The sequence below is a fragment of the Microtus oregoni genome, unplaced genomic scaffold (assembly GCF_018167655.1).
Source record: "Microtus oregoni isolate MIOR12 unplaced genomic scaffold, Mior012 000032F_ref0000030, whole genome shotgun sequence".
NCBI lineage: Eukaryota > Metazoa > Chordata > Mammalia > Rodentia > Cricetidae > Microtus > Microtus oregoni.
Genome location: NW_024543091.1, coordinates 3981906 through 4053994, shown reverse-complemented (window position 1 = coordinate 4053994; position 72089 = coordinate 3981906). Strand labels below are relative to the sequence as shown.

General features: G+C 41.7%; 1 protein-coding gene across 1 annotated transcript; it reads right to left on the bottom strand.

The window, feature by feature from the left end:
* Nucleotides 1-43681: 43681 nt before the first annotated feature.
* On the bottom strand, nt 43682-71861 carry Elovl4 (ELOVL fatty acid elongase 4). The gene is made up of 6 exons (XM_041679873.1): nt 71483-71861; nt 53622-53809; nt 51859-51939; nt 48689-48860; nt 47249-47376; nt 43682-44936 (listed from the first exon to the last, which is right to left on the bottom strand). Exons 1-6 carry the CDS (start codon nt 71580-71582, stop codon nt 44661-44663), a joined length of 945 nt encoding a protein of 314 aa, XP_041535807.1. The 5' UTR covers nt 71583-71861; the 3' UTR covers nt 43682-44660.
* Nucleotides 71862-72089: the final 228 nt, after the last annotated feature.

The window sequence follows — 72089 nt, the reverse complement described above, 5'->3', positions numbered from 1 at the left end:
GTTAAAGTCGCCTAAACATATGTCTCTTCTCTGCAGAAGAAAGTGGCGCTGTCCACAAAGCAGAGATGCAGTTTCTGTTGCATCCGTTAAAAATGCAGTGGAGAGGAACGGAGGGGATGGCTCAGCCATTAAGAGCATGCTCCGGGAGGACCCCAGTTCAGTTCCCAGCACCCATATCCCGGGTCTTACGACTAGGGTAACTCCAGTTCCAGGTGATCTAACTGCCCCCACCAGGCAGTGGCCTGCAGTCACGTGCCTGTGCCCACACCCACACATGCATAAATACAAATAAATGCTTCTCTAGTAGACTGACCCAGCTCACCAGTGAAAACTGGTAAGCATTGGTTTTCATGCTGAGGGGAAATCAGAGCGCTTCCTCCAGCTGACTCCTGATGATTTACCAAGAATTAATTCAGGGGCAGGCCTAAGGTAGGAGGCCAAAGTTTAAGGCTAATCGGCTCAACTTTAAGATGGGCAGGAGATAATGCCTAGTGTTAGAGCAATCGCCTGGCTTGCATAAGGCACTGGGTTTGATCTCCAGTACTGGGAAAAGAAAAGAGGAATGAACGCAGCTATCAAGTTCAGGACGGGTGGAGATGCTTATCCGTCATCGAAAAGGTGTCTGACTGTCAATAAGCAAACGTTGAAGTGAATTAGCATTGGAATGCACTAGCGGTTGGAATTCCACAGTCACCAAGATGAAGTCTGTATCTACCCACCTTGCAGGGCGAGGAAATGGTGACTGAGGGGTGTGGCGTTGGCCTGAACTGCGGAACTGGACCTTGTAATTGCGCTTCTGTTCTTAGTCATCCGATGACTAGAACCAAGGGAGCAGAGCCAGCACTAAAGAAGCGATACTTTCATAATATGCTGCTTTCCGTGTTTAATAACAAGGGTACTGTCTAGACTCATGGAATAAACCAGAATGTAGTGCTTAGAGCCCAGAGGGGACCAGATTATATCTGAGTTCCTTGAAAGATGGTGTCTGCAATAAGTGTTTCAAGCCTGCTTATTGGACGGATGGGCGGATGGATGAATAGATCTACATCTGCCACAGCCATCTCCACATCAAAGGGCATGCATCAAATGGAGCACATCCATTAGCTCAGAGAGATCAAAGAAAGCAGAGAATTCGATAGAACTCCTTAGTGAAAACACCTCCACCATCAGTGATGGCTGGGAACAGGGATAGCCTCTGCTCTCCCCCAGCTCTTCAGGGTCACTTCCAAAATACAAAATCTGAGAACAATTGTCTCACTTTGTGCTCTTAACTTACTTCAAGTCGTGTTCCCTAGAAGTTATCTCTTTTAAACGTACCTTCTCTCTCTAAGCCTTTACACACATACATGCACACACAAAGAGAGTGAGATTGATAGATAATAGAGATATATGTGGCAGGATTGCACAGGAAATTGGGACACTGGATACTTAATACCTGTAACATACTTTTAGAATAAGTCATAAGGAAAGATAATAATTACTGGACATCTAATATGCACTAGACACTATCTTTTGTTATGTAATGTGAGGTTCTTACTATGGTCCACATTTTTACAGATGTGGCAAATGGCATATTATAGGCATGAAGTAACCTGGCCAAGGTCACACAGAGAACAAGATGCCTGTTCACATCTGCTTTCTTCTTTTCTGTCTGGCATCCAACCTTGGTACTTTGAGTACCTGAGGATGTCATTTGTAGATTATGAAGAATCACTTAATTATAACTATGCTAAAAATAAATGGTAAAATAAAGGGGACACCCAGAAAATACGCTCCACCCTCCCCCTACTGGAGCTCTGAGTATTGTGGCTTGCTTTCATCAGCTTGTCCCCGTCACCCCACACTTCAGATAGCAAAGGAGAGGGCTGTGAGTGAGAACCCTTCCCCAGCTGTCAAACTGCCTGCTTTCCGGCCTCACACTCTGAAGTGCAGTAGTTCAGGGAGGGGCCCTAGAATCTACATCTTCAGCCAGCACAGCAGGTTTGAAACTCAAAGGATTTAATGTCATGTATTGTTCTAAATTCTGTAAATCAAACCAATTCAAAGAAGTTTCTAGAAAGGGTATTTGTCATTACCTGTTCTCGTTGTATTAGGAAAGGAAAAGCATGTCTGTATTGATGAATCAAAATTCCGAGGGTGTTTCTTTCCTAAGCTGACTATTGTTGGTCATAAGGCTGCCTCCCACAGAGCTAAACTCCCCAAACACTGCAGTTCTTTGAATTCAGTTATGAAAAGTTTATGCAGAGTAAGAATCTGCAAGGTTTCCAAGGAACATTCATTTAATCTTGTATTTTGGAACTAAATTATATTAATGGTTGTCTAAGACAGATTTTCTTTCCATTATTTAGATCTTTTACCTGTTCTCTCAAAAACCCACTTAATTTTTTTTAAGGGCTGGTTGTGCGCCACACAGACTGGAATCTGTGGATACGAACAGCTTGGCTTCATTCGCCTTAGTGTGCCGTTCACTCTTCCAAATCTTGAGGGAAAGGAGTCAAGGTAACTGAAAACCAGTGAGGAAAAATAAAAGAGAGGGCAGATGTTCCCATCATAGAAAGGCTCCTGGTGCAAGCGGCTGTTTCAAGGACTGTGGGTAAGGACGATGTCAGGAGCGCTGCTCTTTGAGCCTCAGCTGCTATGGAAAGTCCAAAGCTTTGAAAGGAGACAGGAAGACTGTGTGACACCTTCATCTGGAAGCGAAGGTTGTACCCCATCTTGTTGACTCAAATAGTCACCTAAATGGGCTTAACCGTAGGACCAGGAAATGAGTGTAATCCTTTGTTGCCATGGACCGGCTCAGGGGAGCCACTCAGACCATGGGAGAAGCAGGGTCTTAGTAACAGGAAGGCACAAGTTCGGCAAATGACAGACACAACACACAAGAGAGAGGTTGGAATCTGCTGCGATTTTACTGAATTCATGTTTTCATTATATAGTATTCAAACAAAGAACAAATCAGAAGGTCATGTGTCATTGGTTGGCAGAGCATGAAAGCCTTTTTTAGTCACATCAGTGATTTTTAAGAAAAGCATATTATCAGGAACAGGTGTTAGACACAAAGCATCCTTAGAAGAGGAAATCTTGTCCTTGGGAATGTAAACCTCAGGCAAGTGGTTTCATCTTATGAATAGAAAGTTTCTGTCTCATTATCGCTATCATGGCCTTTCCTCTTCCTAACCCTTTCTTTATCTCATCTAGTGATCAAATATGCCTACTCAGCTCTCTGAACCTGTTGAAATACACTTTTTTGTACCTTCTTATGCAGCAGATACCATGGGGGTTGGGATCTAGCAAGCCTATCCATAAAATTCAAAGTATAATATAACAGTCTTTGTCCATCAACATTAACCCATCTATTCCCTTGCTCATCATACACCCTGTGTACGACAAAGGTTCTGCTGTAGTCTTATACATTCCCATACTGTGCTTCCTATCCCAGAGCTGTTCCTGAAGAGATAATCCTTGTCTTGTAGATATATAGAATATCATTATTATAAAAGAGATTGTGCAAAGTTCATATCCCGCATAGCCAGCTAATCGAGAAACCCGTCTATGCCTCAGCAGTGGCCAATACCAGGCTGTCTGCCATTGACCTCCAGGAAGCCTAGTCCCATAGGACACGTAGCTCCTGTCCGGCATAATGACGTATGTCATGTCACACAGACGGCACTGGAGTTGGTGTGGCACTTTGTGTACATGTCTTTTCTTAAAGCTCATTTTCTTTTTCCTATTTATTTAACTTCTGGGACTCTTCGTTCTTTCTTTTCTCGGCTATTTACGACGTCCACGTTCCCTTAGATAATTACTATTTCCTTCTTCACTCCCACCCACAGCACATATGTCATGTGATCCTTATCTTATCTCCATGTGAGAGACTCATCAAATATGCCTCCGGACTTCCTTTTGAAGATGGTATCCTCCGGTTTGTGATTTGTGCCCCCTGGTAATTGAACAAGTTTCTTATACCATGTTACGAGTTCTTTTAGTTTCTTTCCTTAAGAATCTATATCAGTATCGCAATGCTCAAATACCTGCAGGTGAATTTTTGCTGCTTGGGCCAGGGAGACTCTGACTCACAGGCAATTCTCCTTCAGGAAGCTGGGCATTGTGTAATGTGCCTGATTCATAGCTGCTGCAACTAAACTGTGAAATAATAGAGCAGCAACAAAGGGGAAGATGACGAAAGTCTAGACGCAACAACTGTTTCTCTAGCTGTACACACCAGTAGAGAAATTACGACTCCGGCTAATCAAGTGGCTCTCGTAACCATTCCACTCATACCAAGAGAGAGAGGAGTTTCCCTGACATGCCCATGGTGGAGAGACCATTACGTAACCAATGCCTTTGTTCATGTTGTGTGCCCTTTGAATGTATCCTTCCCTTGTAAGGTGCTCTGTGTTGGGCATCATAGCTAATGCCCAACAAAGACTTGTGAGCATCTCCCACACGATAGGCACTGTGCTAAAAGTCAGTGAGCATCCCCTACACACTAGGTGCTGTGCTAAGAGTCAGAAATACAGAGTCACCAGGTCCATACAGACATACCTGTCTCCTGGCATAGTCTTCTATTTATTTCATTGGATTAAAATAATTAAATATTTTTGATGAGTCAAAATACAGGAGTATGAACTGATGGGGTGGCTAGACGGCACAGCGGGTACAGGCACTTGTCACCAATCATGATGACCTCAGTTCAGTTTCTAAGATTCTCCTGGTGGAAGGCGAGAACCAACTCCTGTAAGCAAGCTGTCCTCTGATCTCACACACGTGTGCTGTCAGACATATGCATAATACAAACAAACATTAACCAGATAAATACATAAATAATGAAATACAAGATGTTTAAGAAACAATAAGATATAGGCACATAAGGCTAAGATAATGGGCTGTAAGAATGAACCGTAAGCCTGTGCCTGTCACCTCTGTGACCATGACCTTGCAGGTATGATCGAGACTTTATTTTGCACTTCTAAAACAGAGTTCACATCACATCCATACTAGTTTCCAGGACAGCTTTGAGGATTAAATAACACCCATTTGAGTTCTTGTCCCAGAAGCTTGAATTAACATGGGCCTAAGAGGTAGAAACTCTTATTAATTAAACGATACCTCTCCTTCATGCACACCCACAGGTTTGGCTGGTTCTCTGCCAAGTGCGGGAGAGCCCTCTTTGGGCCATATGCTGGACTGAGCTTAAGAAAAGTCTTGAAAATGATGTATGGCCCAAGTTGCAATAAGCTGTTGAGTGACTAGTGAGTCAGGGAATGCCGAAGTTAAGGTTCCTCTTGGCAAATGGAGTGAAGAGAATAATACGGCACTGGGACCTGAATCTTACCATCTTAGAATAAGTAAGGACTGTAAAATGATGGTCAAAATGCCATTCAAAAGTACCAAGATACACTGTGCATTAGATATTTACAATGGACAGTGACTTGCTCAAATCAGAAAACACTAGCAGAAAAGAAACCAATTTTAACTTTCTGTCATTTCCCAAATTCATTTCTCTACAGAATTCTTTTTTAATGGTATTGGGTGGCCAATTGCCAGTTGTTCACATCTACTAGATAAAGAAACAAACTAAGGAGAAAAATCATGGCCTTCTTCATTTCCCCTTCATTTCTAGGCCTCAGAATTGTGCTGTAAGAATCTGAGAATTGCTTAAGGAAAACGCCAAACCCAAATAGTATGAGAGTTTATTCCAGCATGTGGGGCCACCACTTGTACAAAATGGTGTCCTGGAACAAGGTCCCCCCAATGGGAGTGGTACTATTAGGAGGTGTGGCCTTATTAGAGGAAGTTTGTCACTGTGGGGGTGGGTTTTGAGGTCTCTTTCACTCAAGCTTCCATCAATGTGATAATCAGTCAACTACCTGCTGCCTTCTGATCAAGATCAAGATGTAGCCAGCACCACATCTCACATCTGCTCGCATCTCTCCATGCTCCCTGTCATGATGATAATGGACTGAACCTCTGAACTATAAGCCACCACCGCAATTAAATGTTTTCTTTATAAGAGTCACCATGGTCATGGTGTCTCCTCACAACTATTAAAAAAACACTAAGACAGATACCACGAAAGGCACTTCAGTATTGTCCCAAGTGCTTTCTGTGAATTAAAATCAATAAAATTGATGATGAGGATAAACTGTCACAATGGGCAAGTTACCCAGTTCCTGCACATAAAAAATGAAATAATAGTACATCCTTTGTAGATAATTACACAGAGAAGATTTCTCACAAAATGTAGGAAGGGCCAGAAACTGGTGATGGAAGTTAATATTTCTTCAACGTGTACCTTGTGGCACAGTAAATTTAATGAGGTAGCCCTTAAGAGTCAAGTGTTTGGATTATCAACTATCGGAAGAGGTTGAGTCTGTTCAAGTCACAGCCGTTGACTGACATGTAAAGTATGTACAAGGACAGAGTGGACATGAAGGCAAGGAAGATGAAGAAATTAAGGAAAGTATTTCTCTGCACAGGTGCTGAGGCTACCAACAAAAAGACAATATTGATGTGGAGAAGGGTGGCTGACTAGTGAAATGGAACTTCTTGCTTAACACGCTAGTCCAAAGTGCTAACCAACCACCCAGATGGCAACCTTGTTCTCTTGATCTTAGGAAAGAAATCACAGCTTAAGAAATAAGTGAAGAAATGTTATTGGATTATTGTGAAACTTTTGATAAGTGTCTTGTCTTGACGTAGGAAGTGAAAAAAAATTGAGTGAGTGAATGTGTATTATTGATATGAGCACATCCATGGCAAGCATCAAGGCCTCTGACCCATGGGAAACTGGCTTTCCCTATATAATCAGACTTGAAGTTAGCAAAGCCTTTTTTCTCTGGTCCAAGTAAAAGTGCTTATGATTGACCAATATGTACACAAAAATAGCAACTTATCTTCCTCCTTCAGGATAGTTACAGCCTGAAACTGCTCATCTACAGAGACCTCATATGGAGACCAGCTGCCCCTCCCTCTTGCTGTCCCATCTTTTCTGTACATGTGTCTGTGTGTCTGTCCTTTCTTCATCGCCTCACTGATCCAGTTAGGTTTCCAGATTCAAACAGCATAGACCAGGGTATCTTACTCATTTTCTACCATCTATGTTCAACTGGGCATAATAAAAGGTTTATAGTGTTTGGAGTGCTAATTAATAAATGAACAATAATATCCTGAAAGCTTAAAAAGTCAAAGTAGAGTCATATAGTCAAAGCGGAGTAAAAATAACTGGATGAATGAATCATAATTGAAACCATGGAATCACACACACACACACACAACAGCAATGGAAGATAATATACACAGACAAAAAAAAAGGACTGAGGACAAAATCAGCAGCCACCACTGACAGAGAGCTGTAGTACTAGAGCAAGCAGGGAGTCAGGGAGATAGAACGAGAGATGTTTTTCCTTGAGGCAGGGAAGCTAGGGAAAGTGAAAGTCAGTGATAGTAAATGACTGTGGTAATTCAAGAAGGATGAGATGCAAACAACCCTCCTGTCTGCATGTGCTGAAGCATATGGTGTCCAATGTGGGGTTTGAACCCATGACCCTGAGACTGAGTCTCATACTCTACTGATGAGTTAACTGATAGAAGTAGGAAAGAAAACAAGTAGGAAAAAGAACTGGGAAACAAAACAGATGTAGCACAAATTCTAATTGGTCTTAATAAAAACCTGGAGTCAAAGCCGGGCGGTGGTGGCACACGCCTTTAATCCCAGCACTTGGGAGGCAGAGGCAGGCAGATCTCTGTGAGTTCGAGACCAGCCTGGTCTACAAGAGCTAGTTCCAGGACAGGCTCCAAAACCACAGAGAAACCCTGTCTTGAAAAAACAAAAAACAAAACAAAAAAAAACAAAACAAAACAAAAAAAAAAACAACAACAAAAAAAAACCAACCCTGGAGTCAGATATAGGGGCTAATGCTGAAAGATCAGTGAAGCAGAGCAGCCAGCCACTAGTTCTTACCTCTACTGAATCCTCAGATCCTGTCACTAAAAATCCTCAGACTAAATGCCCTGTGCCCCTGTCTCCTCCCACCTTATATTCCTCTCCCCACGCAGCCATACCCCTTCCTGTCTCCACCTCCCTAGTTGGGATTCATGGTGTTTGACTCCCAAGTACTGGGATTAAAGGTTTAAACCACCACCACTTGACTCTGTTTCTCTTTGAGACTGGATCAATCTAGTGTAGCTGAGGGTGGCCTTGAACTCACAGAGATCTGCCTGCCTTTTCCTTTTGAGTGCTGGGATTAAAGGTGTGTGCCACTACTGCCTGGCCTCTATTACTAATTAGTGTCTAGTTCTGCAAACTGATCTTCAGGCAAGCGTTATTTGTTAAAACATAAACAAAGTATTACCTCATTTCCCCTTTTTGTCTAAAATAAAAAAGGTTATAATTAATATAAGGAAAACTATATACAGTAAGTACAATAAGTATATGCAATATATACAGTCAATAAATACATCAACAATGTCTAATCCATTCGCATTTGACAAATTCAGAGTAAATACTCCTATCTTGGTGAGTGCAAAGTCTTGTATCTAATTCACTTTTTATCCTTACTTGAATTACCATCCCAAACTATCTTTTGATGTCTCTCAACCTTATATAATTTACACTTTTTTAGTGAGTTTCTTTTCTGAGTCTGGTAAACAAGGAAAACTATAGCTTTAACTCTCTTGTCTTCAACTCCCTCAAAGACCCAAGAAAAAAATATTATTAACTGAGTAAACAGGAACTGCAAGCAAGCTACTCCCTCCCCCCCCCCAAAAAAAATGTGAGAAATGACAGAAACAGCTGGCTGCCTGGACAGTCACCCAAGTTTCCTCTGTAATGTTGGGGTATCCATCGTCAGCCTACAGCCTAGAATATTTGACAGACTTTTCTATGAAGCAGAATTTTTGAAGGGCTGCCCTACATGGTCTTGGAAAGATTTGGTAGTCACTCTCTTTTTTGTCCTGCTTTTCCAATTTGGACAGCACACCATCAGCAATTGACTCAAGAGCATTTTCTTGCCCAGTGGCTTACTTTTGCTACAAACAAAGTAAACTCCATGTGGAGTTTCTTCAATGCCCATCATCTTTTCTGAATAAATTGGTGCTACTAGGAGCAAACATGTCTTATTATCATAAAAAATTATGTTATTAAATGCCATATTCTGTATATCTCTGAAGTGTTTGAAGATGACATGTCTATCTAAAATATATCTTTGTTTGACCTTGAAAACATACCTAATATGACTACAAGTTTAATTGTAGTAGATAACTAATTACTAACCTGCATTTCCTTATTATCCTAAATAGTTGGTAATAAAACTTTCAAAGACTATAAATTTGCATTACAATGTTAAATGAACTGTATAGGTACAAAACCTTGAACAAGAATAGAAATGTATGTATTGTATGTTCTAATCAAAATAACCATAAATTTGCATCAATATATAAAAATGCATATCAATGTAAAAAATATTTAAAACTGCTAGTTGCTTTTTTGGTTTAAAAGTAGATTCAATAATTACCCTTCTCCTATCATATCTATATCCTTTTTCCTTTTCAAACCATAAACTCTGAATCTAATCTCCCTTGTTCAACTTTTTTCTTGACCATTATCAATAATAACTTGTAACCAACCACCCTAAACAATGACAAACACCTTTAACACATTGAACAACCAAAAACCACCAATCTCACCTCTTGGGAATGTGAGCATTGTGTTCTTAAATTTACTTCCTGCTGTCTGGGGTTGATAGCAACTTTAGGGGATACTAAAAAGAAAAAATTGGGTTAATTTTCAAGTCCTTGGAGAGGTAGCTGTATTATTTGTTGTCTAGTCTCTGTGTAATGAGAAAGCAGGGCTTGTATCAAATCCTTACTAGGGTATCTATGAGGCTGAATTATCTCAGCTAGCCATCTCAAAATTGTCCTGAGCAGTTTGTAGTCCAAAGCTGATCTTTAGGTGATGTTTGTCAGTTTAGTGGTTTGGAGGAATTGTAGTGGGATCCCATCATCTTTTTGGAGACTTCAAAGATTGCATTAGGTAAAATTATTCCTTTTCTTGGTAGTTTTTTTCTGGGTAGTTCATCCTTCTTCTTTGGATGCTTATTTGTCCAAAAGTCTTAAATTCCTCAAGGTGGTTGTTTTAATTTTCCTGAAAAGACAAAAACAAAACCCTGCCCCAGCTCTAACTTTGAGAAGATTCTTAATTTAACCTTTATCAATTTTGTTTCCTCCTGAAAATTTTGTGTTTTTTTTTTAAGCTCTTCTATCATCCAGAGCCGTTTGGGGGTTTTTGTTTGTTTGTTTGTTTTCTTTTCTTTTCGTTTTTTACAATAGGCATTAGGTTCTTTAATTGCTCTGAGAAGGAGTTTCCTCCAAGATGACAGGAAAAAACTGAACCAAATTTGACATAGGGACCTGTGAGAGGCCCCTTCAAGGTGTTTCCAGACTACAAAGAATTACCTTGACTATGTCTTGTTGATCTATATTCATTAGTACAATGCCTACCTTTGCCACACCCTCTGAGTAATCCATAAGGGAGTGGTACTATGAATGGATTATGCTTGGAAAAACATTGTTTCTAGGAATTCCCTGTTTATCATCCCATTTTAGGTGACCTTGTTTACCTCAGTTGAAACATTTGACATTTTGATTTTTCTTCAAACTTCTGGAAATCACCTCTCCTATTCAAGTATCATCATGGTCATGAGATTCAATATTGATTGTATCTCAGACCCATTCCTCCAAGGGTGCTGATCTTACCTTTAACAGCCTAATTACCCCTTTGCCTTGTTCATTAGCATTTTTAGAAGTCAGAGATTCGATTATTATTTGCCTAGCTTCTGAATTTGGTATCAATCTATTTACTGTTGAAGACAATCTTTGTAAGAAATCTGTGAAGGTTTCCTTTGGGTCCTGTATAACTTCCATAAATGACTCAATTTTCTTTCCTAATTCTCCAATTCTGTGCCAAGCCTTCAAAGCTGCTGTATGGCATAAAGTCAATGTGTATTCATCATATAGAGATTGTTTTTGTACATTAGCATAATCTCCCATTCCAAGAAACTGATCTTGGGAGATTTCATACATCTAGCCCTATTTCATTGTTCAATGGTCTTAACCTCATCTTTCTATAAGCTCCTCTATTGTAATTATGGACCAGGCTCCAAAACTACTGTAGCTAAGTCTATCCAGTCTTTATGGATAATTTAATTACAAGTTGACCACTAGTTTAACATCTGCTTCACAAAGGGTGAATGCATGTCATGTGAGAATATCGCCTCCTTGGGTCTCCTTAAATATAATATTTTCACGGGATTCCAGTGAGTAATTGAATAGCCTTGGGAGTTTAAGTAAGTCATTCGGCAGTTCCTGTAATGTGGCTGGATAAATTATGGTTAGTTCGTTGAAAATCTCAGGCTGTTCCTCTCTAACTTAATAATGCAATGCTGAAATTAGTTCTCCTTCAAATTCCTCTGTCTGTATTTGAATATCTCTATGATCTATTTTAATAAGTTTTTCTAAGGCCTATGTCTTGGCACTCATATCAACTAACTTTTTTTTAGCAATAAGACAAGACTTATCAAGGTGATAATTAGCATTATGTCTATCCCAGTTAAGTTGATTATCCCTTCATTTAGTTGTTCCATTTTTAAATCATGTATTGTGTAATCATAAAGAGACCTAATTCTCTCCATTGTAATAGTGTTTCCCCTTTTTTTTTTAACTTGGGAAAACTCTCTCTTAACTAATTCCTCCCTTTAAGAATTCCCAATTTCTCATCAAATCTGCTGATGACGATGATGCTGATGAAGATGTGAAGCTGACTATGTAGAACAGTAGAAGCCTGGGTGGGTTTCAAGGCAGCTTCCTAGTTTGTCAACCACCTGAGAAGGTGATCCAAGAGAAAGCCAACAACCCAATGGGAGAAAAGGAGGGAAAACCTAGCTGGCTGGTCAGTGACCCCTGTTGCGTGTAGCTCCAGCCTATGCCGGGGGCTGCAAAGCCACAAGCACTGAACCATTATTAAATTTGTTAGTTTTGTTTTGTTTGTGCCTCCTCTCACTACCTCCTACCCCCACACACTGGATTGCTATGAAGTGGCTACCAGACACCATTTCATTTCACTCAGAAATAGTTCTGTATCTGTCTCTGGAAGATGAGAAATCCATCTAAAAAATCCAGCTACAGTATCACTTCAAAATGAGAGCTGCCATTCTTTATTAATATCACAAACAAACAATTTTTAAATATTCCCTATCATCTCATACAAGTTCATATTGCTATTTCTATAGTCTGTGTACTTATATGGGAGTCCACAAAAGTCTATAGAATGCAATAAGTTGATCCATCTTTATGATATACTGGTATCATATATATGATTACCTAAGGTAGACTCATGCAGAAGTCTGTGGCTGCCTTTGGAGTAAATCAGCAATACTTTCTTTAAATATATATATCGATATAGATATAGATATATATAACTTTTATAACAATTATCATTAGTAGAAGCATTATATTGCTTAAAACCATTCTTAATTACTTTTCTCTAAAACATTTCTATGTATAATAGTCACACAAATAAGTGACTCATTGGCATTTTAATGACTTGATGTTTAAATATTTTTAAAGATAATACTTAATAAAGACATTATCACACTACACAGGCGAGTTCTCTAGGAGGGGAGGAGGAGAGTCTTCTAGGTGGATAGGACTCTGTTTACAGTCAGCACAAGCTGTAGTCAGGCCTAGAGAAGACAGAGAAGAGAACAAGAAAGCAACAAGGCATTTTAAAAACCCACAGTAGAGGAGCTGGAGACATGCCTCAGCAGTTAACAATTCTCAGCATCTACACTGAGCAGCTCACAACTGCCTGTTATAGTTCTAGGGACTCGGGTGTTTTATTCTGGCCTCTGTGGGCACCTGTACACAGATACGGAATGTACCAATAAGCACACACACACACACACATACACACCACACGACACAGCAAAAACACAAACATAAAACACCTCACGGTGGGGCAAAAAAAAAAAAAAAAAGAAAAAAAATGGGGTGAGGGGAATGAAACAAAACTTTGAACTCAAGCTTCCCTGAAAGGAAAAGGGACTAAAATAAGTGACGATACAGGCCAGAATAGGTGGACGTGGTACCTGAGTCAATTCACTCCTCCCAGGAACTGTCCAAGGTCATTAACATTATTTTAGAGATTTTGGAACAGAGGAATGCAGAAATTACATATTTCTATCCCAAAGGTATAGAGAAGTATTCTTGTAACCTAGGGAGAACGACGATGCCACTAGAATCTTTTCCTTTGAGCAGTAAAGGGCTCCTGTGCCAGGCAGCTGGGGAGTCTCCCTTTGAGGGGAGTATGCAGATCTGGGACCTGAAGCACCGCATTTGAGCATTTGGAGACATCTGGTGCTCTATGAGGAAAGTGAAACAACGATGCCACACCCATTCCCAAAGCTTTTCATGCCGTGTTTGCTATATACTCACTTGTATGCATTACTGGATTTCGTACGGACAGCACTTTTCAAATATGGAACTGACTTTGACGGTATTTATTCTCCATACTATCTTCCTCCTCCTCCTCTCTCTGTTAGTCTCCTTCCTTTCCCATGTCTCTCTCCTACTTTCATATATGTATATGTGCTGTTTTATATAGCTCCACAGATTCTAAGATTCACAAGTGGGACAAAACATATGATATTTGCCTTTCTAAGTCTGGTTTGATTGATTGGATAGGATAATCCCACATTGCTTTCAATTCCCAGCAAAAAAACAATTTTCTTGTTCTTTATGGCTAAATAAATTCCATTTTCTGCATCCATTTATCTGTTGATGGATTCCTTGACTGATTTTGTAACTTGCTTATCATAAACAGTGCTGTAATAAACATAAATGTGTAAGTATCTCTGGGGCATCTTCACCTGCAGTCCTTTAAGAATATGGGCTCAAGTTGCATCTGGTGGGTCATACAGCACCTTTTTTGAGGAACTTCTATACTGATTTCCGTAAGGGTTAGACTAACAAATTTTCACAAGCAGCTAATGCAATATGTAAAGCTGCTTTAAGGCCTTTTAGAAAGAAAGAGGACCTCTCAGATCATATTTGGATTTGTTCAGACATGGACCCCTTGTAGGCACAAGGACTAGTTTTAGTTGTTGCTTTACAGGGAAAGACAGGCAAAGATATTCTCTCCCAACAGAGAAATCAAGGTTATGGCTCACTCACCTAATGGAGTCTCTGTGGTAGAGACAGGCCAAAAGCTTGCACAATTAATCTTACTTCCTAACGTGCAAGCTAGAAATCAAGTTAAGGGAGTAAGAGAGGAGAGGCTGGGTTTGGTTCATCTGATGCCTATTGACTACAGGCCATAGTCCACAGCAAGCAGAACCCTCTTTGTTTATAAATGGAAAAAGGTTTTCTGGTCTTCTGGAGACTGGTGTGGATATTTCTGTTATGACTGCCAGTCGATGGTCTTCCAGGTGGCCTAAAACGGAGACTATTCCACAGTTACAAGGTGTTGGTCAAACTCAAAGTCCTGAACAAAGAAGCAGTGTTACAGGAGAGATAGACAGGGTCATGAAGGAACTGAACTTTTCAGCCATATATTGTTCCTCATTTACCTGTAAATTTGTGGGGCAACAACAAATGTCACCCCAACATGTGACTAAGACAGATTTTCCCTCGTACATCCTCACAAGTATTTATTTATTCTTATTTGTTTTCTCTATGATCACTATCCTGTCTGAGGCAAGAAGAAATCCCAGTGTGGCTGTCGTTTGCATTTCCTTGATGACTAAAGATGCTAAACATTTTTTTCACATAATTATAGACCATTTATTCTTTGTCTTTTGATAACTCTATGTTCATTTCTTTCACTTTATTGACTTGGAGTATCGAGGTTTTTCAGCTTTTTACATGTTATTCATAGTGTTATGACAATCCTTTTGCAGATGTATAAACAGTATAGAGTTTCTCTGTCGTTTACTTTTTCATTCAGTTCCCTTTGTACATGGATATATGTGAGGGGTGTGCACTCTTGTGTGGAGACCTGAGGTTGACATCAAGTGTCTTCTTGAACCACTGTCCACTGAGCCCAGAGCTTGCCACTTCAGCGAGTGTGGCTAGCAGACGTGCTCTGAAGACAAGTATTTTGACTTTACTTCTTTTGGTGTTAAAGTAATTCTGACTTCATTGAATGGGTTTTGAAGAGCTTTCTGTCTTTCAAGTATTTTGGAAAATTTCAGTAAAAGTTGGTACTGATTTCTTCTTAATGTTTCATAAAATCTGTCAGTAGCCGGGCAGTGGTGGCGCACGCCTTTAATCCCAGCACTTGGGAGGCAGAGACAGGCGGATCTCTGTGAGTTCGAGACCAGCCTGGTCTACAAGAGCTAGTTCCAGGACAGGCTCCAAAACCACAGAGAAACCCTGTCTCGAAAAACCAAAAAAAAATAAATAAATAAAAAATAAAAAATAAAATCTGTCAGTCAAGTCATTCAGTTCTGGACTTTTATTTTAGGAAGATGATGATGATGATGATCTCATTACCCATTATTGTCTGTGAAGGCTTTCATTTCCTTCAAGTTCAATTTTAATTGGTTCTGTGCTTAGAAGTGTATTCATTTCTTCTAGATTTTCTACTTTGTTACTATATAGTTGTGCATAATAGTTCCTTATATTTTATGATAGAAATTATAATGTCTTCTTCACATACTGATTACATTTATGTCATTTTTTTGCTTTATTAAGCACAAAATGTTGATTCGGCTTATCTTTTTTCACAAGAAAACACTTTATTTCTCAATTTTTTGATCATTGTTTAGAAACATTTCTTACATCTTTAATTTTTGCTATTTTTCCTTCTATTAATTTAGGATTTGAGGGTTTTTTCCTTTTCCTTTTCTGTTTCCTTGAGTTAGGTTGCTTATTTGAAACCACTTCTCCATAAAGGTGGGCACTTAGTTCCATCCTTGGTACCCTCTTGTTATTGCTTTTGATAGACCCCATAGGTATTGGTCAGCTGTGTTTCAATGTTGGTTTGTTTCTGTAAAATTTAATGTTCCCCCAGGTTTCTTCACCCATCCATTGGACATTCAAGAGCATATTGTTTAATTTTCCTTTATTTATAAAATTTCTAAAGTAATTCTCCTTACTACAATCAAGTCTACAAATTCAGCCTAAGAAAGCTTTGTGACAGCTAGGAAAATGATCGACAGATCCCCTAGGGCCTAAGATACTAAAAATCCACAGGCATTGCTGATACAGGAATAGGCCTGGAAAAGTTGTATAGGTTCCATTTTATCAAGCAAATAGTATTGTAACTAAGTAGTCTAATAACTAAGAAGGAAGATGGAGTCCAAAACCTTTCAGTTTGAATCAGAACACTAACTTAAGAAACTTCAATGACAACAACAAAAATGATGTCTCAAGATTATCTAGGCTGTCACTCCTTTAATCCCAGGAGGCAGACGTAGGTGGATCTCTGAGTTTGAACCTTGTCTACAGAGCAAGTTCCAGGACAGCCAGGGATATACAGAGAAACCCTGCCTTGAAAAATTCATTTTCCATAGAAACATACACAAAAATGTGTAATACTTAAACAGGAAAACTCAAGGGAAAAAAGATGTAATAAAGCTTTCAGAGGCAAAATAGAATTTAGCAGGAACCACAAGTATTATTTAGGAAAGTATGAGATATGTAAGAATTTTGAAAAATTGAATAATGTAGCTAAAAGGCTAATTGTAGAATTGTTAAGTTCATGTTTTGTAAAGAAATTATTGATTTTGAAACATAACCATTTTACAAAAAATTCTATTCATATCGAAATTCCTCAGGCCAGTTTCAAATCACTCCAATTTAAAAGTCATAAATTAAACAACAGTAGAGAAATACCCAAATGTAGAAATCTAAATATACTCCAGGGAATTTTGGGTCAGCAAAAAAAAAAAAATGTCACTGCAGCTTTTCCTACTTATGAAGTGCATGCCTTTAAAAGCCCTGAACACTAAAGTCACAAGATGATGAACAAGGGGAAAATGCACTTTTAGTGGCATTAGCGAAATGGGGGCTGAGGTGGTGACTGCAGTTAAAACACTAGCCACAAAAGCACAAGCAGTAGGGAGCACAGATGATCCTGCCATTCCTGTGCAGAAGACATGGCAGGCATCCCTGGAGCAATTGACTGGCTAGCCTATCGATATAGGTGAGCTTTCGGTTCAATGGAGAGATCCTTCCTCAATGAATAAGGTAGACACGCATTCAAGGAGACTCCTGATGCTGTCTTCAGGCACACACACACACACACACACACACACACACACACATCATACACAGATACATATGAAAAAGGAAAAAAAGTTATCGGGAAGAACTTGCATGGCACTAGATATTACAAATCCATAATTAAGTCAGCATCCCTCCAACTCTCCTACACACAGTGCCTGGGAAGGTTGCACCTCACCTAGCTGTCATTTCGTCTCTTCTTCAGAGCCTCTGTGACAGGCCAACACTTGCCACTAAGATCTGGATCAATCTGGATGACTTGAAAGGTTATCACAGGGTGATGATGAGGGAAATCACACGGAAGTCTCCAGGTCACAAGTCACTCTCTAACCCACTCCTACTTAGTGTCTTTTGCTGACTGACAGTACCCATATCACCTTGTCCAAAATAGATGGTTGCAATCCCCGCTTAGCCCAGCTGACTTCAATCTCAGGGAATGGAACCCACCACACACGTTAAACTCTTCCACCTGGTGATTTCACAATATGCTAGGGTTTGAGAACCATTCTCTCATCTGGTTCCCCCTTGTTAGCTCAGCTTCTCAGGTAACCAGGCAGGTTTGCTGTCATTAACTGAGTAATGTTTTTTTTAGATAAACCATAAGGGTGGGGAGCTTGAAATTGGGAAACCAGGCACCTGTAATGGGAGATGCACAGGGAAGGAAGGATGTGGCCACAGAAGTGAGTTCATACTCTTTCGGAGGCGGTGGTTCTCAACCTTCCTAAGGCTGCGAACCTTTAATACAGTTCTTCATGTTCTGGTGACCCCCCCCCCAACCATAAAATTATTTCCACTGCTGCTTCATAACTGTAATTTTGCTAGTTATGAATCATATGTAAATATCTGGTATGCAGGATAGCTGATATGTGACTCCTCTGTGAAAGGGTCACCATATTTCCTAAACCATGTGAGCCAATGGGGTAAGCAATTCTCTTAGACAGAATTTAAATCTGTTGTTGGGGTTGATGACTGGGCTCAGAAGAGTCCCTAATCACAGTATTTTGGTCTCATTCCCTTCCTCATCTGGCACCCCAAGATTTCTCATGTCCATCTCCTATGAATTGTAGCTCAAACTGCTGTGATGATATCTTACTTTAGATCCCCACAAACTGAGGAGACTAGTGTCTCCTCATTATACTGAGTATCCTTCTTCCACATTTTTTTTTGTCTGTCTGTCTGCCTGCCTGTCTATATGTCCCAGTGATAATGATGCTGTTTCTTTTTAACTTGTTTATAGTTAATATAAAAATTAATAAATTTCATTGTGTTTTTTACCAATGCACTTTGCTCATATTCATGTTCCCCCATGACCAGCTCTTGTCCTTTCTCCTGCCTCCTGCTTGTTCTCTTCCTCACCTCAAATGGTACATGGTCTGTTTTCATCTTCTCTACATTTTATGTAACATCATAGCAACCACATGTTCTTGAAAGCGTATATTGCTCTACGTTGGTGGGGGGCCGATTTAAGGACACCCCCATGCCTACCACTGATATCAACATTTTCAAGGGCTCCAGTGTTTATGTTAAACAACGTATTTACATATAGCCTACACATATCCTTCTGTGTACTTTGCCTCATCTCTAGATTATGAGAGATACCTAATACAGTATAATTGCTATGTAAACAGCTATTATATGTATTATTCTGGAGGGTGATAACAAGACAGAGGCTCATACACATTCAGCACAGAGTACTTCTCCTTCTTCAAAATGCAGAATTTTATTTTAAATTTTCAGTTTTGTTGAATCCACAAATGCAGATCCTGCTGGGACAGAAGGCCAACTGTACTGCTAAAATCCTGTGTACATGTGCATGTGTGCATATGCACATGCATGCATTGCGTGTGTGTTCTCTGTGGTAATACCACCCATTCAGACTCCTCTATTATTCTGGACATGATGCACAAGTTCTTCTTTCAGAACTCTGTGCACATAGGAGCCATTGAGCACGGGCAGTAGGTCACGGCACTTCCCTTCCTAGGAATGAAGAGGAGTGGCTGGCAGTTTGAGATACAATTCAAGGAAGATTCCTAGTGTTTCCACAAGGCGTCACCAGACTTTAGAAAACTGACTGTATCGAGGTATTCTAAAATACTTTTGCTGGAGGCTTCATGAAATTCTACCAGTCACTAGGATTTCTTTCACCTTCCTGCTGAAGTTCAGTGAAAATACGTTAGGTCCTTATACCAGCTACAAAGTATTGTGATTTCAGCAATGTTTTAAATACCTGTAAGGAACATTGAGATTTCTTGGACTGACAGGGAGACGGCACAGAGAGCTCCAATCTTCCAGACCTTGCTTACCATGCAGACGTGGGTGTCACATATCTTTATTGTCTGTTCCTCTCTTTGTGGGCTGCGAGGAATGACGACATTACTAGCTTGTTGGTCTCTGACTCTTAGTACTTGTTTTTTCCCCTCATTTGTGAATAAGGCCTTATATTTTTGGCTGGGAGCCTAACCTTTAATGACTGAGCCATCTCTCTGAACTGGTCTTCCCCTGTTATCAGATTGGTGACTACCCTAATTGTCATCATAGAGCCTTCATCCAGTAACTGATGGAAGCAGGTGCAGAGATCCACAGCCAAGCACCAGGCTGAACTCTTGGAGTACAGCTGAAGAGAGGGAAAGGGTTTATATGAGTAATGGAGGGGTGTGGTCAAGATCATGATTGGGAAAACCACAAGGACAGCTGGCTTGAGCTTATGGGAGTTCACTGACTCTGGACAGAGCTGGCATGGGACTGACCTAGTCCCTTTGAATCTGGGTGACAGTTGTGTACCTTGGTCTTATGTGGGGCCCCTAGCAGTGGGACCAGAACCTGTTCCTGATGTGGAGCTGGCTCTTTGGAACCTACTCCCTATGGTGGGATGCCTTGCCATGCCCTGATGTAAGGGGGAGGAGCTTGGTCCTGTCTCAACTTGATATGCCATGCTTTGTTGAGTCCAATGGGAGGCCTTATCCCTTCTGAATGGAGACAGAGGAGGGATGGATGGTGGGGGAGGTAGAAAGAAGGTGAGGGGGAAGGAATGGAAGGAGAGGAGGGAGAGGAACTGTGGCTGGTATGTAAAATTAATTAATTGACAGAATAATGTCAAGAAAGCTCCCTTATTGGCCAGGACAGGGTAAGTTGTTCTACATAAAATGAAATAAATAGGGATGAGTGAAACACTACAAGGAGAAACTGGGTGGATCTTAACATAATCTTAGTTCCATGAGAATGGGACATTTAAAAGAAGGCACTTTTTATTTTTTTTAAAGGGCTGGCAGGGTTTTCATTTCTAAAATGAAGGCTTTAGTTTCTAAACTAAGTAGCAATACTATAACTTCAGTGTGAAAATTTTTCCCCTAAATATGTATTTCAGAGTTTATTTGTAAATATTAGTGACTAAGTCTTACATCATCGTTTTCCTACTCGCCCCTTCGTTAAACCAGTCTATATACCGCAGGCAAAACCAACTGGAATGAATAACTCTGGCCTCTCTGTCTCGTAAGAGCCGTCTATATGGCCACACCTAACCACGGGAGCCTGGAAACCCAGTTTTACTAGTCTCAGTACAAATTACCCACACCTGAGACTTAGCGTCTCAATTTGTTATTGCTTGCCTCTCTCCCTGTGCACCTATTATTGTTCCTCTCTCACAAACAAATTCCCCCCTCCCTCTGACCCCTGCACCCTAGGCACATTCTTCTAGAACCTGTCCCGACTGTACCCCAAACGTGGAGTTTTGGAGATCCCAGCTGCAGTGAGCAAGCTAGCCCCGCTTTGACCCAGGCACAAAAGACCTACGGTCACCTATCCCACTCTCTCTGCTGCTCCCCTGTCTGAGTGAAATGCATAGCCTTCCTGTCTCACTTGAGAGGCGGCAGGGTGGCAAGGCTGGTCTGGACTGTGGCTAACGTTCAGAGGCTGGTCCTCTGCTCGTTTCCTTTCCATTCTGTCCCCAGATGAACTTCTCAAGGAAAGCTCTACAGTTTACAAAGCTCCTCGCAGCGTCATGGATCAGAAAGTTTTCCACACTCATCAGATCTTTTTAGCATCTCAAGGGGTACCAGGGAAGACTTATTAACTTCATTTCAGAAGTGAAGATGTTTATGATTAACTGCTTGGCTCAAGGACTCTAGCGAGTGAAGCCAGCACCAAGAACCGAGATGTAGTGTGGGATCCCTTCTTCCAAGCCGTCAAGTCACACAGGTCTGCGGCTAAGAAAGACTAGGCCCTTCTTCCATTTCCAATGGCTGAAAACACAAAACATATGGCTTTTTTTTCAGATATCTCTTTCCTCCTTGTGAAGCTTCAGAGCACCGAAAAGCCATTCTAGGAATTGATTCAGAAACTGGTCAATGCGCATGCGTTTACACACACACACACACACACACACACACACACACACACACACACACACACACACTGCTCCAGTCACTGGGGGATAAGGGGAAGGGAAAGAATGGGGGAGATGCCTCGCGCATGACATTTAGAGACACCAAAAACAGCAGTCAGTGACCAAGTTGGGTATTTTAATGGAATAATGTAAGAACAAAAGCTGATACAAAACTTCCACGGCAAACAAACATAAGGAAGAAACACTGGGGAAATGATAAGAATTGTTTGAAAACTTATATGAATGACATTTTCAACCTGCCAAAAATAAGCACTATACCAAGCTGGCACTCTCTGGTTCCATACTTCTGATTATGCACGGAAGAAAACAAAAGCATTCATTTATTAATGTTACTACGAGCTATGTTTTCTGTTACTTGCAGCCAAACACTTCAGTAAAAATCAATAATTTTGAGTCTTGGTTGCTGAATATACTTAATTCCTAGGATTAAATCACATACCCAAAGAGATATGCAATAAACATTTAATATTCTGAAGAAAGTCTTTGTTAATTGGAGATACTCAGATACTCAGAAAACGAAATGTTTGTAAATTACAGAGATTATTCAAAATTTCTGAAGATAAGGAGGTAAGGAATCAATCAATAGAAGGAAGAATGGTAACTCATGTTTGCCAGCTTTTATTGTAGTTCAGAGGATGTCCATTTTATTTCTGATAGTAGAAACACTTTGAAGTATTTCTCCAACATACTGCCCGTTTTTCTTTTAGCTCCTGGATGCTGTCCACACCACCAATTTATTCACTGGATGAAATGCGCATTAATGACTTTACTGGGCAATTCACAGTAGCCACTTAAAAACTACCATTTTTTGCAAAACTTTGAATACTTATACATAATACATTGTCTTGCCTCCAAAGAGCTCACAGCCCCAGGAGGTGGTTCCAAGGGGTTTTTTCTCCCACCACCTTTCCCATGACATCAACCCTAAGATCTGGTGGCCCTGCTCCAAGCTGCTGGAGTTACAAGTCATGGCCTGGAGCTGAGCAGGTTCCTGTTACCAGTTCGATATCAGCTAAGGAACTAGCAGCTAGCACTTCAACTTAGGGCTCTGATAGGCTTTTCCTAGAAAAACACAATAGACTCTATTTGGTGACTAAGTTTCAAGTCTAACTTTTTATTTCTCTTTCCTCGGTCCATTGAACCCAAATTCACCATGGTGTGGGGTAACTCAGAGTTTGAACCCACACATGACATGACGTCAGCCAAAAGGCCAAACAAATAGAAGAGCAACAAAATTCTGGGACACAGTCTAACAACAACGGAAGCCTCCCCGTATTGCTCTTAGATGGCTTGTATAATATCACAAGATGCCTTAGGAGCATTTCCGCAGTATCAGTCTAACCCAGGAAAGACAAACCCAAACTTGCTTAGCAGGGCTGCTCTGTCATCATTCTCTGTGAGTAACAAACACCTAATCAGTTACTATTCCAGAAGTTAATTATAGCCTGCATATTTTGGTTTTATTTGGTCAAAATTAGCTCCGACTTTTCATAGACTGAAACTTTTCTTAGTCTCATGCTCTCATCTCATGATATGTTTGCCATTTGACTATTTTCACCACAACAGCACATTTAAAAGGCGGTTTAAAACTGAGTGCACTCTCAAGCATCAGTTCAGATGGCTCAGATAGACAGACTCACTATTAAATATTTACTACTGGCTAGAAAGTTATTAGCTACTTAATATGAACTTTGTAACGAACCGCAAACATTCCCTGTTTGTGTTTTAAATAGTCTTTAAAATCACACCCTGTTCTTACAATAATTACAGCTACATTTCTTACTTCCTATTTTGTCTACTTCATTGATATAGGCCATTAGATTCTAATTATTAAAGGAAACAGTACAGATTAAAAGAGGAAGTGTGGAGTCTAGTCTAGACTCTCACTGTTTTTTCCTGATCATTTTTTGGGGGTATATATACCCCAAATAAGGCATATAAATTTATAAAAATTGAATGTTCTCATGAACACACTTAGTATGTCTACCTGGAAGAAACACATTCCACTAACAGTTAATGTGCATCTCAAACAGATTGGCTTATATAAATATCATGTACAAATATATGTTTTCCAATAGAAAATTCTACTATGACCATATAATTTATTAATATTAATATAAATTAATAAACAATATACTGTGAATGTGTGTATATTTGTAAAAGCTGTTTATAAGGAGATGAAAATTTTTATGAAGTGGTTCTAACTCTCATATTTGTCTAGGTTTCAATTACATTCTTTTGTAATATAATTATTAGTGCCTTTGCCCAACTCTATAGTCAACGGCTTCTTCAATGGTTTGGGATGTATATCATTATCTTCTTGAGACTAGTACAATAATTGGCACATATGAGAAATTCATTAAATATTTGTTGACTGAATGTATTCAACAGTAACCTGAGAGTATAAAGTATAATTGCCACCATAATTATAGGACAGGGTTTTTATTGTCTAGGGTCTGGAATAGGTATACTACTTCTTGACAAAACTGTCTTATTTCCCAGACTATACTTTTGGCCCCTAAATGTATCTATGAATTTGAGCTACAAGTAAAAGGGTTTCATTAAATTATACTAAATATTTAATAAGACTATAAGACAAATTCTAAATGATCCCTATCTGCATTATTTTTTTAAAAAAAAAAGAAAACAAACTATCATTTTTCATTTTACATTCTAATCCCAGTTCCCACTCCCTCCCTTCCTCCCATCCCCTCCACATCCCCTCCCATCCTACACCCATCCACTTCTCAGACAGGGTAAGGCACATTGCTTTGGGGGAAGGTTTAATACCCTTCCTGCAATAACTAGACTGAACAAGGTATCCATCCAAAGAGAATAGGTTCCAAAATAGACAGTACAGGCAGTAGGGATAAATCCTGGTGCCACTGCTTATGGCCCCACAATCTTCCCCAGTCATACAACTGTCACCCACATAGTTGGGACCTAAGCTGTTTCCTTCCCTGTCCAGCTTGAGTTGATGAGCTCCCATTAGCTCTGGTAAACTGTTTTAGTGGGTGAACCCATCATGGTCTTGACTTCTTTGCTCATATTATCACTCCTCCCACTCTTCAACTGGACTTTGGGAGCTCAGTCCACTGCTCCAATGCAGGTTTCTGCTTTTGTTTCCATCAGTTGCTGGATCAGGAAAATGCAAATCAAAACAACTCAGAGATACCATCTTATACCAGTCATATTGGCTAAGATCAAAAACACCAATCATAGCTTATGCTGGAAAGGATGTGAAGTAAGGGGAACACTCCTCCATTGCTGGCTGGGATGCAAACTTACACAACCACTTTGGAAATCGGTATGGCAGTTTCTCAGAAAACTGGGAATCAACCTACTTCAGTACCCAACCCAAGGACCACTTGGACATATACCCAAAAGATGCTCAATCATACTACAAGGACACTTGTTCAACTATGTTCATAGCTGGGGTAGGAGGTCCTTCTGTCTATGTGTTGCTTTCATTGGTTAATAAAGAAACTGCCTTGGCCCAGTTGATAGGGCAGAACTTAGGTAGGCAGGGAAGACAGGACTAAATGCTGGGAGGAAGAGAGGCAGAGGAGGAAAGAGAGACACCATGGAGCCACCAAAGACAGACATGCTGAATCTTTCCCAGTAAGTCACTACCACATGGTGATATACAGATTAATAGAAATGGGTTAAATCAAGATGTGAGAGTTAGCCAATAAGAGGCTAGAGATTATGGGCCAAGCAGTGATTTAATTAACAGAGCTAGGTGGGGAAACTAAACTGAATGCTAGGAGAAAGAAGGTGGAGTCAGAGAGATGCCATGTAGCTGCCACCCGGAATAGACAAGCCAGAACCTTGCCAGAAAACCACAGCCATGTGGTGATACACAGATTAATAGAAATGGGTTAAATTAAGATGTAAGACTTAGCCAATGAGAAGCTAGAGCTAATAGGCCAAGCAGTGATTTAATTAATACAGTTTCTGTGTGGTTATTTCAGGTCTGAGCATCCAGGAACAAACAAGTAGCCTCTAACAACAATCACAACTCTTAGCAAGTTTTACAATAAATTTTTTTTTGTCATGGCCTAATCACAGTTCAGTTAAAAAACACAGGCATCTTTGTCCCAAAGACGAGGACACAGAAACCAGATCCACCCTTATACACATACCAACATTCTTAATCATGGAATAATGACTTGCATGAAGAAGCTAGCCTCTTCCTCTTACACTTCCAGGCCAGCCTCAGTCAATACAGGATGCTGGGGAATGCACAGCCAGACAGAAGAGGGACAGTGGATGCCAATGAGCATCAAGATTTGTCATATACACATGGAGGAAGGAAAGATTTTTCTTGGTTCAAGGTCCCAGCAATTAGTCATTCAGTAATTCACTTACAACAATTACTAATGAAGATGATGGCTAAAATACTAACATTTATGATTAACTTTTTCATGGGCTTTAGTAAAAACGAGTTAGATACATACTCATAAAACAATAGTCACCTTGCCTTTGACCGTTCAATTTAAAAATAGAAGTAAACAAATTGACATGATTATAAATGCAAAAATGAAATACCTGAGTTATCTCAAGTGAGAAATCTCCTTATCTTCCCCTCCCAACTTACAACACACTAATTGCATAAATAAATAAATATTTGCTCAACAATGTTTAGAATAAAAGTGACTGTCTAAATGAAAATCATAAAAAGTGTAGTGGTTCTTTTGGGCATATACCCAAAAGATGCTAAATCATACTATAAGGACACTTCTTCAACTATGTTCATAGCAGCATTATTTGTAATAGTACAATCTGGAAACAACCTAGGTGTCCCTCAACTGAAGAATAGATAAAGAAAATGTGGCACATTTACACATTAGAATACTACTAGGTGGGAAAAAATGATATCTTGAAATTTGCATGCAAATGGATGGGACTAGAAAAAAAAACATCTTGAGTGAGGTAACTCAGTCCCAGAAAGATGAACATGCTATATACTCACTAACAACTGGACACTAGCTGTAAAGCAAAGGATATTGAGCCTATAGTTCATGATCCTAGGGAGGCTGAGGGGCAGGGTGAACCTTAATGAAAGCATGGATCCACCTGGAAAGGGGAAACAGATGAGATCATCTGGCAAAATTGGGAGCATGGGGTGGGGGGAGTAGGGCTGACATAAGGGGAGGATGGGAGGGTGAAGTAGGAGGGGAGTGGCGAGGAGAACTTGAGGGAGCAGGACAATTGAGATGGAGGAGGGACAGAGATGAGAACAAGGAAAGAGATATGTTGATTGAGGGAGCCATTATGGGGCTAGCAAGAAACCTGGCACTAGAGAAATTCCCAGGAATTCACAAGAATGACCCCAGATGAGACTCTAAGCAGTAGAGGAGAGGGTGCTTGAATTGGCCTTGCCCTGTAGTTAGACTGATGAATATCTTGAATATCACCATGGAACCTTCATCCAACAATTGATGGAAACAGAGGCAGAGATCCACATTGGAGCACTGGACTGAGCTCCCAAAATCCAGTGGAAGAGTGGGAGGAGTGAGAATATGAGAAAAGAGGTCAAGACCATGATGGGGACACCCACTGAAACAGTTTACCTGAGCTAATGGGAGCTCACCAACTCCAGCCCGACAGGGAAGAAAACAGCTGTCTGAATGTGGGTGACAGTTGTATGGCTGGGGCACTGGCAGTGGCATCAGAATGTATCCCTACTGCTTGTACTGGCTTTTTTGGAACCTATTCTCTTTGGATGGATACCTTGCTTGGCCTAAATATGGCTGAGAGGGCCTTGGACCTTCCCCAGAGCAATGTGCCTTATCCTCACTGGAGAGTGGATAGGGGGTGGGGTGGGGGAGCTAGGTGAAGAGAGGGGGCGGAGGAGAGGGAGTGGGAACTGGGATTAGTATATAAAATGAAAAAAGATTGTTTTCTTTTTAAAATAAATAAGTAAATTAATTTTAAAAATGTAACAGTTAATTCTAAATGTCTATTATGTCTATGATTGATCTTTCTAAAAAGCAGAGGCCATGTATTAGATAAAAAATGTATTATTATTATTGTAACTTAATATATTTACAAGGTCATAACTTACCTCCAACATTTAAAAATACAATAATTTAAAAATACAATCTGTCCCGTTTGTAGATCCTAAAGAATAATATATAACTTAACTAAAAATATGACATATCAAATGGCAACCTACAGAGTAGGCCAAAACACTTTTTTAAAAATTTAATTTTTGCCAGGTGGTGGTGGCGCATGCCTTTAATTCCAGCACTCAGGAGGCAGGGGCAGGCAGATCTCTGTGAGTTCAAGGCCAGCCTGGTCTACAAGAGCTAGTTCCAGGACAGGCTCCAAAGCTACAGAGAAACCCTGTCTTGAAAAACAAAAACAAAAAAAAAAAAAAAAGTGAAAAAAATTTTTAATTAATTAGTTTTCCCCATTCTGATCATAGTTTCCCCTCCTTCCTCTCCCTTCTCTCCCTTTAGTCCCTCTCCCCAATCGTCTGCCTCCCCACATCCACTCTCTTTCTCTTCCCTTCAGGAAAGGCCTTCCATGTGTATCAACCATCCACAGGATATCAAGTTGCAGCAAGACTAGATATCCCCATTCCTATTAAGGCTGAATGAGGCAACCCAGCAGGAGGAAAGTGTTTTAAGAACAGACAGCAAAGTTAGAGACGGCCCCCACTTCCCCTGCCAGGAGTCCTATAGGAAGACTAAGCCACCCAACTCTAACATGTACAGAGGGCCCTTGCAAGTTCTCTGGTTGGCAGTTCTGTCTCTGTGAGCCTCCATGAGCCCAGGTCAGTTGACTCTGTGTGTTTTCCCATGCGGCCCTTGTTCTCTTGGGCTCCCATAATCCTTCTTGTTCCTCTTCCACAGGCTTCTCCAAGGTCCACCTAATCTTCAGCTATGGGTCTCTGCATCTGTTTCTATCAGTTGCTGGGTACGCCTCTCTGATGACAAATGACTAGGCAATGATCTATGAGTATAGCAGAATATCATCAAGATTTATTTCATTGACTTTTTTAACCAGTCATGTGTGGTTCTACCCTAGGTGTCTGGGCTGTGTAGCCTCTGGGTCCTGGCCCTCAATGCGTTGTCAGGGTGGGCTTCCTCTCATGGTATGGGTCTCAATTGGCTGGCCACTCTCACAATTTCTGCACTACCTTTGTCCCAGCATATCTTGTAGTCAGAGGAAATTATAGATAAGAGGTTATGTGACTGGGCTGGAGTCCTAATCCCTCCACTGTAAGCCTTGCCTGGTTACATGAGATGCCTGGTTCAGCTTCCATATACCCGATTGCTAGGAATCTTAGCTAGGGTCACCCTGATAGATTCCTGGCAGTTTCCATTGCACTGGGTTTCTAGCTCATCCCAGAGATGTCCCTGGTTCCAGTTGCCTTTCCCAGTTCTCTCTCCCTCCCTTCCCTCCCCCCCTCCTCCTACCACCTGATCTCTCTTGTTCCCATGCCTACCCCATCCAGACCTCTCCATCTGTCCACCTGTGATTTCTATTCTATTTCCCCTTTGCAGTGAGATTCACGTGTCCTCTCTTGAGCCCTTCCTTTTTACTTAGGGTCTTTGGGTCTATGGATTGTAGTGTGGTTATCCTTTACTTTCTGGCTGATATCCACCTATAAATGAGTACATACATACCTTGTTTGTCTTCTGTGTTAGATTGCCTCACTCGGGCTGTTCTTTCCTAGGTCCATCCATTTGCTGGCAAATTTCATGATGTCATTGTTTTAAACACAACTCCATTGTGTAAATGGACCACATTTTCTTCATCCATCCTTTGGTTGAGAGACGTCTAGGTTGTTTCCAGTTTCTGGCTACTATGAATAAAGCTGCTATGAACATAGGGAACAAGTGTTCTTGTGATATGGCAGAGCATCCTTTGGGTATATGCCCATGAGTGGTAACACTGGGTCTTGAAGTAGATTGATTAAACACTTTTAAGAGATACATATGGTAAAGCCTGTTATCCCAAACTCAGAGAGAACCCTTAAAATTCAACAATAAGACAATTAACAATCCAGGACAGTTTGAATCAGTGGTAGCTTTGACTAATATGTTCAAAGCCCAAGTCTATCCTGAAAAAGGAGGCATGGAATTAACAAACCAATTGAAAATAGGCAAAAAGAAAATCTAGTAGGTTTTTGACCTAGAGAAAAAAGATACCTGTTTTTTTTTTAAAAAAAAAATACATAAGTATACATAAGATGCTTCATATCACATGTCCTCGGGAAAAAAGCAAATTAAAGCAGAAATGAGATAGAGCCATAAGACCTACAAGAATGGTAAAAATCTAGAACAGGGACCATACTGGAAGCACCAAGGCCGAGGGGCAACAGGAACTCACCATTGATGGCAGGAATGCAAAATGGGCCTACCAGTATGGAATAAATTTGGCAGTTCTCACAAAACTAAGCAGTACTGTTACCAACAATCACATTTCTTAATATTTGCTCCAAATACATGAAAATTACATACATATAAATACCTGAATGCAGATATGGGCAAGCAGTTTTAATTGCCCGAATGTAGAGACAAGCAGGAAGTACTTTGGTAAGGGAACACTGTTCCATCCAAATAATGGGAAGGAAGTCAGTGATAAGGGAGAACGAGCCATCAAACCATGGGAAAACATGGACGAGGTGTTAAACCCATACAAACTGAAATAACCCTATCTGAAAGACCAGCATGTCCTTCCCACTATGGGACATTCTGCTAAAGGTATAAACATGAAGGCAGCAAAAAGAGTCATCATTGCCAGCCAGGTTTGGAGGAAGAGAGGGGAGAACAGGCAGATCACAAAGGGCTCTCAGGGCACTGAATCTATTCTGTATGATAAGATAAGGGTGAATGCATGACCATGTGGTTTATATAACACCAAAAGTGAACCCTAATGTGAACTATCAATTTGTTAAGAATCAGTGGAAGTCATGAAGCAGGGCAGGTGTATATTTCTGCTCAATTTTCCTCCATGAACCTGAACTCACTCTTAAAAAAATGAAGTCTGTTTTTAAGGGTATTTTTATTTATTTATTTATTTATTTATTTATTAAGGATTTCTGCCTCCTCCCCGCAACCGCTTCTTATTTCCCTCCCCCTCCCCCGATCAAGTCCCCCTCCCTCATCTGCTCGAAGAGCAATCAGGGTTCCCTGACCTGTGGGAAGCCCAAGGACCGCCCACCTCTATCCAGGTCTCGTAAGGTGAGCATCCAAACTGCCTAGGCTCCCACAAAGCCAGTACGTGCAGTAGGATCAAAAACCCACTGCGATTGTTCTTGAGTTCTCAGTGTTCCTCATTGTCTGCTATGTTCAGCGAGTCCGGATTTATCCCAGGCTTTTTCAGACCTAGGCCAGCTGGCCTTGGTGAATTCCTGATAGAACATCCCCATTGTCTCAGTGTGTGGGTGCACCCCTCATGGTCCTGAGTTCCTTGCTCGTGCTCTGTCTCCTTCTGCTCCTGATTTGGAACTTGAGATTTCTGTCCGGTGCTCCCATGTGGGTCTCTGTCTCTGTCTCCTTTCATCACCTGATGAAGGTTAATATTCATGAGGATGCCTATGTGTTTGTCTTTGGATTCATCTTCTTATTTAGCTTCTCTAGGAACATGAATTATAAGCTCAATGTCCTTTATTTATGGCTAGAAACCAAATAATGAAATTTTTACATATCTCTTCAAAGAAACTGAGTGTATGGAAAACAACACCAATGGTATAATTTTGTTTAGATGGTTATCAGCCCTTTTAATGGTTTGTTTTCTTTTTAATGTGTTATGTGTGCATACTCTTGGGGTTACAGGCAGTCGTGAGCTGGGAACCCAACCTGGGTCTTAAACGCTGAGGTGTCTGTGCTCCCCAAGTCATAATTTTTAAAAATGAGGCAGGGTCTGAAGGGTGGTCTTGGAGTTCTGTGCTTAAGTGAGTCTCCTGCCTTAGTTTACCAAGCAGCTGAGGCATACAGCACAATTCCCAGAGAATAAACATTTTTGGTGTCCTAATGCTGAAACCGTAAGAGGTTTGGAGATGCACAGAGCGAAGGGTATGGTATTAGCAATGTTCCTTGAGCCGGGGATCTATGGCAGGCTCCTTAGGATTTACAGTCATTAATTTCTATTATTGTCACAGTGTCTGACCATGAACCCTTAATCTGATTATCTTTCCTGCTATTCCACCCGCATGCCACAACAGGTGCACATTAGTTCCTTCTATAAAGTGGAAAGAGCTAATACGGAAAGTTATTTAGGTTTGTTTTGCTATTAAATAAAGTTAAGTGCATAAGTCATGATTTCTTCCCACTGTGATTTTCTTTGTCAAAATTCAAACTTTAAGCCATCGATATGCAGTCAATAGTATCATAAATTCGGGGGTACAATTAATGTTTCAAATACTCTTTAACTGGAAAGTTTCTCTCTCTCTCTCTCTCTCTCTCTCTCTCTCTCTCTCTCTCTCTCTCTGTGTGTGTGTGTGTGTGTGTGTGTGTGTGTGTGTATGTTTTCCAAGAGGCATCAAATCATATCATTCCAACTATTGGTGATGTCATAATGTGCTATGTTATATAAAAAAACAGTGCAGGCAATCTTCTAAAGAGCAGTCAATAAACACGGTGCAAATGTTTGCTTTTAAATTGTTATTAACAATTTTGCTAGATACAGCAAAGCTATTTCAGAAGTACGCTTTAAGCTGTAAGTAGAAAAAAAGAAAAATATCCTAATATCAGCTTAATCATGTGATAAGTGGTTAGTTTCTTGTTGTAACTAGCTAATATAACCTTTTTTGGAAATGAAGTTAAAAGTCAGATTGGGATACTTTACTAAAAAATAGGCTATAATTCACTTCCTTTTTACTACTGTGGAAATAGTAATAACTGTGCAAAACACCCAACTTTCTCCAGAACTGTGATAAAACAAACTAGTAAATAATAATAAAACTATTTTAGGAAATGGAGGATGAGCAGAACCTCTGTACAATTCTGAGTTTCATACAAACTAAAGACTAGATACACATTTTTACTTATGTTGAGTTAGATATCATTAGCTACATTTGGAACAGACCCAGAAAGACTCAGTTTCTTGTTCCAGGTTACACCTAAGCGACAAAGCTCAGATTTTAATCTCTCTCAATTCAAAAACTGCTTTTGGTTTCATTTTGAGAAATATCAATGAGGTGTTTTTTTTTATTATTTTGGATAACAGGAGAAGCTCACCCTTGATTTTCTATCCTCTGATAGCTCTGCTAAATATATAGCAGAGATGAGCAAAATGTCAAACCCATGTTAGCGGTAAAGGAATCACAGCAGGTAAATTTCAATAACTTTTGATAAGATAGAAGGCAGATCCTTAGCTGTTAAAGACAAAATTCACTCAAAGAGAGGTCTTGTGAAAGAAGCAGAAAGCTTTTCTCCCATGGTTCCCAAACACTGGGAAGCAGGTCTGAAAAAGTAGATGGATTTAGGAAAACTTATACAGAGACCCTCAGCCATCACTTCCTGGTTATCACCCTCAGCCATGAAGTTCATTCCATCAATTAACTTCCATTTTTCAGAACTCTTTTAAAAGGATTATAGTGAGAAGTGGGTTGGTATATGTGGTGGTTTAAATGAGGTGTCTCCTGATAACTTGGTCATTTGAATACTCAGTCCCCAGTTTGGGGCACTGTTAGAGAAGGTTTAGGAGGTGTGGATTTGTTGGAGGTATGTCACTGGAGGTATGCTTCAAGGGTTTAAAGGCTTGCACAATTGGAGTTCACTCTCTCAGCTTTGTGTTTGCAGTTCACGATGTGAGCTCTCAGCTTCACTCTAACTCTCTGAACTATACAACCAGTTAGACTTTCTTCTACAGGTTGCCTTGGTTATGGTGCTTTGTCACCATGATAGAAAACAAACTAAATTCAAACAGATGTGGAGTCTTGTAGGCGACATTATGTGAATCTACGGGAGCCGGAATAAAAGGATAGCAAAGATTTATTAAGGAATACTTATGAATAACAGCAAGGTAGAGAAGTGGCCCTGGGGTCAATGACGGATGCAGTGATCGGATCTTTTCCACCACACAAGAGAGCAAGAGAGCCTCCTCCTCTTCCTTATAAGAGATCACATCCATACATAGAAGCCATGCCCTAAGGCTGGTACCCCAAAACTATGGGCAGAATGAATTTCCACAACAGAGTCTCTTCCTTCTGGCACTGGGAAGCCCTCAGGGTGGCAGCCTTGCCCACTCACACGAAGTATGTCTTCACAGCCAGCACACCCTGCATGACTACAGTCTTTGTCTTGTGTCATACTCGAACAGGAACATCAGCCTGAGAGTTACACAGCCCTAAGATAGACAGAACAGAATACGTACACCAACTATCTGACCACAGACAAAACAAATGCAACCAAGGGAACAAGACAGTTTTTGAAAATTTCTCCAATTAAAATGTTAGGAAAAACAACAACAAAAAAAACTCTGGGCCAGGGAGAAGGCTCGGTGGGTAAGGCACTTGCTGTGAAGGGTGAGGACTGAAATTCAGATTCTCAGAAACCAAACAGAAGTCAAGCAGGTGTAGAGGCCATTTGTAATCCTTGCTCCAGGAGGCAGAGACAAGCATCTCCTGTAGGGTTAAGCCAGCCCCTTAGGGGGCGGGCTTGCCTCGGGCAAATGTTTACTTCTGTTTCCTGTACTCCACGGGAACCTTGGTCCTGTAAGTTTATTTCTTCATTAAAGCTGTATATATTCTTTACAATCTGCCTGCATTTATTTATGCCGCTACAATCTCCTATGCAAACTGGGCTGCAAACTCATTGAATGGTGAGGTCTGAGTTCAGGGCAGGACCATGCCTCATACTGGAGAGGATTCAAGGAAGACTTGTGACAACTATGTTCACAGCAGCGTTATTTGTCATAGCCAGAACCTGGAAACAACCTAAATGCCCCTCGACTGAGGAATGGATAAAGAAAATATGGTACATTTACACAATGGAGTACTACTCGGTGGAAAAAAATAATGACATCTTGAAATTTGAGGGCAAAAGGATGGATCTAGAAAACATCATATTGAATGAGGTAACCCAGACCTAGAAAGAAAGACAAATATAATATGTACTCACTCATAAGTGACTTTTAGATGTAAAGCAAAGAAAAAACAGCTTACAATTCACAATCCCAGAGAACATAGACAACAAAGAAGATCCTAAGAGAGACATTTATGGTGTTGTAGGAGGCCGCTTGTTTTGTTACCAGCTGCTCAGCCCCAAAATAATCACATAGAAACCATATTATTTGCAACACTGTTTGGCCAATAGTTTAAGCATATTTCTGGCTAGCTCATATCTTAAATTAACCCTATCTCCATTAATCTGTGTATCGCCATGTGGCTGTGGCTTACCAGGTAAAATTCTGGCATCTGTCTCTTTGACTCTGCCTTCTTTCTACCAGCATTCAGTTTAGTTTTCCCTCCCTAGCTGTGTTCTACCTTGCTCTGCTATAGGCTCAAAGCAGTTTCTTTATTAACTAATGGTATTCACAGCATACAGAGAGGAATGCCACATTATATATGGCTCTAATCTACACAGGAAGTAGAAAAAAGTCAAGATCTCCTGAGTAAATTGGGAGCTTGAAGATCTTGGGAGACGGTAGAACAGGAGGAGAAGGAAGAGAGGGAAATGGAGAAAAATACATAGCTGAATAAAAACAATTTAAAAAGTTGGAAAAAAGACTCTTCATCACATCTACAATACATTTTTTTCCCAAGATTGGTGACATGTCTAAGCTCTGGAGGCTACAATTCAGTCCACTATACAATCAATCTCTTGCCCATAAGCTACAGAGTAAACATAAGCTGACTAGAGAAAGCAATGGATAGATAACCTGGCATTTGTTAAAGGCCTCTGGACAGTGAACATCCACACAGAAAACAAAATTTGTCACATTCAGAATGTCACAGGACCCCTTGTCACCAGTCCTCAATGTTAGTCTTTCCTGGTTCTTCATAATTTGGCCAAACAATTACCAAATGGGCAATTCTGGCCATTTTTACTTTTAGAAAAAATCACCGAGCAGATGTACAGCCTAATGTCTTCTCCCAGAAAGTTTTCCACACATCTCTTGGGGCCATCTTGTGTGTGTGTGTGTGTGTGTGTGTGTGTGTGTGTGTGTGTGTGTCTTGCATGCCTGGCTTCTTATGTGGGTGTTGGGTATTTGAATTCATGTCTTCACACACTTAACCACCAAGGCATCTCTTTGGGGACAACTCACAAGCTCAGTTATAATGCTGTCACAGCCGATTTCCAACTGGTGTTTGCTTGTTACACAAAATAATTTGTAAGCCAAGTTTATTTTCTTTTCCAGTTTCTCAAGAAGGGGCCCAGCATAAATCAGAATTCCGCCCCCAACTGGCTTGTGTGAAGAAGCTCTAGTGAAAGCTGGTGTGTAGAAGTGGAGGCAGAAAGTAAGGAATAAACTGGGAGAATTGAGGTTCAGGGACATGAGCAAGAGTTGAGTGCTGTTCTCCGAGAAGTGCAGGAGCAGAAAGGGACACTCTGTGAGAAGGAGGGAAGAGGCTTTACCAGCAGATGCTCTGTTTTTGAGGGAGAGGCCTGAGCTGGAGAGAGTAGGGAGAAGGCATGGAAGAATCCTTCTCACTCTGGAATCTTTGGGTCACCTGGTCATGACCTGTTGACTGAAATCAACCGGAGGCCAGCTGGCCAGAGAGCTCACTGTCGTTTTCCATTTTCAGGGGCTGTTGCAAAATTCCACACTGTGGATATTTCACAAAGAAACAGGTTAATGAGATTAAGGTCTTGGAAGATTGCTTGGCATATGGAGAGGGTCTTCCTACAGAGTTAAGACATGATACAAGATATCATGTAACAGAGCAAGCTAGCCAAAGAGTTCACTTACATAACAAAGCCACACTTGATCCATTCTACATTCATTCATGAGGGGCAAATCTCTCTGGCCCAAAGATCCCACCTCCAAATACCATTAACACATGACTTCATGACTTAAATTTCAACCTCCATATGAATTTGAGGGCCACATTGAAGCCAAAGAAGGAGCTGAAATAATGTAGTCAGTGTGGCTTAGCATTTCAGGACATGTATCAGAAGTGTGCAGTCTGTCAGCCAGTATTTAAATAAAGCTCTGAATGGAAATATTGTGAGGTGGAACTGTGGTGTGAGGAAGATGAGGTGTGCAGCCAGGGCAAGGCACGTTGGTAATCTCAGGGCAGCTCAGGCCATGTCCCTGCGCCCTCACAGCCTCCCACTCGAGGAGGGAACACTGCTGTGCCTGCTCTGGCTTATGAGATGGTGGGTCAGATAACACCTAGGCCAGGGTGAGCAGCTCAGTTTGCAGGATCATTTCATGTTCTGTAGTCAGATACACAAATGCAAAGCAAAGCCCAAGCCTAATCTTGGGTCTGTTTCTTAATAATTTGGGGACTAGATCGTGGCTTTTTACCCCAAACCTAAAGGATTGTACCTTGATTCTAAATCAAGAGCTTTCACCTGTCACCCCCAGAACAACTTTCTGTCAAACACTTTCAACACCATTTAATATGTTGGCTCCTCGGTCTTAAACAGAAGAGTAGCTTGCACTGCAATTCGTGGTGCTGCAAATCCTTTTCTTGCCTTTGACCCCATTCAGACCTGGTAAGCTAATGTCCTACTTAAGGAGAAAGAGCAACACCCTCAAATGTGTGTGTTATTACAAAAGGCACGTGGTGGTTCTTTACTACTGATGGCCGGTAGACAGCAGCAATTCGCTTACTCCGGAGGGAGTGTCAGCCTTCTACAGGTCAACAGATGTGGCATAAACTTTACTAATGTCATGACTGCTGTGGGAGGTCCTTCTGTCTATGTGTTGCTTTTTATTGGTTAATGAATAAAGAACTAGCTTGGCCTATAGCATAGGAGGAGGAAGGTGGAGTTAAAAATCGCCATGGAGCCGCCAGAGATTGACACTGGGATCTTTATCTGGTAAGCCACAGCCACATGGCGATATACAGATGAATAGAAATGGGTTAAATTAATATAAGAGTTAGACAATAAGAAGCTAAAGCTAATGGGCTAAGCAGTGATTCAGTTAATACAGTTTCTGTGTGATTATTGCTGGTCTAAGCTGGCCGGGCGGCTGGGAAGAACAAGCGACCTCCCTGCAACACATGATCCTTGAATTTACCTTGTATTTTTCCTCCTATATGAAGTGTCATTCTCCAAGAATCTTATTTTTCTCTTCAGGAAAAGCAGGAAGAGTTAAATGAGAACGTGACAGAACCCATTACCTTGACTCTCTCAGACCTTCAGGAGGGCAAAGTCGACAGCTGACATTACCAGGTAAGGTGGCGCTCGTTACTTTGGCCTACTGTTCCAACTAGCAGAAAGTGTTCTTTGACTTGGCCTCCCATACCACTCCTGTCCTCATTTCATGAGCTGGGGAAGCAGTGCGGGACCCAAGAAAGATGGTGTGTTTAATTTAGCTGTACATGTGGTCACTGGGAAGGTGTATGTCAATGTGCCCCAGTGGGATGGACTCAGGCCAGAATTCCATTTGCCACCTGGCCTCTAATACCCCCATTTTGACTGGTGGCCTTATTATTAACTTGGGTGCTTGATGGTGGAGCTGTTGCATGCTTCAGTGTACCCCGCAAACTGCTTCTCTTCTCTCTTGATGAAAGGTCGAAGATTTATAAGGTATCCTCATGGACCGTCCTGGGAAATCCCTTCACTGAGGTCACTCTGCAGTCAGACATCACGGGGCATGCCTACAGCCTTAGCCCTCAGAAAGCCGAGGTAGGAGAAAAGCTGAAGCCCAAAACCACAAGACCAGCCTAGGCAACCATCCTAGGCACATGCAAGAAGAAAAGGGAGGAGGGGAAGGAGGGAGGGAGAGGGAGGAAGGGAGGGAGGGAGGAAGGGAAATGGAAGAAGGGAGCTCCAAGTCTCTGCTCTGGATCAGATAGGAAATTGGTAAGGGTATGTTCCTCACCACTGTGGCAACTCAGGCCTGAGGCCACCAAATTGCCTGTCAGTTACATCAATCAAGGGGACTTTATTAAGCTGCCCATTTATTTCTGTCCCAGGCACATCATAATCAATAATAGTCATATCCTCGAGCTAAGCCATTGGAATGTTCTTTCTGACTCTACTATTGTGATGATAGCTATGGCCACACTATCACTGGCATGTAGGTACCTTTCCAGCCTGTGACACTATCCTTCTCACTGAAGGGGCCAGGGCCACTTCAGAGACAGCTTCCTCTCCCCATCATCCCCATCCTACAGGAAGTAGCCACTAAGCACTTTTCTAAGCATGTTGGTAGTCTTATCAAACAGGGAGAGAATGGCCAAATGGGTCACATATGGTAAAACCCCCAACCTTACTAGCTATATAAGTCTTTTGATTCTCGCCGGCATGTTACTCGAATGCCTTTCTGATTTCATCATATTTTAATCAAGGCTGTAAGTCCAGGTTCGGTTAGACAATTGACAAACCATTAAGCCACTCCTTCCTGGAGAATGCTATCCTCAACTCAAGAATTTCTGGTACGTTATACATCTATTGATAACCTCAGTTCATTCTACAAATGTTTTCAATGTTAGCTCCTGAGAATCTATGATTATGTGTTACTCCAGACCAAAATCTGCCAAATCCTGCCACTGTCCACCATCTCCCACCAGGACAGTTTCCCTGAAGCATGCCATGCAATTTTCCTGGATGCAACGGCACAGAGAGGAGCAGCATGGGAAGGGCCAGCCTCCCTTTGTGGGGTAGCTACCTCAGCTAAACTTGTAAGAGTCTATGTAACCAAGGCCTATGGCACCCGATAAAAGAGGGGGACTGCTTTACCTGACCAGGCAAGGCCAACAGGATTGAGAGATTCAGGTTATCAAATGCAGCCATATCTACTCAATACTCACAATGCAATTCTTGTATCCTTGTTTCACAACCAATACGACAACATTTGCTAGACTCTTTAAGTTGTGAACTTAAGTTTTTATCTCCTATAGGAATAAACTTTGGATCTCGTTTGGAGGCATTTCTGGTCTGCAACTACAAAGTACTTGAGAGCCCCTTGAGGCAGTTGTAGAGGCTCCTTGTCCTACCCTGAACCAAGAACTGAAGGTGGGAGCTACCTCTCCGTGCTCTGCAGTGCAAGCAGGAGCAGCCTTGTCACTGTCCTTGAGATCCTCATTGCATCACGATGCTACAGTGTGGCAGCCTGCCACCTGCCAAGTGGTCACCTTTAATTCCAGTTCCATTCTAGATGACTTAGCGATGAGCCTGGTGAAAATATTACCGCATTTCCCATAAATTACTGCTCCCTGTAAACTCAACTAAGGCAGGCAACTAATTCCATATAATCTTTAGAACCATTTCTTGATCATGTTTAGTGCTGCACACATGCTGAGTTACATGTATGAAATTCAATGTATGAAACAGATACCATTCAAGGTACCCCAGACATACACATAGGCATTCTTTCTCTCTCTCTCTCTCTCTCTCTCTCTCTCTTTCTCTCTCTCTCTCTCAGAATTAAATGCTCTTACAATTATTAGTAACTTGGAAACATGGTCAGAAAACCTCCTTTAGCTTTGACTCTGACTTCAAATGCGCATGACTAAGTCTGCCGTGTCTGCCGTTACCGTAACTGTCTGCAACCACAACACTGATGTAGGCAGCAGAGCACAGAGGCCAGTTGTTGCCAATTGTCCTGAAGAGCCCATGTTTTATCTGTACCACAAGATGTACCTGTGTCCTCTGCCTTCTTAAAATTTCAATTGATTACCTTGTGCTGACAAAAGTTGAAGTTGTCAGAGAAACACAAAGGAATCTAAGGAATGTAAATTTAGCTTTCCAGTCTCTGCTATGCTGAGGGAAAGCAGAGAGAGCTCATTGTGCCAGTAAATGTCTAGCACACTAACAAAGACGGAGCTAGAATTACGATGTAATCAACCGTTAGGGTAGACCTCTAGGATGAGGTCTCTACTGTAAGAAATCTGTTCCTCAAACTCATCTGCCATTGCTCTTTTGCTCCAAGCCCCAGGATATTTTCTTAGTGCAGAAAACAACATAATTCTTCAAGCCAAACCACAGCTTCCCGCCCCTTGCCACCCCTCAAATACAAAGGTGAAGAAGTTACTTTCTCTTTTGTGATCATGGAACATCTTTAAAAGTTTTCCTAATTTGAACTGAAATTAGAGAAACGTAAAATCTAGGGATGTAGTTCAAGGGTAGAAATCTTGCCTAGCATGCATGAAGCCTTAGTTTGATACCCATCACTGGGAGAGATATATATATATATATATATATATATATATATATATATATATATGAGAAAGCATGTATGAAGAGCTAATGCTCTTAACTATATAATATGCCTATGGAATGTGTTGTCCAGGATGCCCAGATTAAGGACAGCAGAACATAAGCCACAAGGTGGGGCACGACTTGTTAGCATAATGCTTCCATATCATGCAAGACTCACCGTCTACCCACACTCCCTCATTTCCAAATAGCTAGGTAATCATTATTCTTGAAAGACTGGTTCTTAGGATCCTTTCCTCACAGGGAGGAGAGATACATTAAATCTAATGTATCACAGGTGACAAGGGAGTTCTAGCCAGTTTCCCTTCGCCCCCTGGCAAACACAAAGCAAGGAATTTTAAACTAAGCAGAGGATCAAAGTATGGAAAGGCAGGGAGGGAGCAGGGGAGTTCAGATGGTTGAGGAAAGACTGTAAGGAGGAAAGAGCTGAGAGAACAGCTTAGCTGTATCCAAGATATGTGTAATAAACTGGAAACAAAGCAAAACCATCAACACTGGTAAGCTCCAGATTATTAAAAATATGTTTGCATTTATTAGGAAAATCCCTTTATGCTGTCAGACATAAACACAAGGGACAGACTATCTCAGTCTGTCACCATCTGCATCCTCTCTCCCGTGTAGGCCTCATTAACACCATCTTCTCAGATATGGGAGACACACACCAGCCTGACAGGCAGCCTGGGGCCTGCGGAAGCTCCAGGAGCAGGCCAATGGCTCTGCTAACCATAGCTTTTATTTCAAGCTGGGGAATCCAGGGGCACAAGTAAGCAACATCGCCACCAAGTGCCACCCAAGGGACAGCTATATGACTCTGTTATAATGTCTGGTTTCTTTCTTTCTGCTCTTTAGGAGATAGAACTGGAAAATTACCGAAAGCCCTAACAGTCTCGTGACTATCCACCTGCATCAGGCTTTTAGGACTCCTTCTGAGGGCACTGTGGCTCTTGATCTTTCCCTGAGCAGCAGCCCTCGGCCACAGACAACAGAAGTCACTAGCAAGGGCCGTGACACTGGCAGAGTCCACATTTCAAGATGTGAAACTTTCGAGTGTTCAGATGCCTGGAGTGTGGAATGGAAGAATCAATGAATTAGTAATGCTGAAGTCGAAACTAGCAGCTAGTCAGCGTCTGTCAGGAAACAGATACAAGAGCACAGGAAGACAAAGAAAAAGAAAAAAGAAAAAAAGCTACACTCATTTACTATACTCGAAAGCTCGATGTTTCAGGTGTTTATAGTCAAGTATTTGAATGTGTAAATATAGTCAAGAATTTGAATTTGTAAATATTTAATAATTCCCTATTTTCTACTTAGGAAGATATTTTCATGAAAGAAATTTTAATACAAAGGAGGTGCAAGCCTCGTTCACTGGGCGTCAGCAGCAAGGCCTATGACTGTTGTGTGATGATTCAGAAACTGTCAAAGCTATTAAGAAGGGCTGTCATTTCAGCATTTAAAGTCATCTTCCATAAACTTATAATAAGGACTAAGTGATTTAAATATGAGATTTCTAAGAGCCTCCTCAAAATTTTTTAGAATGATTATGTTTCATGTCTGAAAACAAATAGCGCTAATTTTTAATTTAAAAAAAAATGTGACCATAAAAACAACTTCTTAGTTCTACTGTGCTCCTGTAATCCCAGGGCTCTGGAGGGAGAGTGGGTGCGGAGTTCATGGCCGGCCTGAGCTACACAGCAGCACCCTGCCTCAAAAATAAGCGAATGAATACGTACAAAAATAATAAACTGTGAACCAAAAACTCAGAGACCCAAGATCTGGTCTCACTGTTTTTCTATGTAAGAAGTTGGCAACAGAAAATAAATTAGAACAGAAACAAACAAACTGCTTAACAAAGAGAATCACTTTTCCCACGTCAGTAGTGTATTTATTGTGCTGCAATCTGAGAGCAGGGGATGAAGGGGTCTGGGAAGCCAGTACAGAATGTTCACAAAGATTCACACATCTCTAGTCATTACACGCTGGCGAGAAACAAAGTGTTGAGCCTCTGAGACCACACTGTGTTACTGTATGTGTTGCTAATTTTCTGCAAGGTTCATGACTGCATGCCTTCGTGGAAAATGTAATCTCAATGCACAATAAATAGAGTTTACAAAATATTCAGAAAGTCTGTACACACAGCAGACATCCTACACATGCAGTTTTGACAAAGTTGGAAGGTTCAGAAATATTCATGCGATTTTTTTGTCACATTTTTTTTTCTTTCCATATGATCCCTCTGTGACATCCCAACAAATTAATCTATATAAAAACCATGTGGAACAACGTCTCTTCCACAGCTTTCCAGCTGTTCGCTTCTATTTCATGAAATCCGTCTTTTTTCCAGTTGTTCGTTTCTGTTACATCTTTTGTAAACACCGAATTTGACTTGAGAGACCCGGCTCGGTCTCCCATTTCTCTCGTCTTGCATTAACAAGTAACACCTTGTAACAGCAAGCACTGGTGTACCGATCGTTAGCACCAAGGAGTCAAGGTATTGCACCAAAATGCATTTATACTTCATTTCTAGTTATAAAGAAGGTTTCTGCAACGTAGTCACAAGGGAAGTAAGCGTCACTCAAAGTTAGACACATTGAAAGAGATGGGTGACATCGCAGAAATGCTTGGTGTGTGCTATTCATAAATGAAATAATAAAAAAAGCAAGTTTGAAAGTTAAAATTAAATTTTACATTAGAGGACTCCTTGATTTTTTAAGTAAAATTTATTTCATTTTGTTGTATTTAAATGTTCTTTCCAACAGAAGAGGTAGGTGTATGTCCACATATGAAAAATCAGTAACAGCCACAAATCAAAACAAGGAAAGCCTGAGAAAATCAATATATACCCTTAGAGTTCTAACTGCATGTAAATGTGACTACCGTAGATGTTACTAACAAAGACATCAGTTGTTTCAATCATTCAATAATCTTGATCCTCATAATACATTTCTGCTAATAATAGGAGTATTCAAAGGCTACCTTCCTTTCTCATCACAAAAATAAAAAAAAAATTGTTTCCCACAGTGATTTGTGCCGTACGTCATGGTGGCCTTTGGGACAGGATTTCACTGTTATTCTTTCTTATTTTTACCAACACCATCATCATCATCATCAACAAGCCTCTAAGATTCTACAGAGATTAGCAGAGTTTTCAAATTTAATTACAGCCAAAAGGGAATGTTCTGACTACGGGTGGAGAGATCTGACCACAAGGGCCAATAAATGAATCCAAATTCAAATGTATCCACAGTCTATCTCTGGACAAGAAAATGTCAGTTTGCAACCAGTGGGGAACTAGTGATTTAGCAAAAAAAAAAAATTTTTTTTTCATAAAATTGTGTTTCTGTGATCATCTAAAATTCAGACTGAAGAAGGGGTGAATACAAGACAGGTGACATTTTCACCCACTCGAGAGGTGAGTATGAACAGGAGGAGGGGCTCCAAGGTCACAGTGGGACTGCTTTGGTCTGGACAACATCAAGGCTAATAAAAAAAATGTTTAAAATAAAAACGTCATAAATAAAACATCTGGGTACCATTTGGAAAGGTGTGCTCAGTCTGAAGGTGCACAGACCACATTTGCCTCTCTCCCCACCCCAGACCCTCTGCTTCTGTTGCCCCTGAAAGTTTCTATGACACAGGAGTTTCCTCACTGTCAGCCGGTTAAGGCCCAGGTCAGTCTACTCTCCTTTTGGCTTTCCGTTTTTCTGGGGTTTCCCATTTTCTAGCACTAGCTGCTTTTCTGACTTGTTCACACCATTTGCTGAAATACCATTCGCGGCCGTCTTTCCCGCTTTTGACTGCTTGGGCTCATTGTATGTCCGCGTGTAGAAGTTGAGGAAGAGGAATATGAAACTGATTGCATAGGCGATCAGAGCCCAGTGCATCCACTTGGGGAAGGGGCAGTCGGTGTAGAGAGACAGTGCTGTGTGCCCAATGGTCACATGGAACTGGACCTGAAAAACAAAAGCAGCAGGACAGGGAACATTTTTAATCAGAGTAGTAAAAGGCTTCCAGAGCGGGTGCCACAGTCTCCTATACAGTGGTCATGAGCCACTATGCTGTTTGAAAGTGTGTTACACTGTATGAAAGGCCAATAGTCTCTGCCTCTCCCTCCTTGAGAGCAGGGCTCCAGGGCCACCTGCTTAGCAAGGGCATTCTAGTGCTTTCCATAGATCTCCCACCTATCACTGTGCTTTTGTGTTTAAACGTGAGCTGATAGCCATCTGAAGCTGATCCTGTCTCTGCCGACTGTCTATCTCCTCATTAGAATGGAGCTCCCAGAGGCAGGGCTCTGCCTGCCTCGCTCGTTCCTGAGTCCCTGGCACAAAATTGGACATTTGAATACTCACTGAAGGGCATCTAAGGAGAGGGAACAAATGGCCAACAAGAGTAATGCAGCAGCATCTGTAGGGTCTTTTTAAATTCCTACAGTTTAGACTTCTTTTCCTTTACTAGGCTGTCAGCAAGTAGATACATTCACGTCATGCTTTTCATTATTTTTTTAGGCAGGAACCCAAAAATAATGAGGTTCGGGGACATTGTCACAAATGTGCATCCCTGTAGCTGGCTCAGCCTCCTTCTCCCCTGCCTACTGGTCTCCTCCTTCTTCTAAATACTCCTCTTTCTGCCCATGTCACAAAAGGACGCTCACTTAAACATGAACCTGAGCCCATCAAGTTGGCTCAGTGCCTTTCTCTGACAGGTAAGGTTCAGGCAAGTTTACATCTGAACGAACACCATTCTTTAAAAACTTATATTCCAATTAAAATCAGTAAATGCAAAAGAAAAATCCCCTTCAATTTTTATGAATTCTCAAGAAGAGAAAATTCAAAGCATTAGACATGCTCAAAGAATAAACTTAAATTCTGGTGCACTGGTCACCGAATGGTCTGAGGCACAGGATTACAGGTTCTGTAGCATGAGTAAGGGTTACCGTATTGTAAGATCCATATATTATTTAATTGTTTGGAGAAAATCAGACTCAGAAATTGAAGATCAGGATCCTATCTGATGTAATGGGCAACTATAGTTTCTTTGTGAAAGATAGCATTACCCATATTTCTATTTCATTAAATATTAAGATAATTTGTTTCACATGCATGATCAGTTTATATTAAATTTAACAATTCCCATGGCAAAAATCCAAAGTTTTAGAACTTTTGATTTCACAATGGCTCTTAGAACCTGTAGCACCGAAATAGGGTGTGTATAGGGTGTGATTGAGTATGAGGTAGCTCAAAGACAGCCCGGGGCAAGCCCCCACACAAGAGATTATACCATTTATATGATTTGGGTCCCTTTTCATTTTCTGGGGACCACTTGGCTCTCAATGAGAGGCATGAGTTCTACAGACCATCTCAAGAGCTTCCACAAATTCGCGAAGTTTCTTGGAGCATCTCTTTGCTAATGAGTCCCTCACACCCAGCATTCCCCAAAGGTTGTGTTTCCTGTTTGGTTGGGCAGCTGTGTAGCAACTCAAGGCAGAGAGGGATATTTCTAAATGCGATCCCACTGATAAAAACTGCGTGTACACTATGATTAAAGCATATTAGAATCCACTCTGAAGCCTGGAGATTAGCCACCAGCTTGGATTTGCATTTTCAGTTTGATTACAGGCCACACCCAAGTTCTGAACAGTGCTTTGATGCCTGCACTGGGATGCAATGAGAAGCCCTACAAGGAGGAGTAGCTGAGAACCGTCTGCCTAGAACACAAGAGTTCAAATCCTTGGCTCTGCTCTTCAAGCACAGAGTTTTACAGAACTAGAAAGAGCTCTCGAGCCTGTGCTGGATCCCATCCCCCACCCCTACTCTTCCTTGGCTTCGTGCTTTCTTTGCTACATGTATAGGGTCTATTAGCAAGAACCAAAACATGGAGAAACTGGAAATTTATGCAAGAACAAGAAGAACAAAGAAAATAGTAAGTTAGGAAAAAGAAATCATTCATGGAAAGTATTTTCCAGTCACCTATGAATCTATATACTTTGTGGCATATTTATATTTAACCATCCTGTTCACAGGTAGTTTTACAGACTTTCTGTCAGAGGGACAGGTACTGAAACCAATCTTTAAGGGCATTATAAAGCAAGTGGCTATTGCTAGTTCACCCAAGCCAGCCTTGACGCTGCATCTTGCTTATAAAGTAGGTTTTGTGATGAAAAACAATGTAAAACACCTTGGCACTGTACAAATAACAAACTTCAAATATTTTAAATATTTTGTTTTGGGCAACAACCAGAAGTAACTCTTCCAAACATTTAACTCACCAGCTGCAGCATGGTCAGGTATCGCTTCCACCAAAGATATTTCTGGATCCAGGGGCCAAATGCAGTCAGCCCATAGTAGGAGTACATGATCACGTGGATGAAAGAATTCATCTGGGCCCCAAAAAACGCTGTTGAGAAACGAGAGGCAATTGCAAGAAAAGTGATGCTGGGCAGAGACGGCACTGGGATGGAAAGTGAATGAGTCTACCGTACCATCTAGGTTAGTCTCAAATCTAAGCTCAGTGATGCTACAGGGAAAGCTTCTCAAATTAAGCTTGACACTTCTCACCATTTAGCTTTGAGGGCTCTTCTTCTTTTTTTTTTTGAAATAAGGCACATAAATAAAAATGTGTATTGCTAAAATTCAAAAGGTTTGTGAAACAGTATATTCTCAAATGGGGTACTCCAGCAAGCTTCAACAAACAGAAAATGACTGCTTCCCCCTACTTTCCTCTATTTTAATCCTACCTAGCAGTAATTCCTTGGAAAGAGGCTATGATGCTTTTAAGTGTTTATAGAGACTTGTGATATGTTACACTATAGTCTTTAGAGATAGCAACATGCACACCAGTGCCGAAATAAAACTAATTTCTTAGCTTTCTAAGTAGTTTTAAATATGACAGCATTACATATATTGAGTGATGAATCCATTTCGTTTACACAGATCTAGCGATACCCTACTCAGTCAAATGCAACGGAACTTATTTTCTTTAGAATATTCATTAAGTATGTACACGGTAATGCATTTTGCCGTGATGTGAGCTGTAGGGTCAGTTTATATTTATAATTCTTCTTGAAACTCTGAGTTTTGCTTCAAATTTCCTAGTAATTTTTAAGTGTGAAATGCTTAGGTTGCAAATAGTGACATAATGCCAGCCTGTGTCCAGAGGAAAGGGCTGTTTGCAGCTCAGCATGCTCACCTCCCATGCCCAGAGGAAAGGGCTGCTTGCAGCTCAGCATGCTCACCTCCCTGTGCCCAGAGGAAAGGGCTGCTTGCAGCTCAGCATGTACACCTCTCTTAGTCTGCAGCCATCGGGAAGACCAGACTAGAGGCTAGACTAGATTAGACTAGAGCTATGACATCTGATCCTCTTCAGCATTAATGGGCTATGTCAAAGTTCACTTAAATAAGAAGCAATGAGACCATATAAGGTCATATCAGAGCAGGAGTAAGCTGAGGGCTTGGACTGAAAATGAGGCGTTTCTATTGGATAAGAGCTGCCAATCAGTACCGTTCCCCACTCAAGTTAATATTGTTGTCTGGCATTTGGGCTTTGTGGTTGTGCTTATCTTGGGCGAAAGTCTTTAGGAGCTCAATTCTTCCCAGAGGAAGAGCTGAAGTTTTCAAGAAGCGAGAGGCAGATGAACGGAGATGATTGACCATGAAACCAAGCTAAATGGCATGCTGGGGGCGCTCAAAAAGGCAGGCAGGGTCCTCACCTTGGCCGCCTGCCACCCACTTGATTCCGATCCACCACAGTGTGAACATGGTGCAGTGATGGTACACGTGAAGGAAGGAGACCTGGTTGTTCTTCTTCCTCAGGATGAAGAACACGGTGTCCAAATACTCCACTCCTTTTGATACAAAGTACCACCATAAGGCAGCAGCTATCTGTAAGAGAGGAGAGGAAGATCGTCAAACACAGACTCTATTGGCGGCCTCCACCAGGTGCTGACAGATGCAGGACACCACACACAAAATGTACAAGGGGTGCAACCATTCTGCGCCCAGGTGGGTTTGATACCTAACCATGTACCTGCCTGAAAACAAATCTGAGCTTTCTGGGCTTAGAGCCAAGCAGTGGCCGTCGCTGGACACAGACTGAGCCTCCATCACACCGCTGTGCTTTGCAGCTTGTACAGAAACCACATCTGTAAACACTTGAGGGGTTCCTACAGGGCCTAGGTTTATACAGCAACTAGTCTCCATATATTAACAAATCTGTCCATTCCCTTTAGCTGTACAACATGGCATCTAATCACTGTGGCCTGTGTTAGTAAAGTCTTTTAAATGATCACAATTAAAAACCAACAACAACAACTATTTCCTAGGTCACAAATATAATCCTGTTTACACAAGGAAGTCTTTTCTCGGGCTCTAATTAAGACACCAGATGGTACAGAAAGATTAGGTGACATGCTGGGGGATTAAGGATCCAGCAAGAGGTGACCTCTATATATGTTTTAAATCATTCCACAAGGATCTGATTGTAACAATGAGCAAAATGTAATGGTCCTATAGTAAACATTTTCTAAACATCATATATGTAAACATCATATATAAAAATTAAAATTTCAGTTCACAGCTGAAATGTATTTATAAATCTTTCTGTGACAGAGGCTAAGATCTCTTCCCTAAATTTACACCTGCATCTAAGGCCTATAATGTGTTTTTGTTTGTGTGGTTTGTTTTTATTTTTCTTTTGAAAAACAAAATTCTTTTTTAAGTACTGGGATCATAACCGGGGCTTCGGGGCAACTTGAAGTTCTTAATTCTAGAATCAGACATCACTTAGGATAAGCATTCTCTAACATTACAATTTTAAAAGCTAGAGAAAGAAAAAAGAGAAAGACCAGAAACAAACTAAAGTGTTATGTTTAACCAGCTGACAAGCGTCTACTTAACCTGAGCAATGCTGCTAGAAACCAGGGAATTAGCTGAAAAGCTGCTTGACATCACTTAGTCTGTCCACAGCAACACTGTGCTTGATGCCCATGGTTACATCGCTGTAAGATGAAGTGACTGCCCATTTCAGCAGGGTAAACTGTAGGGCAAAGTCTGCTTTCTGGTCCATGTGGACCTCCAAACAAGCCCAGGTCACACATAAGGGCATTTCTGCTTAGTCGGTAATCTACACTGGCTGTCTTTTAATGGCACACGTCAAAATGAGGAATGATACCTCATGGTGCACGCAACGCACACAAAAGGAGTCTCGGAGTAAACTGCTCACTTCCCCCACGTTCTCCCTTAGACGGAGAGATGGGCAGAATGAGACTCCGAGCAATCGGCTCAATTATCAGAGTTTTCGTCCTACGTAGGTTTTCACGATAGCTCGTTTTTACTGAAAGAGTGCTACTGAATTTGACTGCACGGATATTCACTCACTGAAGTGGGTGGAGTCTGAGAGTGTCAGCAGAATGGATTCACAAGCAGCAGGATGGTAATTTCCAGCTTTCCCCTAATAATATTAACCGACTGCCTTATCCAAGGGATGTCCTCCTGGGAGAAGGGAAGTCGGGGCCTCTCTTCCCACTTTGAACAGGAAGCCAACTCTCCACTTAGGAGATTCTTTGGCAATGCAGTTATCAGAAGAAAATCTGTTTCATATCCTGTGAATCTGAATGAAGCAACCTTGCTCATTCTCTCAGTCACACCCCGGGTTTTGTTTTCTTAACTGTTTCTTGACATGCGGATCACCTGCCTCCCAGCCCTCACCAGAATGTGAGTGCTTTGCAGGCAGAGACTGAGTCTATCTTCTCGCTTGTGTGGTCAAGGCCCTGCCACTCTATACATATAATGCAAAATACACATGCACTGAGCAAATGAAGCCAATGTGCCAAGCAAACATGTGACTTTTCGTAAGCCTTTTTGTAGGGAAATTACATAGAAGTGAAGTACTAGGTACATTAGAACAATTTAGTTATGGTTCTTGGTGAATGTCCATATATCTGCCCTAAAATTCATACTAAAAAGTATTTTTCTCAATCAATGTTATTACACACATATAGCTTTATTGCATACATATAAAAACATTCATAGAACATATAAAACATCCATTTATATAAACTGGGTTTGTTGAGTATAATTTTTATAGCAATCATAGGTACAAGAGATCATTAAATACTTAATAAATTACTATTTCTTTCACTAAAATTGAATGATAATTTTACTAATGTAGGTGACTGGGAAAACAAGATATAGCATTATATATTAGTAGTGATTATTTTTTACAAATTTAATAAGGACCAACTTCATACCCGTACAAATTATCTTGTACCTCCTAAACCCTAAATAATGAAGATATTTTCCTCAAATAAGTTAAGTCTTCTGAGTTTCTATTTTTGACACAAAAGTTTAAAAACAAAATTGGAGACAGAGTCTCACTATATAGCTCTGAAATGCCTGGAGTTTGTTATAGAACTGGGTTGTCCTTGAACTCATAGAGATTAGCTTTCTCCAGTGCTAGAATTAAAGGTGTGCACTACCATGTCTGGCAAAAATCAAAAATACTTAGCTGGGCAATGGTGGCACACACCTTTAATGCCAGCACTCAGGAAGCAGAGGAAGGCGGATCTCTGTAAGTTCGAGGACTCTACAAGATCTACAATAGCTAGTTCCAGGACAGGCTCCAAAGCTACAGAGAACTCCTGTCTTGAAAAAAGAATCAAAAATACTGTTTACAATCAAATATGGAATGAACCATTCGTAAAGTACTACAATCCAATAGTGTTCATTTTTACAACACTAAATAAAAGGGGAAAAGCAGAGCTTTCTTGATCTCACTCACTCAACACATTTCACTCCCATACAAGACCACATCGTTTATATCCTGAGAGTCCATAAAGTCAAACTGCTTGTATCGATCAACAGTATTCAGTGGTACACTCACCCTGACTTCATTAACGTTATTAGAATAATCCACTGTCTGGCAAATATAGCTGTATCCTGCGTTGTAGGATCCCATGAAGAGCTGGGGACAAAAGGAATAACATTGGAGTAAAGGTGTAGTGGACACAGCACTGAAAACAGTAAATCTGACACACAATTTGAAAGCTGTTACTTTCCTTAAAGACATTTTGACGATATAAAATATTTTAAGGTTATTTTTTCTTTGTTTTGTGATGCTGGGCATCAAACTCAAGACTCACATATACTGGGGAAATGCTGTACCACTGGAGCTGCAGCCCCAGCCCTAAAATGGACATGTAATGTGTTAGAAGTTCTAAAATTCTTGGTGTAGTAGCTTTTACTATAATTTTAATAAAGACCAAGTTGAAAAAAAAAACAAGCATATTCTTTTCACAAGATATCAACTCCATCAAATACATAATAGCTTTTCATTATTTAGAGAATAGTTTATTAGTTCTTATAATTAAACTTGCTTAGACAAGACCTTACATATTTAGCATAGTGCACTATTTCTACAGAAACTAGAAAAATGCATTTAGTATTTCTAGACCAATATGGATGCCGATTCTATACAGTGCCAACTCAACTGAAGAAAACATTACAGTCGCTGTGCTGGCTAGTTTTATGTCAACCTGACACAAGCTAGAGTCATTTGGGAAAAGGGAAAATGCCCCCACCAGACTGCCCTGTGGGCAAGCAGAGCACTTTTTGATTACTGGTTGACATTGGAGGGCCCAGCTCGCTGTGGGTGGTGCCACCCCTGGGGCAGTTTGTCTTGGATACTCTAAGAAAGCAGGCCGAGCAAGGCAGTGAGCAGTGTGCCCCTGTGGCTTCTGCTTCAGTTCCTACCCTGACTTCCCTTTGACCAGACTGTTCCCTGCAGAAGTAAGATGAAATAAACTCTTTGGATTCTGAGCAGAGACCTGTCCCACCTTAACTAATTCATATCTGGATCCAAAGGGGTGTGTGCCCAGCACACTAAGCGAAGGTATCCAAATAAAGCGAATGAAAGGGACTGTGAAGCTGAGATTCTATGGGCTTCGTTGCTGATGGTGGCTTGTCTAAAGAAAGGTTAATTTCTTAGTATCTAAGCTTAGTATCTCTGCTTACGCAGAATTTTAGTAAGTCTCTTAGGAACAAATTCCTTAGGCTTTAGCAACTTAAAAATGTGCCAATCCAGCCTGCAGGATTTTCTTTCAAAATATCCTGGAGAATTTGCTGATGTCCAGAAAAGAGTGATGATTAGCAGCCACGCCTGCAAGACAGCCAACTCCTTTCAGCTCCAACACACGGCACAGTAAATTACATAAGACGGCTCAGTGTGAAACTGGTACTTCCAAGTATTTGACCAGAGCTCCAGGTCACTTTGCAGCTCACCAAGTGCCAACATCCCAAAAAGGCACCTCTCTTGCCTCCCATAACAGCCTTCCATGGTTGTCAGGTATCTCACCATTTGAGAGATGAGAAAGATGAGACCAAAACAGCTGTACAGCTCCCAATGTCAAAACTGTTGCTAAGAGCATCCTGAGAACCCATGCATGCTTCAGAGTCCCGTCTCAACAGCCCTCTTACTCTCCAGTTCCTGCTTCTGTTACCCAGAAATTCTAAAGGTTAAAAATGTTCTCTTCGAGTAGCTAACGGCCATGCTGAGGTGCATGCCGAGGCTGCAACAGTAGTTTCAAGGGGTCTCAGTTTTGAATCCTTTCCAACAATCCCGGGGAACTATTTGATTGATAAACCTACCTCTCGGAAGATGAAAAGGTTAAGCAAAACCATGCCAAAATTATAGACGATGAGCACTAAGCGCATTTGAAACGGCTCCCGGTCTTTCATCCACTTTGGACCCAGCCACACGAACAGGAGATACAATGTGCTTATGCTTAGCGTTGGCCATGGAGACTGCATCAGCGGCCAGTTTTCTACGCGTTTATCTACCGAGAGAATGAAACAGCAGGAAATTTACAAAACAAAATTTACTTAGGAACTAAAATGCCCTAATTTCACACTTGGAGTAAGCACGGATGACTGTCCCATGAAAATACATGGTACATAAAACAAACACCATCAAGTCCTTCAACTAGCATTGGAAAATAACTTTTTTTACTTAGTGGTATGTTTTATAAAGAAGCAAAGAAACGGAGAAGGAATGTACTAATAATATAGGCAACAAGCTTGAGGTGAAAGTGAAATAGGGACTTGATAGCTTTAAGATAATATTTTAAGGAAATACTCAGTTTCCGCACTAGGTATGTAAAATTTACTAGGTAGTATGGCGCAGCTCTCTATGTCCATCCCTGAAGCAAGCACAAATCAGACTGATGAGGTACTGGGCCATGGGAGCCATGAGATGGGATCCCTCTGGAAATGGGAGCTGCCATACAATCATACTTGAGGAATTAAGGTAATCTCACTACACTTCTAACTTACCACCAATGGGAACCATATTTAAGATGCGTTGCTACTTTTCCATTGATGGTGTGTATCACTTTCACTGTCTATGAAAAAGCTATCTGTATGCTTCACTCCCCTTAATTCACGGGTGTGTAAATATATAGAATGGAAAAAGTAATTTCACTTAAACTAAATTGATTGCCCGTAATATTTAAATACGTAATCAAGAATCAATTTTATAATTTAATATTCTCAAAATATTGGTAAAACATTAATAAAATAAGAAATTATAATGAAATAACAGATTACGAAAAATCCATTTATATATAAAGTGTATTAAGCTTAAACTTTATATTTCTAGGGTTATAAACAGCATTTCACTCATTTATAATCAAATATCTAATTTATGCCTAGCAATACAAAATACATTTAACATTCTATTTTCAGCATAGTTTATTTCAAAAAATTAAAGAAAAAGTCTTGCAGCCAGTTCCTAGAATCCAGCCTAAACGAGTTTCATGTAGTGCTAATTACAGGAACTTCTATGTAAACTGACTTGTTTACTAAAACTATTTATGTAAAATGGATCTGCATTAGATAACTAAATACTAGAATACTGTTTTAAAATATACTAAGCACACCATGTGTGGCTCAGAGGTAGAGAAAGGATCTCTCTTTCCTTCTGTATACATACATATGCACACAAATCTATACCTATGCTTAAATGCACACTAATCTATTTCTATAGATTGTCAACTGGAAATACAATGCAAGAAAACATTAAGTTTTATGAAATAATCTTCCAAGTCAGGAAGAGCCATAATTACTATGGTTTCAATGAAATAACAGTTAATAAACAGAAATTTAGACAGAAAGATTTTGACTCTGAGGCCAGTCTAGCAAATTGTAAGAGATATCCTGTCTCAACGAAACAAAGAAGGGAATTTCCTTCTCTAGGGTCTAGCCAGATACGTGCAGTTCTCACACTTCATCAAGGAAACTTTTCTTTTCAACAGTCAGTGGCCATTATAGAAAACAACAACAAATCAAAATGCAAAGTTATAGAGCCCAGTCCCAAACGATACATCTACAACCCAAAGCCCACACCAATGGCTCAGGGATTGCTGCAGAAGAGGGGGCAGAAAGTCTGCAAGAGCTGTGAGGTTGTGTCTCCTAGAAATGTCAGAACCTACAGAGGAAGTCTCACCAACATGGCTGCCTAAATGTGAGCTAGAACAGGATGATTCCGGGAGCCACGTGAATGCGGACAGGGGGAAAACCCTTCACAAAGGGCTACAGACAACCAAGGGATGCCGAGAGTGGAAGAACAGTCTTCCCCAGGGAAGAACACGCCGATCGGTTATCCAACAGCAAACAGTCAGCTCTGAAAAACATATACAAAGAAGGAATACACACACCACCACCACTACCACCACCACCACCAACAACAACAACAACAAAAGTTAAAGAAAAAGAGACCATGAATTTGAAAGATTACGGAAAGATGGGAGAGTCTGGACAGAGGAAAGGGAAGATGGATATGATGTTATTATATATTAACCACAAAATTTAAAAAAAAAAACAAAAATGAAGGAAGTAGAAAAAGACAAAATCTCCTGAGTAAACTGGGAGCATGGGCTATGGGAGAGGGTAGAAGAGGCAGGGAGAAGGAAGGGGAGCAAAGAAAAATATATAGCTCAATAAAAATAATTTAAAAAATACAAAAACAAAAATGAAAAAGGAAGAAAACATAATTACTTTAAGAAAAAACATCCATGGAAACAAGGAAAACTGCAAACATTTTATTTCCTTCTTCACAAAAAAATGGTAGGTCTACTGCTCATGGTAACTATGATTATACTAGTTAAATCAAATACTACCAGGTTTAAATTAAAATATTTCAAAAACAGAGGAAATAGTAAGCCAATCAGAAGGAGGAAGAGACTAAAACCATGTTGACTTGTGGTGGCATTTGTCACAGGCCATGTGACCGTCATACGTGCTCATTTATGGCTTAGAGTACATGTTATCCTTCAGTGAGAATTACTGTCCTATAAACATAAATCTTTTTTTGCCAGAGGCCCCCACAGAAACCAGTCTAGGTCTTCAGTGATGTGGACAAACTCCCGAAGCCTAGAGTCTTGTTCTGGGTCACAGTGGAGTTGCTATAGGGTCCTATTTTCCACAAATGCCAGGGCAAATACTGACCCATCAGATGGAAGTCAAGAGCCAAAGCCGTGCTAATGGGACAACTGGCATGGCAAGGAAAGAAGATACATTCTTCTGCAGAGAGACCTTAATGTCTAAGATCCTAGAGTATGGCTCATATTTTATCTCACCACACTGAGAACTCCTACTGATTTCACAGAAAGTTCTGAGCAGTAAGTGAAAAAGAAAAAAGGAAGGAAGGTAGGGAGGAAGGAAGGAAGGAAGGAAGGAAGGAAGGAAGGAAGCTCGGTCAATAAAATTCTTGCCATGTGAGTATAAGGACCTAAATTTGATCCCTAGAATTCACACCAATCTGGCAGTGTCTCTGTATGCTTATTATCTAAGTGCTGGGGAGGCAGAGACAGGGGGACTCCTGGGGCTTGTCGGACAACTGGTCTAGTCCTGTCCATGAGTGCCACATTTAGTAAGAGACCCTATCTCAAAAAATGATGTGCCAAGTAATTAAATAAGACATCCAGTACTGATCTATGCATAGAAAACACACACACCTATATAAAAACATGTACACACATAGCTTATACAAACAAACACATACAAAAGAAAGAAAATGGAAAAAGAAAACCGGCATACAAAGTTATTCAGAAATTAAGAGTAGACAACGTACTTCTTTAATCTTTTTTTTTTTTTTTTTTTTTTTTTTTGGTGAGAGGTAGGGGATCTCACTCTGTTTTCCAGCCTGTGCTCAACTGTGTGAGTTCAAGTGATTCTTCTGCGTCAGCCCCTCAAACAGTAGATAGAACCATGGTGTCCCGCTGGGTCTAGCTTGCTTCATGCTGATGTGCGGTGTGAGACACTGTCTCTTTCCCTCATTCATCACAAACACTTAGAGAGGACTACCAGGGTGAGGCAGAGGATGACACAGGTCAGAAATAGAAGGCTCTACCACATCAGACGCTGAGGGAGGCTGAGACGCAACTGAGAGGTCAGATGACGGTAAGAAACTACAGGAAGCATGCAGGACACAGCCAGTGAACGACTGAGCTCCAGCCCTGGCCCTGTCACAGTGCACAATCCCCCCGAAGATCCTTCACCTACAGACACAGGAGGGGAGAAGGTGAAGTAGATTAGGTTTCTCCAGCTTTAAAGAAACAACAAGTTCTGGGAGGAGTTGACACACACACCAGCGCTTTGATGGGTGCTGCAGTCCATTTCCAGGGATGCTGCATTTTCTGTGAAGCCTCGACTGAGGCCTGGGATTCTCCACATTCTCATGTGATACTCCAAAAGAGTACATGAGTTATTTGCCTTTATTTCTAATATGTCCCTTAGTGGTTGGCCTGGAGCTCATGATTCTCTTATTTCAGTCTTCTTGGGCTTGGGCTAGGTTATAATAGTTTCCATTTGTAACAACATATTTACTGTTTCTTGAGGCTCATGACAAGCTGGGCCGACCTGTTTAAATGTGTCAGTATGGACAGTAACCAAGTAATTTTACCTATGCTGAAAAGTCATAGATAGTTACTCAACCATGTTGTCAAAACTTTCAAAGTGTTGTTAACTGTTTTAAAAAGACAAGGGGTTCATCCACCTGAAATGGGTATGTATGTATGCATGTATGTATGTATGTATGTATGTATGTATCTATCTATCTATCTATCTAGACAGGGTCTCGCTACATAGCCCTGGCTGTCCTGGAATTCCCTATGTAGAGTAGGATGGCTTTGAACTCACAGGGATCCACCTGCCTCTACCTCTAACCAATGCTACAATTAAAGATGTGTACCACCATGCCCAGAGCATGAGCTTTCTTGAACACATCACTGACACATTTTTGTTTCTACCTTGATCTGTACCTTATGATCATACAACACTAAATCCAGTCACATTGTGACTACTGTGTCGGCGGAGGGGGGAAGTGTGCAGATCACTTGGTCGCTGACCTGTGGAAATTCACCATTTATTGGAGGAGGGGACAGACTTGAAAACCCAACTGCTCTGCAGCAGAATCCGAGTCCAAGCTGAGCAACAGGACAGGAAAAGGGACAAGACACAGCTCAGTGACAGACATCTGAACTTTTACTCAATGAAGAAAAGTATTCCGGCAGACAGGCAGGCACAGTGGTCCTGTTTCAGAGATGGGCACTAGAAAAACGGACTCAGAACTCCTTAGTTGATTGACAAGACCCTGGTAGCAGTGAATGACAGACTGCAGGGGAAGGGGATTGTCGGGAGTCATGGAAACCATGTCAGGCCCACCTCCACTGCAGACATAGGAGCAAGAGCTGTTTAATGCACTGATTCCCAGGCCCACCCCAGGTTCTGAACTGACAACTCTGCAGTCGGGGCTCAAGCCTGGCTTCAGGACTCCCATGGATTATGGCTTGGCTCTACAATGCATGAGGCGATGGAATCCCAGCTCCAGGCATTGCTCTGCACAGGAGACAATGGGAAGGTCACAGGGCAACATCTATAGATCTGGGGTCAGTTACAGATATGAGGAAAAGGGGAAAGCAGAGTTTAGGACTCCAGCCATATTTATGGGTTGCCTGACATCAAAACAATGTGGACATCTCCCCTGACAAGTCCTTGGCATCTTCTAGGGCTTTTTGTCTGCTTCCCAGAGTCCTCTAGCTCACCAGATCGCCAGACTCACGGGTGATGGCAGCAGTGGAAGAGTTACAGATGGGACGTGGTGGAGTCAGCAACAGCACTGTCAGTAATACTGACAAGAGCCACTAAGTTTTCCTCCCTTACAACCTCAGAGTTAAACCAAACTCAAGAAAACTAAATAGAGATAATTGCATCAGGAAGAGCTCACACGGAGAAGGCAAGGGTATTTATAACCTAGATACTGAGAAGATAAACTATCTTACGGTTCACTCTGGACTTGCTCTCACTAACTTAACATTTTTAAGTGTTCCTTACTTGCTATTGTGCATATAAGATGTGTGCATGAGCACAGGCATGTATGTGTACCATGTGTGTGTAGGACAGAGGACAACCTCTGAAGTCAGTTTTCCCCTTCTGTGTTTATATGTGAGTTCTGGGGACTGAGCTCAGGTTCCCAGGTCTTCACAGCAAGTCCCTCTACCTGCTGAGCCATCCTGCCAATCCTCATTGGCTTCATTTTCAAATTATGCTAAAATGAAACAAAGAACAAAGTACTGGTAATCCAATAGTTTTTTTGTTTTGTTTTGGTTTGTTTGTTTGTTTGTTTTTTAAGCTTAAGTAACCTCCACTTAGGAACAAGTAACTACAATGAATCCTTAGGAACCTCTAACAGGGCCTACTGTTTTTTTTTCCCCCTGTGGCTCAGGTTTCTACTAACCAAAAAGAATTTCCTTTCTAGTAAAATTCTACTATCACATACCAGAAAAAAAGATTAATAAAATTAAGCCTTTTTAGAGTATTCAGCTGCCTAAAATAGATGGAAACAATGCTGCAGGGAGGATAGGGTCACAGGTGACGCCTTGGAGAGGCTCACAGAACAGAGGAGCACAATATTTGGGCAAAAGATAAGACTTGCATCAAGAAGAACTGAATCCCAGGGTGTGGTACACACCCATAGTCCAGCTAATCAAGATGCTGAGGTAAAAAAAAGAAAAAAAAAGACACATTCCCAACCTGGGCAGCATAAGCAACATAGAGAGATGGGGGGGGGGGGGAGTGCTGGCTTGCACCCCCATTTACTTTATTTTTCAGAAAAATTAATATCTTAAACTGCTTATACCTTTTCCACAATATTAAACAGTGTGAGATTGCAGAAGGAAACTGAAATACTCTATTTCTTTTCTATTAAAGTGTGGTCCATATGCCAGTCAAATTCCAGTAACCTGGAACTGGTAGGAAACAGAATCTCATGCCATAGCCAAGAGCACTGACTCAGAAAACAACAACAACACTCCAGAATTGATTTGATCATTGGGTCTACCTGGAAAAATCAGCCACTTCTCTTTCTCTTTTCTTCTAACAGCATCTACATCTGTGTAACCTGCTGTCATCAAAAGAAAACCACAAGTCTAATGACCACTAGACAGACTAGCTTTGGGAGTTTATTCAAGAAGTCAGAACTATGTCCTCAAGGGCACTCTTAAAATACTCCGTCCTTCTTCAATAACTAAAACTGATAGCTGCAAATGAGCTCACTATATGGACCAGGCTGGCTTCAGACTCACAGAGCTCGGCCTGCCTCTGCCTGCTAAACACTCGGATTAAAAGTGTGTGCTGCCACTCCTGGCTGAGCTCCTGTTTTAAAAGACATCCATTTCCACTAATATTCTAAGTGGCAACACTGACTGTCAATTTCTCTTTACACAAAACAAAGGCTACATTCACTATACAGAATCACAGGCATGTTGAAATCACCCCCAAAAGGCTGATTGTAAGTCCTGTCGGTAAGAAGGCCTTATGCCTTCCTCTGCTTCTAACTAATCAACAATCTCCTCTCTGCCATGGAGAGTAAACTAATGTGGGATTCCCCCTCTGTATGCTATGAATATGCTTTATTACCATTGGTTAATAAAGAAGCTGCTTTGGCCTATGGCCTGGCAGAATATAGGTAGGCAGGGAAAACTAAACTGAATGCAGGGAGAAAGAAGGCAGAGTCAGGGAGATGCCATATAGCTGCCAAAGGAGAAAGACGCCAGAACTTTCTCTGTTACTTATCAGTAAGCCACAGTCTCGTGGCAATACACAGATTAACAGAAATAGGTTAATTAAAGATGTTAAGAGCTAGCTAGAAATACGCCTGAGGCATCAGCTAAATGGTGTTGTAATTAATAGAGTTTCCATGTGTTTATCTGGGTCTGGGTGGCCAGGAAATAAAAATATAGTCTCCATTTACAGTAAACAAAGTTTCTGCCTTAACAAGGATGTTCACGGTATAAAGTCAGCCACATAAGGCAGAACTTAGGAAGGGGCTTTTGTTGCAGGAGGTCCTTCCGCTCCTCCAGCCAATAGCTGCTGAGATACGAGCCCATTGGGGCGTGGTCTCTATCTTTAAAAATGTGGCCACTTCCCTCCTCTCGCTCTGGCGACTAGACTCCTTCCTGATTGCACAGAGGGCTGTTGTCTGGGACAGTGATCTGTAAGTGTTTCCCCCTTTAAATAAATACCACCCTATTAATCATAATTCCAAACTGGTGTGGGATTGTTTGTGACTTATGCCTTCATCTGGTGCCCAACGTGGGACTCGAACCCACGACCCTGGGATTAAGAGTCCCATGAAACACTTGGACAGAACAGGGCAGATACCTGAGAGGCCCTCAAGAAAGGGAGGACAGATTCTGCATTGGGGCTGAGGATCCCCAGAACCTCTTCCCCTTCCATGGCAGGAACTCCTGTTTAATAACTCTCACACTCTCAGGAGTGGGGACAGGAAATACACCATTTGGGTCAACAGTGAGAGGAAGGCGGCTTTCACCAGGCACAGTGGTAGAGGCAGACCTAGGTAGGGACACACAGCCAGAGGGCAGTGTGATTGGCAGGGAGGAGGAAGGGATCCTCTGCCAGAGAGAGAGGGGTAGGTTGAGTGTCTGATGGCAGGAGGGAGCAGGTGGTTTCAGAGTAGTTCAGGCTGGTACACTAACTCAGTTGTATAACGGTCACCCAAGGGGGTGGGGAATGAGGGACAAGCTACAAAGCAGAGAGATGTCTTTTGGTTGTGAGTCTAAACAGCGATTATAATAAAAGTTAAAGGGGAGAAAAGCATGCAGTTTCCTGCAGCAAGCAGAAAAGGATGGCTTTGGAAGCTACAAAGGTGGGGAAAGGCTAAAGAAGAGCAGATGGGTGTGAGGTGCAATCTAATGGCTGCTCAAACTGAGTTTTAACTTGGAAGGGTTAAGTATTTGAAATCTAAGATCCAGGGAACGTCAGTTTCTTCCTTGAGATGGGGATAACAATGGCACCCAACCGGAAGAACCTAAGTATTAAATATGATAATAAAGTCAACACACCAAAGCACAGGTTACAGCACCCGGCACTCAGGAAGCAACCAGTGATCACTCCGTAGTCATGATAAAAGAAGAGGTGGGCAATGCTGTGTTATAACAGCGAAACTACCACAGGAAAGAGATCCTCCGTCTACCCTGGTTCTGTGACTCTAGAATCGTGTGGTTCTAGCCCTACCGTGGTCTCAAACTCCATAGACCGCAGTGAACTTCATCGTTTGCTGGGGATACCTGAGGCAGTTTTAAAGCTAGCACATCTGCTAAAGTCAGTTCAAGAGCAAGGGAGATGTGCAGTGGGGGAAATGTACCCACAGAGAGATCTGAAAAGCGAAATGATGCTGTTCATCCTAGAAGTCAAGAGCAGAAGGCAGCAGGTCCCTCCTATCCCTGTTTCATGAACTCGTAGTCGGGGGATACCGATCCAATTGACACTCAGTGCTGCCAATGATCTCATAGCTTTAAGAAAATGACAGTTATGCGTCCCAGTTGTAACGGGGCTGGTATTTGCATCTGTGTGTGCATGGGCATGTGCATGGGCGGGGCACTTTGGCTCTAACAGTTCTATGAACCAAATATCCACTGAGCAAAATACTAACCCATTCTGAATTTTCACCAACAGTAGTAGGTAGCTCTTATCTCACGCCATTTAGCAAACAAATTCATGGTCACTATGAATATAATTTTTAACAGTTTTAACCACTCCATCTTATGGAAGATTACTTCGTCTCAGAACACATGTCTTTATATCTTAAACATAGATTCCCATATGTAGTGTCAGCATAGAGATTTATCTAAAAAAAATCACTTTTTAGTTTCTTCTTGAAAATATGTATATGTATTTTGCCTACATATGTGTCTGTACAGTGCATGTATGACTGGTGCCTACAGAGACCAGAAGCAGGACTGCATCTCCTGGAACTGGAATTACAGATACTTGTGAGCTGCCAGGTAGGTGCTAGGAATTGAACCCCAGCCCCTTTCACGGCTGAGCATCTCTAGCACCTAGTTTAATTTCATACACTAGACCAAAGAGTGACTTTGAGCATTCTGGGTGTTTTTGTTGTTGCTGTTTTGGTGTTTTTGGTCTATGATTTTGGTCAGATTTATTATGCTACAGTAATACAAATTTAGTAATGCTATATAGGTAAAGTAGTAATGAAAAAAGTGAACTAAAGTGATGCATAGGTGAAAGACACAAAATTTCCCTCTTGGTGGCCGTGATGATGGCAGGAGCATCAGCTAATATGGGACAGTCCGTTATCTCATTCCCATGAACCTCAGCGGCTTGTACGCATATGGAAGGAAATAAAACGTTTCAGACCAGTCCTCCAGGGTTGCTGTAAAGCTAAAGAAAAATGCAAAGCCAAACGTTCTGCTTCCTTGTTTGCTGCTTGCTAGCCAAGCAGGTACTTCTTCAAGTCAATCAACACCCTTGTATTCCCTTTATAAAAGCCATTTTACAATAAGCTGAATTTTTTTTTTTAAAAAAAATCGTTTGTTTCACCATCCAATACTGAAGAAAAGTCAAGTTTAGGAATGCCATCATATTAATTTTATAGTATGTTGCTATGTTTTATTAGGCTATATTAATTATACATAATGATGGGTTTCATTTTTGTGCATTTATACATGCACACAATATTCTTTAATTACAGTCTCCTGTTCCCTTTCTGGTCCCCACGTCTCACTTCCACAGGTCCCCATCCACTTTCACAATGTCCCTTTCTTTCAGGGTCCCAGTGAATCTTCCTGAGTGTGAGAACTGACCACTGTAACTGTGTTAAGTACATACTGGTGTTAGCAAGCGTATTTGTGATGTTGTACAGCCAATCTCCACAACTAGTTTCACATTGCAAAACAGAAACTTCATACCTGTTAGATGCCAGTTCCCCAGCCAGCTCCTTCTCTTTCCAGTCCCTGGCAGACACTGTTTTAATTTCTGTTTCTAGTCATTACTCTAGAAAGCTCGAGTGAGCGGGATGGCATGTCTTTGTCCTGGTGTGTTGGAGTTCAAAGTTCCTTAGAGGCATCCACATGGAAAATACTCTTTTGTCTCCATGCTACATACTGCATCCATCAGCGGACATATTCCAGTTGCTCCTACCTCAGCTGCGGTGCAATGTGACCATCAACAAGGGGTAACTAAGGTGTGAAATGCATTAACACATATGTGTGAGCCTGAGTTTACATTTGATAAACAAAAAAGCAAACAAAAATGCTTACTCCTTCAAATGTTTCAGTTCAGAGTCACAAAATTAGCTGTTTTCTGAAGAAAAAAATAAAGCTAATAATATTAAATTTTTAGGCTTATATTTAAGTTATTGTCCTAGGAAAAGATGAAAATTTGATTTAAATTTTAAAAAAGTGGATTATACAGAGGATGTGACAATAGATGTCACGTACTCTATAGTTCAATCTTCATATGATGCAGGTAGCAAGAAGAGACCTGGGGCTGAACAGGTGCCTAGGGAGCACCTGCTGCTCCTGCAAAGGAACTGAGTTAGACTCCCAGCTCCTACATGGATAGCTCACAATTACCTGTAACTCCAGTTCAAAGGGCTCTGATTCCCTCTTCTGACTCCGAAGGGTACACACACACACACACAAACACACACACACACTCTCTTACGTTCACACATACAGAGACACTCATGCTCATAAGTAAATATAAATTAAATCCTTAAGAAGAGAGGCACAAAGAAATACTGATAACTTGCCCAGACTATGCACACCACGTAATAAGATCACTACATAATTGAGATTACTTTATACTTTTTGTTACTGCTCCTCCTCTTTTTAGCAAATTAGTTCATTCACAGTTATTCGAGGAATTCTGGGATAGTTAAATGGCCATTATGGTGGAGCACCATACACAGAGCTGCTCCAGCTGTTACCCAGTGTCTTTATCCTTTTCCTATTCCTCTACTTGGCTCTTGCAGAACACACAAGACAAAGCAAAAACTACTAATTACAAATCTACTCTTTTTACTAATGGAGCGGTACTAAAAAGGTTTGGGGAAACACTTAAATCATAAAAGATTTTCAGATTAAAACTGACTTATATGTCTTTGAAATTTTGCTTTCTACTTGAAGAACAGAAAAGTAGCATCTATAACAGAACTCTGGATCCAGCTGGGTGTGGTGGTGCATATCTTCAATCCCAGCACTCAGGAGGCAGAGGCAGGCAGATTTCTGTGAGCTGGAGGCCACTCTGGCCTACATCACAGAACTATGGATCCAGGAAAATCCTAAAATATTATGCCCAATTAATCCTTGGAATTTCCAGGTAAGAAATGTGAGGTTGAGGTGAAAGGGACTTGTCCAAACTCTTAACACTAAGTAGCAGTAGCCTCGTGACTGAAGCCAGGTCACCTGAAGCCCGGCCCCTATGTCTCTCCACAGACTGTGTTACACTACCCTGAAATCCCACATCACAGTGTTTCGGAGGGTACGATGACAAGAAATGAGTGACCAGCTGACTGTGTATCTCTATTTTGTTCTACTAAATGAGTTGATAGTTGATTTTTTTTTTAGATTTAGATGACATTGACAGAAATTATGATTAAAGACAATTATTAAAAAAAACTTTCTACAGGACTGGGAATAAAACTCAAAGATAGAATGCTTTCTTAGCATGTATGAGGTCTGAAATTTAATTCTGACCACCCCCAAACACGCATACACAAGGGGAGGAGGGCACCTTTCTGCAATTCAGTGTCATCTAAAACTGTATTACCACAATTTAAAGTTACATGAGATTGCCAGGTGCGGTGGTACCTGAGAAGGCAGAGAGAGAGAGAGAGAGAGAGAGAGAGATATCACAAGTTCAAGGACTGAACTACAGCAGTGAGACTTTTTGAAAATGAAAAACAAAGCTAGATTAAGGGGATTGTCTCTTGCCACTTGTCTAAGAGCAAGAGAGAGATTCTCTAGGGCATGTTGAGGGGCAAACCATAAAACGAGGAGGCAGATCATAAGGATGGTTTATATAATTCAGGACTAGAGTCATAAAAAAGAACGGCCGTGGAAGCTATGTTTTTCTCTCCTCATTTCCACGTGTCAAAACCCATATGATTTTTAAACAATAGATTCTGGTACAGAAAAATCTTGTCTGATTTTATAGATGGAAAGATGTAATATCTGGAAAAAAGAGACACTGAATGAGAGGAATGACACAATTCACTAAACAACTCTGTCTGCATGGAAACAGAGACGCAACGCAAGAGTGGTGGCTCAGGTGATAAACCTTACTCATGGTAAATCATTCACAGGTGACATTATTATATTACTTAAGAAAAAAATATAAAACATTGAATTAAAAAAAATTATGACCAAGTACTTTGTACCTTAGATGATCACAAAATCATTGTCCAAGGTCTGTCACCCCGTCACCCTAGTTGAAAGACTCTAACCACATAAAGCTGTCCTGAAACCAGTCTCAGAACTGCACTGTTCACCCCGCTGGGATCTGTGCATGAGGAGTGTTTTGTTATATGCTGTGGGTGAAGAGGGTATAGGAGTATCAGTCACTTAAGTCCAAGGGTGTACTTATCAAGTGAGACTGTAATAAAGGAAAAATATCAACCTGACAAACCCCCTAAAGCTATCTGGGCCTCCCAGAAGCTTCAGAGAGGCTATGAGACAAGACTTCAGGAAAAACAGTGGCTAGGAGAGAGGCTAGAGGCCAGCCGTGGTCCACACATTTGTTTTCATGCTAGTGTGCAAGCGTGTAATCACAGTCCTTGCGGGGTGAAGGCATAATGACCTTGGGGCTCATACTGGCTACAGTGTGAGTTCAGAGTTGGCCTGATTCACATATCAAGACCCTACCTCAAACCCAAAACCCTGCAGAGAGAGAGACGGGGGAAGGAGAACAGACACACACACATACACACACACACACACACAGAGAGAGAGAGAGAGAGAGAGAGAGAGAGAGAGAGAGAGAGAGAACAGACATATAGACATATCTCCTAGGCTAATCCAAACACAAAATCTACTATAGAAATTAACACAGATGAAAACTACACATTTAAAACCTGTATTCCTCCTCTGCAGCCTGGCAAGCCATAGGCTAAACCTCCTCTGACTCCAGTTTATTACAGCTGAATTAAGCATCCCCTCCCACAGCAGGTTTAAATGACTCACTGGTCCTTTTGCAGTCCCAGTTTCTCTGGTTCAGTCCCCAGTCCATCCCCTGGGCCATTTGCCTTTGGCACCTTTGCCCTGGTCTACCAATTCAAACATTATCTGACTGTTCCTCTCAGCTCACTCACGGCCAGGGTAAGCAACTGTGGGAAACTGATAAAATACTCAGAAAACAGAGCCAGGCAGTCTGCTGCTTTCACCACTTACGTCTGACACATAGGGCGGGGACACTGAGATAACAGGAGAGAACTCTTCTGGTTGTCCTGGGGCCCTCAAACCAGGATTTCGGGAGGGGGGGGGGGGCAGAATAGCAGTGATTTCACCTAGACTTCGTAAGTTTGTGACCCAGTGGCCTCTGTCCCCGGCCCGTATTCTGCATGGAAAGTACATATGGAATAAAGAACTATGCATGACCTGAGTGCATTTACTTACACAATACAGCCTGGTTTCTCGAGTCTCTCATTACCAAATAGGAAACACCCTCCCTCCTATGCCACGCCTCTCACCCCCTTTCCTCTCTTCCTCTTCCAAAGTGAATTCAGGACCCCGACTATTTATGCTCAAACTTTAACAATACATAAACAAGTACTCATGATCTGTGAAGCCACTAAGTAGCAAGAAGGAAACTGGCAGGAATGGATAAAGTGGACAGTGTAGCACTGAACAGAGGGGGGAGACTATTTAGATGTGTCGGTTTAAATGTTTGGATGGGAGTTTAATTAGTTATACTTTCTAGTCATTTTCACAAATACAAGGTCAAATCAGAGAATCAAAACACAGATGCGAGGGCATCAGAGCTGTGGCTCCCCTGAATGAAGCTTCACATCGGCCCATGCCTTCTTCCAATGTAAACAACAGTAACTTCCTTGTGGCAGCAGCTAGATGCCTAGTTTAGAAAATTCAAATTTATTTGTACTTTTTAAAAAGGTGCAGTGCACTCTTTTTAAATCTTAAATTTCAATATACAAAGTGTTAATAATACAAGAAAAGTGACACTGTTCCTGTGAGCACAGAAGCTCGTTGTTTGCTAGATATGTGCTGTTGAAAAGCCCAGTTTGTAGACCTCCCTTTGGCTGTGTTCTATTAAATAGTACCATTTGATAGAGTTCGAAATAATTCACCAGAAGCTATTTGCTCTAAGAACAATGTCTTAGGCTGCCAAACCTACTCTACAACCCTGTACCTTTCTTATTACAACAATACAAAACAGAACTACTTTACTTGTGCTCATGGGGGAACTTCAAGAAGAGGAAAACCCAAGGAACAAGTAAAAGGAAAAGAAGTCAGCATACTCCTTCAGTGAGGCACTCGGGGCACGGCGCCCAGCCCAGCTTGCTCTTCCTGAATAATGTCACCCTTTCATCACACTCCGCACCATTTCTCAAGAGCATCCCTGTCTCCCACCCATTTTTATTTCCCTCTTTCCAAACATCTGACTCATCCACTTTTCTCCAGCATCACTGGCGAAGCCCTCCCTTTCTACTCCGTAGCCCCCTTATCCACATTTTCAATATTCATGGAAAAAAAAAATAAATGTTCTTGGAGAAGGGAGGCAGTGTGACCTGGTTCCCAGAAGGAACATGGAGACCTGGTTCCCAGAAGGAACACACAGCACAGAAAAGTGTCTGGGAAGTACAGAAGATCCAGATGTGAAAGCAAAAAGCAAGCAAAAAAAAAAAAAAAAAAAAACCAAATAACCCCTGAACAATGATCCTCCTTATGCTGCACCAAAGCCAAACAGACTCTAGCCACTGAGCCTGTTCAGAAGCACCTCTGCCTGCACTGGGCAGCTCGTTACAGAAGGAAGGAGGCAGTCTCGGGTTTCGTAAGTGGATAGTCAAGAGATGGACGAATATCTTCCCACTGACCTGCTAGTAAGAGGTCACTTGAGTGTCCCTTGTCTACTCATTTCTCAAGCTTGACCCACGAAAGTGTATTGTTTTATAGAGCCCTCAAAACGTAGGAGCCACCTTTCACTTGAGTGGACACACCGCACTGCCAACCCCATTGCTGATCTTTCTCACAGACTCATTCAGACAGAATGAACCACTATAAAAAGCCAGGCTCCAGCTTTCCTCTCAACTTCTCTTTTTTTTTTTTTGACGTTTTACTTATTTATTTATTGCCACACCTAACTCCTGCAAATCACTGAGTTCTATTAAATAGTGATGTTTAAATGAATACCACAGCAAATTCAGATGCACCCAGCTAGACTCTGCGGAAGAGCCGAAGTGGCCGGAGTGCATGAAACTGACTGGAGAAATTAATCAAATCAGACTTGGTAAAGCTGAAGCTGCCCTGTATCCCCTGTGCCTAGAAGCCTTGTCAGAGCCAGCTCTACCATCCATCCTGATTTAGGCCTCTCAACTTCTCTTTCTGAGGCTGGAGAGATGAGAAGGCTCCAGGATGGGAAGGAGCTGAGAGACAGGACTGAGAACTCCTAGGCGTGGCTCTGGGTGCAAGGCAGCTGGAGGACCTCAACCACGTTGCCACCTGCCAGCAAGCACGTCTGAGGTTTAGCTCTGCACAGTTGTGTAAGGGGATGCTCTGACGCAATGCCCAGAGCAGTATCAAGGAGATGAAGGGAAGGGAAGGGTGCTCCTTCCCCAGGTATTGCACGTATCCGTGTGACAACATTAAGGAAAAACTCAAGAAAGAAATGCCCCATTGCAACTGCCTTTAAGTCATCTCCCGCTGTGATGCCTGGGAACTGCTGCCTCTTCTAGCATTAAGTTTGTAGTCTTCTGAGAAGTATCACACTTTGCTAAACCAGTCAGTGAAGCCTCCACGTCACACACACACACACACACACACACACACACACACACACGGGGAGAAAATAGATTGTCTCATACAGAAACAATTCCAGCAAGCATTTTGTCCACCGCACATACCTCAGATGTCATACTGTATCCATGCTATAACACACTGTCATTTGCCTTAGCAACAAACACAAAAGCGACAAAAAAAAAAAACTTCATTTCTTAAGACAGCTGTCATAACCTATATTGCTAACATCCTAATCTGCTGGGATACAAAGTAACACTGCAAACGGACAGCAGAAATTTACATCATAAACCCATTCCGAGAATCCTTTAAAATTGACGTTTATGATTTTGAAAACTTTTAAAAGCAAATGAAGAAATGGTAACACGTGACCATTTCTGTTACAATCACTTCTCCTAGGAAAACTACCTAAGTCACCCAAATGACAGTCCTGCCCCACAAACTGAACAGCTAAGGGAAACGTTCGCTAATTTCAGTACGCTGTACTTATGCAGACGTCTGGGCCAACCTCTAGGTGCTGCTGCGGAGACCCCCTTCCCAATGACTGCCTTCCTCCCTCTCCTCCTGATGGCACTGCACTGCGCAAAGCCAGCACCCTCAGGAAGTCACAAAAACTAACGTCCTTTGGCCAGCTAAATAATGTTATTTTACATTTCAGTCGAAATTATACTACAGAGAGGTTAACTAAATGGAATAAGACACAAGCATTTTTGTCAAAGCCTTCAAGGAAGCTGAAGTAGCAGAGACAAGAACAATCGGAGCCCTCCTCCCGTTCCAGGCCTCTTTCTACAAGGAGTGTCAGTACATAAGAAAAGTATGAGGCGAGCTCGGGAAATGCGGGCGTCAGGGCGCGGTGGTTCCTTGGCTGCACAGGCAGCATCTGTAAGTCAGCTCCTGCATCCGCGAAGCTGATGAGATGGGAGTGTGTGTGTGTGGGGGGGGGGGGGGGGGAGGAAGACGCCTTAACGTTCGCATCCGATTAACCAGTGCACAACCGCGGCGCCCGCGCCGCATCTGCGAGGACCCGGGCGCCCCAACAGCCTCAGGGAGCCGGGTGCGGGGCGCAGGGCCTTGCCTGGGGCTGAGGCCGGGGACTAGCGTCTGCGTCGTGGGCAGTCCGCAGAGCACCCATCGGGGATGGGTGAGGCCCTTTGCCTGTACCTGCGATGGACCACGTCCAGCGGTAGAACTCCACGGTGTCGTTGAACGCAGTGGACACCGCGTTAAGGACGCTGCTGGGCTCTGAGTCCATCAGCCCCATCGTGGCGCGAAGAGGTGCAAGCCGCGGCGAGAAGAGAGGCCCCTAGGGACAGTGGGCGGCTGCGACGGGGACCCTGCTGGCAGCGGCGTCTCCTCCTCCTCCAGGCGCCGCGGCTGGGGATGCGGGCGGCGAGCAGCGGTGAGCAGCGGCGACAAGAAGCCGGAGGGCGGAGGAGGAGGAGGACCCGCCGCGAGCGCCCAGCGCTGCTCCTCTCTGTCGCGGCGCGCTGCAGCAGCTCCAATCCCCTCGCCCGCATCACGTGGCCTCGCGGGGCGGGGCAGCGCCTCCTCTCGCCCCGGGCGCGGGGATGCTGCGGTCGCGAGTGGTGGCCGGTCTGCGCAGGCGCACTAAGGCCTCCCCCCCCCCCCCCCCCGGCCGCCACCCGGGCAGCGAGAGCGCCGGAGGGGGATACCTCGTACCCAGTCCACCTCCCCGCGCCTGTGTCCTCCTTCCCTGCCCGCCTGCCCACGGTTACCTCTGCTCCGCCGGATGCACCGTGGGAAACTG

Bases quoted from the DNA above. Each gene is read 5' to 3' on its own strand.
- Elovl4 (XM_041679873.1), bottom strand. From the start codon at position 71,582: ATGGGGCTGATGGACTCAGAGCCCAGCAGCGTCCTTAACGCGGTGTCC. The intron at 51,940-53,621 runs GTAGGTTTATCA...TTTTGTCCCCAG, and splicing joins ACCTTTTCATCTTCCGAGAG to CTCTTCATGGGATCCTACAA. The intron at 48,861-51,858 runs GTGAGTGTACCA...CCTCTCTTACAG, and splicing joins ATAACGTTAATGAAGTCAGG to ATAGCTGCTGCCTTATGGTG.